At 37.1% G+C, this 72,089-nt stretch overlaps 3 protein-coding genes across 5 annotated transcripts; 1 reads left to right on the top strand and 2 right to left on the bottom strand.

Moving 5' to 3' along the window:
* Nucleotides 1-33,532: 33,532 nt before the first annotated feature.
* LOC104247781 (ubiquitin-activating enzyme E1 1) lies at nucleotides 33,533-42,365 on the top strand. Of its 3 annotated transcripts, none has more exons than XM_009803873.2 (7): nucleotides 33,533-33,855; nucleotides 34,962-35,344; nucleotides 36,064-36,281; nucleotides 39,132-39,926; nucleotides 40,066-40,934; nucleotides 41,026-41,458; nucleotides 41,598-42,365. In XM_009803873.2, exons 2-7 carry the CDS (start codon nucleotides 34,978-34,980, stop codon nucleotides 42,192-42,194), a joined length of 3,279 nt encoding a protein of 1,092 aa, XP_009802175.1. In that variant the 5' UTR covers nucleotides 33,533-33,855; nucleotides 34,962-34,977; the 3' UTR covers nucleotides 42,195-42,365. The 3 variants fall into 3 exon arrangements, with proteins under 3 accessions (XP_009802175.1, XP_009802176.1, XP_009802174.1); XM_009803874.2 differs by having other exon boundaries at nucleotides 33,726-33,855; nucleotides 34,965-35,344; XM_009803872.2 differs by lacking the exon at nucleotides 33,533-33,855 and having other exon boundaries at nucleotides 34,676-35,344.
* Nucleotides 42,366-43,161: 796 nt separating this feature from the next.
* LOC104247780 (LRR repeats and ubiquitin-like domain-containing protein At2g30105) lies at nucleotides 43,162-49,606 on the bottom strand. The gene is made up of 10 exons (XM_009803871.2): nucleotides 49,198-49,606; nucleotides 48,862-48,956; nucleotides 47,574-47,732; nucleotides 46,352-46,462; nucleotides 46,156-46,256; nucleotides 44,726-44,863; nucleotides 44,480-44,528; nucleotides 44,263-44,328; nucleotides 43,532-43,651; nucleotides 43,162-43,460 (listed from the first exon to the last, which is right to left on the bottom strand). Exons 1-10 carry the CDS (start codon nucleotides 49,379-49,381, stop codon nucleotides 43,350-43,352), a joined length of 1,134 nt encoding a protein of 377 aa, XP_009802173.1. The 5' UTR covers nucleotides 49,382-49,606; the 3' UTR covers nucleotides 43,162-43,349.
* A 4,089-nt stretch (nucleotides 49,607-53,695) lies between these two features.
* LOC104247779 (chaperone protein dnaJ 49) lies at nucleotides 53,696-56,210 on the bottom strand. The gene is made up of 2 exons (XM_009803870.2): nucleotides 54,939-56,210; nucleotides 53,696-54,053 (listed from the first exon to the last, which is right to left on the bottom strand). The coding sequence occupies exon 1, from the start codon at nucleotides 56,000-56,002 to the stop codon at nucleotides 54,953-54,955; it is 1,050 nt and encodes a 349-aa protein (XP_009802172.1). The 5' UTR covers nucleotides 56,003-56,210; the 3' UTR covers nucleotides 53,696-54,053; nucleotides 54,939-54,952.
* Nucleotides 56,211-72,089: the final 15,879 nt, after the last annotated feature.

The following is a 72,089-nucleotide window of genomic DNA, read 5'->3' as shown; positions in this document are numbered from 1 at the left end:
CATTTGTAGGGGTCAAGAAGGGGTCCTCAATTGATGTTGCAGGAAAACATGAAAGAGCGAAAGTGGTTGTGCCAGGAGTGACAAACAAGCCTGTGGTAATTATGAAGGGTGCCCGCACAGATCCTGTCATTATCAAACCGGTAACTCAATTATCGATAGTCAACAGCAAGGCAGTCCTATGGAATTATGAATGAGTGACAGTGACTTACAAGGGGAAAGAGGTTAAAGAAAAAGTGTGTGAGACCCATGGTTTGACTCGATCGGGGAGATGCTTTGCCCCCAAAGAGTTGAGAAAAGCTAAGACCTCCAAAGATAACCCAGTGTTGGTAAAGAAAGCTATGACCGAGGAAGAAGCAGAGGAATTTCTAAGAAAGATGAAAGTGCGGGACTATTCCATTGTGGAGCAGTTAAGGAAGACACCGGCTCAGATCTCGCTATTGTCATTATTAACCCATTCAGACGAGCACCGTCGGGCTTTGATGAAGATCTTGAATGAGGCCCACGTTCCTGACAAAATCTCAGTAAACCACTTGGAAAAGATAGCTAACAAGAAATTTGAGGTGAACATGGTTAATTTCTCCGACAATGAGTTGCCCGTGGAGGGAACTGAGCATAATAGGTCCATGTATTTGATGGTGAAATGCAAAGATTCTGTGGTCACCTGAGTTCTAGTCGACAATGGGTCTAGTGCGAACATCTGTCCTCTCTCCACGCTGAACAAGCTGAAAGTGGACGATGATAGAATTCACAAGAACATCATTTGTGTTCGGGGGTTCGATGGTGGGGGCAAAGATTCAGTGGGTGATATAATACTAGAGCTAACCATAGGGCCCGTTGAGTTCACTATGGAATTTTAAGTGTTGGATGTGGCAATCTCTTATAACCTTTTGCTGGGGCGCCCCTAGATTCATGCTGCTAAAGCGGTCCCATCTACTCTGCATCAAATAGTCAACTTTGAATAGGATCGACAGGAAATTGTTGTGCACAACGGATATAATTTGTGTGTTCCCAGTGATGCCATTGTTCAGTTCATAGAGTTTGAAGACGACAAGGGGCCATAGGTTTATCAGGTTTTTGACACAGTATCGGTACAGAGAATTCCAGAAGGGAGGTGTGTTCCAACTCCGAGGGTAGCTACTGCATCAGTCATGGTAGCCGTTGAAATGTTGAAAAATGGTTTTGTACCGGGCAAGGGTTTAGGTATATCTCTGCAAGGTATCATACAACCGGTTTCACTTCCTAAAAACGTGGATACATTTGATCTGGGGTTCAAGCCCACAATTTCAGACGTGAGAAGAGACAGAAAAATGAAACAGAGAGTATGGGCCCTTTCAAAGCCAGTCCCGCGTCTTTCTAGATCATTTGTCAGGCCTGGTACCAGAAAGCGCCCAGTGACGACGGTTCCCAGTTTGGTGGTCGATATGGATGGAGATTTGATGGAAAAGTTCAAGAGGATATTTGACGAAGTGAACATGGTGGAAGCTGGAGAGGGTTCTAGCAAGGCGGATGTGCAATTTGTTAGGCCCAGTGCAAAGATTAACAATTGGGAAGCTACTCTTCTCCCCACCAGGAAAGAGTTTCGGTAGTTTACTTTGATTTTATTTCAGTTTATCTGGATTATTCCAGGGTTGTAATTCAGATTCTATGTTCCGTCCGTTTGGATGTATAAACCTTGTTGTCTTTAAGTTCAATGAAATGCAATTTCCTTTTTTTCTTCCTTCTTGATAGTTTTATTTTTGTTTTTCTTTTCTTCCTTCTACAGCTCTTTTTATGTTGGCTTCAATGATATGACATGCATGAGGAATCTCCGGCTCAGTCTTAAAAGCCAATCTAATTCTAAAATAGTAATTCAATAAATAGAATGTGATGTTGAATCGGAATATGATGAGGATGAAGCCTTTGAAGAGATTAGTAAAGAATTAAGCCATTTTGAAGAAAAACCCAAGCTTAACCTGAGTGATACAGAAGCAATCAATTTAAGGGACCAAGATAATGTCCGGGAAAACTAAAGTAAGCGTCTATCTTGAACCACAACTCAAAGAAGAGATAATTAAAGCACTGTTCGAGTATAAAGATGTTTTTGCATGGTCTTATGATGACATACCGGGTCTAAGCACTGGCTTGGTGGTTCACAAATTGCCCACTGACCCGGCATTTTCCCTTGTCAAGCAGAAGCTGAGGAAATTTAAAACTGATATGAGTGTGAAGATTAAGGAAGAGGTCACCAAACAGTTTGAGGCCAAGGTTATTCGGGTCACCCGGTATCCTACCTGGTTATATTGTACCTGTGCCGAAGAAGGATGGCAAGACCAGGGTGTGTGTTGATTATCGAGATCTCAACAAGGTAAGTCCCAAGGATAACTTCCCATTGCCGAACATCCATATATTAATCGATAATTGTGCCAAACACGAGATTGGTTCTTTTGTGGATTGTTATGCGGGCTACCATCAGATCTTAATGGATGAAGAGGACGCAGAAAAGACAGCATTCATCACGCCATGGGGAACGTACTGTTATCGAGTCATGCCATTCGGTCTGAAAAATGCTGAGGCAACCTACATGAGGGCAATGACAACCATATTCCATGACATGATACACAGGGAGATCGAGGTTTATGTGGATGATGTGATTGTAAAGTCTAGAAAGTAGTCTGACCATGTCAGAGATCTGAGAAAGTTCTTCCAAAGGCTTCGCAAGTATAATCTCAAACTCAATCCTGCAAAATGCGCGTTCGGTGTCCCGTCTAGAAAGTTGTTGGGATTCATAGTCAGCCGCCGAGGTATTGAATTAGACCCGTCAAAGATCAAAGCTATCCAGGAGTTGGCATCCCCAAAGAACAAGACTGAGGTGATGAGTCTATTGGGGAGATTGAATTACATCAGCAGGTTTATTGCTCAGCTCACAACAACTTGTGAGCCCATCTTCAAACTGTTAAAGAAAGATGTTGCGGTTAAGTGGACAGATGAATGTCAGGAAGCATTTGATAAGATAAAGGGGTACTTGTCAAACCTACCTGTGTTGGTCCCTCCAGAACTAGGGAGACATTTGATTCTGTATTTGACGGTCTTGGACAATTCATTTGGATGTGTGTTGGGACAGCATGACATCACTGGCAGGAAGGAGCAGGCCATCTATTATCTCAGCAAGAAGTTCACATCTTACGAGGTTAAGTACACTCATCTTGAGAGGACGTGTTGCGTCCTAACTTGGGTAGCCCAGAAATTGAAACATTATTTGTCATCTTGTACTACTTACCTCATCTCTCGCTTGGACCCATTGAAGTATATCTTCCAGAAGCCTATGTCCACAGGAAGGCTCGCAAAGTGGCATATCTTGCTCACAGAATTTGACATTGTCTACGTGACTCGGACTGTGATAAAAGCACAAGCATTGGTCGACCATTTGGCTGAGAATCCTGTGGATGAAGAATATGAACCTTTGAAGACCTATTTCCTTGATGAGGAGGTAATGCACATTGATGAGTTGGAACAGGTTGAAAGGCTAGGATGGAAACTTTTCTTTGATGGGGCTGCTAACATGAAAGACATTGGGATAGGAGCGGTACTTGTTTCTGAAACAGGCATCATTACCTTGTTACGACTCAGCTTCGGTTCTACTGTACTAACAACATGGCTGAGTACGAGGCATGCATTTTAGGTTTGAGGATGGCTATGGATATGGGTGTCCAATAAGTCTTGGTCTTGGGTAACTCGGACCTTCTAGAGCACCAGATTCAGGGAGAGTGGGAAACACGGGATTTAAAACTCATACTGTATCGACAATGTTTACATGATCTTTGTCAGCAATTCCAATCAATAGAGTTCAGGCATATTCCGAGAATTCATAATGAGGTCGTTGATGCCTTGGCTACTCTGGCATCAATGTTACATCATCCGGATAAGGCTTATGTAGACCCTTTGCATATCTAGGTCCACGACCAGCATGCTTATTGTAACGTGGTAGAAGAAGAGCTCGAGGGGAGCCTTGGTTTCACGAAATTAGGGAGTATATCAGGATAGGGGTGTATCCAGTACAAGCCACAGGTGATCAAAAGAGAACAATTAGGCAGTTGGCAAACAGGTTTTTCTTCAGCGGAGGGGTTCTGTACAAAAGGACTCCAGACCTTGGGCTGCTGACATGCATAGATGCTAGGAAGGCTACGGCTATTATGACCGAAGTACATTCTGGAGTCTGTGGACCGTACATGAGCGGGTACGTGTTGGCAAAGAAGATTCTCCGAGCAAGTTATTATTGGCTCACTATGGAGCGAGATTGTAACAATTTCGTGCGTAAATGCCATCAGTGCCAAGTACATGGAGATTTGATTCATTCTCCACCATCTGAATTACATACGATGTCTGTACCGTGGCCTTTTGTCGCGTGGGGCATGGATGTCATTGGGCCAATTGATCCATCAACATCAAACGGGCACAGGTTCATTCTGGTAGTCATAGACTATTTCACCAAGTGGGTAGAAGCTAAAACATTCAAGTCGGTAACCAAGAAGGCGGTGGTTGATTTTATGCACTCAAATATCATTTGTCGGTTTGGGATACCAAAGGTGATCATTACAGATAATGGGGCTAATCTCAATAGTCATCTGATGAAAGAGGTGTGTCAACAGTTTAAGATTACACATCGCAATTCCACCCCATATCGCCCTAAGGCAAATGGAGCAGTTGAGGCAGCCAACAAGAACATAAAAAAGATACTTTGGAAAATGGTGGAAGGGTCCAAGCAATGGCATGAGAAGCTGCCATCTGCATTGTTGGGTTATCGCACTATTGTCCGTACTTCAGTAGGGGCGACTCCTTATTTGTTGGTGTATGGTACCGAAATAGTGATACCCACGGAAGTGGAAATTCCATCCCTTTGAATTGTCGCGGAGGCTGGGATTGATGATGATGAGTGGGTCAAAACCCGCTTGGAACAATTGAGTTTGATCGACGAGAAACGATTGGCAGTAGTGTGTCATGGCCAATTGTATCAACAAAGAATGGCAAGAGAATACAATAAGAAGGTGCGTCCACGAAAGTTTGAAGTGGGTCAGTTAGTATTGAAACGCATCCTTCCTCATCAGGCTGAAGCCAAAGGCAAGTTTGCCCCGAACTGGCAGGGGCCATACATCGTAACTAGAGTGTTGACAAATGGCGCTTTATATTTAACAGATATAGAAGGCAAGTGTGTAGAAATGGCCATCAACTCCGATGCGGTCAAGAGATACTATGTATGATTTTCTTTGGTTAACTTATATTTGTTTGTACATGGCATATTTTTGAAGATTTGAAATGACGAAGGCATTTTGTTCTGCTATCTAAACAGTTTATCCTTTGTTATCCCTTTGAGCCTTATTTATTTTCTTTCATACCCCTCTTTCGGAATCAGTAGCGAATATCAAAAATACAAGCGTGAAAGATAAGTAAAAAAGAAGAGAAAAAGAGAAAGGAAAAGGAAAGAGAAAAAAAGGAATGAAAAAGGAAAAAAAGAAGAAAGAAAAAAATCAACAAAAAGACAAAAAGAAAGCAAAAGAGAAAGAAAAGAAAGAGAAAAAAAGTCACAACAACAAAGTAATTTCTATATCATGAACTACGTTCGACCTGATTCCTATCAAGGATACGTAGGCAGTCTCACGGTTCGGTCCCATCAAAATAAAAATCCAAAAGTCCCCAAACAAGAAACTGGGGCAGAAGTTGTGGTTGTTGTAAGAAATATGATTCCGAAAGTTGTAATTTTGAACCCATTCGAATTGTTCTGAGCCTTCTATACCCTTTCTTTTTAATCTCATCCAAAAGCCCACATTACGGTCCAAAGAAAGACCTTCCGATCAGTCTTCGAGAAATGCCAAGTCGAGCAGGTAGAGGTGATTCATATCAGGGGCAACACTCTAGTCCAAACAGGGAAAAGAAATCAAAAATGAGAGAGTCTTATTGGTGAAAATCCTCATGGGCACCATAAGGCGACAAGAGCTGAGAAATAAAAATGAGAGTCTTATTGGTGAAAACCCTCATGAGCACCGTAAGGCGACGGGAGCAGAGAGAAATAAAAATGAGAGAGTCTTATTTGTGAAAACTCTCACGGGCACCTTGAGGCAAAAGTGAGTTGACAAATGAACGAATGAGAGAGGCATGCTGGTGAAAATCTTTCAAGGCACCACAGGATGAACAAGGTCAGGATTTTGGGTGAAGAAATCTGGTTATGAAAATTCTGGGACAACAAAGTATGGCAACGGAAGGTTGGTTAGTTGGACAAACTGGGCCGATTAATCCGAAGTGCATGTCATGATTATTGGTGCCAGCTGCTCCACTCAGACAAGTCTCTTTTCCTTTTCCTCTTCAGATAGTCCTCCAGTTTTGGATTTTCTTATCCTTAACTCTGAAAGTCATTACATTTCTTTTCTTTTGGGTTTATTTCTCTAAGATGTTCCCAATGTCAGTTTTGTTTAAGCAAATAAAAAGGAATTTCAAAGCTCACTACCAGCTTCAAGATTGCAAAGCACAGTATGGCCAGAGCATACCAAAGATAGCATGATGTAAAGTGGGATAAAGTGCCAGCAAAAGTTCCAACGAAAAAATGATTTAGTAATTTCATGGGAGATGCAGGGGTTCAGTTAAAAGGGTCAGAGGTGTGAAACAACAGTTCGGGTATAGAACACTCGGGTCATCCAAAGTCATGGAGGTTTGAAAGTCAGTCGGAAAGTTAAGCGGTTCAGGGCCAGTTTGGGGAAGCTAGTCAAAATAAACAATGCAGCGGAGAGACCTTCAGCAAGAATGTCATCAACTAACCACCACATTTTAAACTGACAAAAAATTTCTTTGATTAAAATAGGGGCAGGAAATTTTGGTTGTTTTGGAGAAACCCTCCGTGGAGAAAAGCGTCACCAAACAGGTTTGATTTTTTATTTTTAGGACCCTCCTGAAAAATGGGACCTAGCGTAAAGTTCAGAAATAGCGTAATCTAGCATAAATGTATCCCAAAGGAATATAAGCAGGTTTAGAAGTTTGCATGTTCGAGATAAGATTCAATTAGGAGTTTCTAGGACCCTCCTGAATAATGGGACTTAGCTTTAAGATTCCAATTAGATAACAACATTTAGCGTAAGTTCTGCTGTAGGGTAGTATAATTCAGCCGTAAAAGTTGTCACTCTTAAGATAAGACTTGATGTTTGACTTTCAGGACCCCCCTGGATAATGGGATGTAGTTTAAGACCTTCTTAGATAACAAGATTTAGCAGGAGTCACACCTTTATAAGATATAATTTAGATTTTTAAGGCCATCATCTAGCTAGCAGCTTTCAGGACCCTCCTGATAATGGGACCTAGCTTTCAAATTCTTAGTAATACTTGATAACATGATGTAGTTTACACTCACATCTATGCCCAACCACCAAACTGGGGCAGAAAATTTTCTTTATTTTGTCTATTTCTTTGAAGTCAGGAGCTCGCCTAGAGAGCAAGGAATACATTTCAAGTCATGCAGTTAGGAGCCCGCCTGGAGAGCAGGGAATACATTTCAAGTCATGCAGTTAGGAACCCGCCTGGAGAGCAGGGAATACATTCAAGTTTAGCAGTCAGGAGCCTGCCTGAAGAGCAGGGAATACATTTCAAGTCAGCAGTCGAGAGCCCGCCTGGAAAGCAGGGAAAACATTTCAAGTCATGCAGTCAGGAGCCCGCCTGGAGAGCAGGGAATACATTCAAGTTTAGTAGTCAGGAGCCCGCCTGAAGAGCAGGGAATACATTTTAAGTCAGCAATCAGGAGCTCGCCTGGAGAGCAGGGAATACATTTCAAGTCAGCAGTCAGGAGCTCGCCTGAAGAGCAGGGAATACATTTCAAGTCAGCAATCAGGAGCCCACCTAGAGGACAAGGGAGTACAATTCAAGTTTTAGCTTTCAAGTTCTTATTGATATTTGGTAGTGTGATCCGTTTTGCACTTACATGTGTGCCCAGCCACCAAACTGGGGCAAAAAGTTTTCTTTGTTTTTTGTCTATTTCATTGAAGTCAGGAGCCCGCCTGGAGAGCAGGGAATACATTTCAAGTTCAGCAATCAGGAGCCCGCCTGGAGAGCAGGGAATACATTCAGGTTCAGCAGTCAAGCGTCCACCTGGAGAAAAGAAAAACATCTCAAAGTGTAGTTGGCAGTCAGGCATCCACCTGGAGAAATGGAAAACATCTCAGATTACAATTCAAGGCGGTAATAAAAGGATTCCACCGGGAGAATACAAGTCAACAAGGCAACAAGAACCGCAAGAGCAAGTTTGAAGATAGATAGGATTTTGTAATGCATAGATCATAGTCTAGTCTAACTTCATTTTATTTTATCATGGTGTAATAAGGGGATGCAGTAAGCAGTAGCAGCAACAACAACAACAACAGTGAAACCACAGTTTCATGGTAGTCCCAGCTACCAAAACTTCCCGAACTACACTGACCTGATTCCTTTATAGCCAAGGATATGTAGGCAACCTCAGAAGCAGGGCGCGGTCAAATATTTCAAAAATGCTTCCCACAGAGTATTCAAACGGGCAAAAATCGCTCGTATCCGCTCACTTTATCTTTGCACGAAAACTCTTCGTGTTTCCGGGCAAAGAGGGCAGATGTGAGCATGTGATTTTTGCCCTATATGAATTACTCCCATAAATTCAAAACAAAATAACTTCTTTTCATTATTTGCAATTTTTGTGGATTTTGTGGCATGTTCTGATAATTGTTTGCATTTGTCTGTGCATTTTTATTTTTGTTTAATTAATGAAAAATACAAAAATACGTGGCATGTGCATTTAGGATTTAATTCTATATTTTAAGATTAATTAGCAAATTAGTTGTTTATAAAAATGGGAAAAATTACAAAAATAGTTTAATTTGCACTTTTGATTTTAATTTTGAATTTTGAGTGGTTTTCTTTTAATTTGTTTTCTTTATTAATTGTGGTAATTATTGTTTTTGATAGGTTAATTAGGTTTTAGGATTTAATTTAGATTTAAAATTAACTTTAAAAAAGGAAAAAAGAGGAAGAAAAGAATTTTTGGGAAAAATTGTTTTGAAAGAGGAAATAAAAGAAGAAGAGAGTTAGTTTGGGCCAAAATTCGAAATTTGCCCAAAGCCCAAACCAATTTGCCTTTAAATCCGGTCCAAAACCCATGTCCCCAACCCGGTCCGTCTCACCTGAAATCAAACGACGTCGTTTCATTGGCCCCTGATCTAAGTTGTTGATCCCTGTAAATCCAACGGCTCAGAACTGACCCTTTCCCCCATATAAATATGTCCGAAATAGACCACCCCCCCTCATCCCCCCCCCATCTCGTCTCTCATCTCCCTCAAACCCTCAGAGACCCCAACCAAATGCCACCTCGAACCACCGTCCGCCGCCCGCCGGAAACCGCCCACGGCGGCGGCCGGCGTCCAATCACTACCAAATTAACACCACAGATTCCACTCCTCCTCTTCTTCCAAAATCTCCAAACCTCCTCCTTCGAATCCTACTGGAACTCGTCGAATCTTCAATCAAAATTTAGAACAAAAACCTAAGTTTTCCCAAACCACTCCAAATTGACACCACAAGACCACTATGACCCCCTTTGTATCAAATCCCCACTCTGTTTCCCTCGAATCTTGCTAGATCGTCTCGAATCTTAAATCTAAGGTTCGATCCCCATAAGTTAAAGCCAAATCTGTAAATGCAAGAGTGTTTCTCCAGTTTTCATGAGTGTTCAGGGCCGGTTTTACCATGAAATAACGTTATTCGACAAAGAACAAGCAGTTGACAATATTCGGGGGTTTAAATCGAAATATCAGTCCCGAGTTCGAGCTTTGATCGGTGAGTTTTTCCTTCATTATTCATTTCTGGCATTATTTCAGTTTCGTTCCTCTTCATCTCTCCTTCTTCTTTTTTGGTCAATTCAACTGAAACTCGACCAAAACTTTCTGGGCAATAATAAATAATGTTCTTTTTATTCCCTTTTAGTTTTATTTTTCAAAATCTTGTCCCCTGATTTTTCTTGGTATGTTTAGTCTTTCTTGGTAACAGCATAACTAAAGTTCTGATTTCGTCTCCCGTTTAGCCGCTTAGTTAATTTAATTAGGTTTATTTTGATAACTTAGTCAATTTCCTGCTTACTTGTGTTCAATTAGTGTAAGTTTGGTTTCAAAATCATTTAAGTATCTGCCCTCAGTTTGTTGACTGGTTTGATTTGGCTCATTTTGTTGCTTGGGCTTTGAAGCCAAATCAGAATCCCCCCCAAGGGGTTGATTTAGGCCATTGGGTCAGCATTGAGATCACGTTTGGCTTAACTACTGGGTCAATTCTACCCATGACCCATATCTGTCTGATTTCAGGGGTGATAACATGGTGCTTAAGGGGGTAAAATAGGAATTGTGGGTGGGGAATCTCATGGTAAATGAACTAGGAAGATTCCTAGAAGCTGGGGTGGGGGCTATTGTGTTAGTTACTAAATACATTAAGGGTAGTTCAAAAAAAAGAAAAACTAGCCAAGGACTAAGTAGCAAAAACCAAAATTCACAAAGGGCCTAAGTGCAGAAACTATTTCCTTAAGGCTGCCCTACTTGCCTTGCATATAAAGGCATCTTTTCTTGCCTTTCAAGGTAGAGCTTTAAGAGCTAAAATACAGAAAAACAAAAACGGCTGGATCGAAAAGAAGAACATTGAATTCTCTGCTTTTCTTAGTAAAACTGATCCAAAATTGAGTCTTGGTTTCTGTGTTTCTCAGGTCCTCTTGTTTATCTATAATTTCTAAAAAATCACAAGTACTTATCTAGGTTGAAGATGGACTGATTTTGGGTTTTAAAGCTGGTTTTGAACTGCTGTGAGATTACTGTTCCATTGTTACTGCTGGGCACTATTTTGCTGATTTTCTACTGCTTCCTCACTTCTTTTTCCTTTCAATTTCCAGGTATATATCTCTGATTCTAGCTATGTAAGATGGTTGATATGATCTTGAAGAACTGAAGGCCTTCTTTTTCTTACTAGCTGTCTTTTTTCTTTATTTTGTTCCACTGGATTTGTTTGGTTTAATTTCCTTGGTGTAGTATGTTTAAAATAGAGTTATATTTTGAATTTTGAGGTTTACACTAAAAATTGTAATTGAACCTTGTTTGGTATTTATTGGCTTTCAGTTTGTTTTGGAGTCATGTTTCATGAGTTAGATTGGAGGCAGGTAGTTCAGTTGTTCTCTAGTTTTGGCTATAAATTTCGGTTTTACATTACTTGGTAACAATTTTATGTAGAATCAAATATCATGACAGGTATAGGATGTGTAGTCTATTGTGGTATGTATTGTCTTTCTCAGAATTGGTTGTACTTTGAAATATGGTCGTAAACTCATGTTGAGAATAGTGGATTTGCCTATTAGTTTTGTTTAAATTGAGGCTTCAATAAGTTTAATGTTGATATCTTGTGAAATGAGACTTTAAATCTTGTAATTTGAGGCCTGGTTTATTGCTATGAAGAAAGGGTTAGATATATGTTGTTTGCTTCTGAGGAGGCTCGATATTGAGTCTTAAACCTCCAGCAATTGACCTTGAAATTTGGTTTGGGCTCGTTTGGGCCCAATGCTTATTTTCCTTGTGATGCGGCCGTGTGAGTCCAAGGCAAACTTGGGTCCAAAGTGCAGACCTGATTAAAAATATAGTTTTAGTTGCTCTATGTTTAAATGATCAAAGAAGCAAAAATTTTAGTTTAATCATGTGCTCAATATAGGTTTAGTTGATTGGTATTCAACCAATTGTGTACAATTCTAAGTTCTTGTGTGTGATCTGGCGTTGAATCTTGCAACTGGGCCGTTAGCGTTGGCCCAGTGTCCTTTTGATGCGCTATAAATTTCATTCAAGCCTAGACCTTTGTTTCCAATGTGCAAAAATGACAGAATGTGATTTGGGCCTGCTTTTGATTGGGCTTTATGTTAACCAAACGTTGTTCCATTTTATTGATTCTTAAGGGTTAAGTTATTTGTTTGCCTAGATGGAATTCAAATCACTTTAGACCTTTAGTTAATTAACTAGACCCTTTAAAATGGGTTGGGGCACGCCATATTAGCCGAAAATGTATAATTTATGGCCCTCAATATTTTGATCAATCTTAGACAAATAGATTGAGGTGCGCCACGCTGAACAAAAATGACAATTGCGTGGCCCTTGCTTAATTATTTCTTTTAAAATTCTTAGAATTCGAGGTGTGCCATTTAGCAAATTTTCATGGCCCTCGCAAAGTTGCAAACTCGTAGTTGCTTTAGGCGCGTCACCTAATAATATTACCTTCCTAAACTCAGGTGTGCATTTCACGTGACCCACATCGAAATCTTAAAATGTTGAATAAAATACGTTTAGGATTGCGGGTGCATTTCATGTGGCGCGATCCAAAGACGTGTTTTAAACGACGTTCAATCTTCTTTTAAAATTGGTTAAAAGCGGTTAAAAGTAAAAATGCACATAGGCTTAAAAGTATTTTAAAATCAAATAATTAAGTTGAATATAATAGTTGAGCGACCGTGTTAGAACCATAGAACTCGGGAATACCTAACACCTTCTCTCGGGTTAACAGAATTCCTTACTCGGATTTCTGGTTCGCGAACTGTTAAATAGAGTCAAGCTTTTCCTTAATTCGGGATTCAACCGGTGACTTGGGACATCATAAATCTCCCAAGTGGCGACTCTGAATCTTTTAAATAATAAATCCCATTTCGATCGTCCTTTAATTGGAAAAACTCCTTTACACCCTTTCGGGGTGTAGTGAAAAAGGGAGGTGTGACAACCTCAACCTCAACTGGCGGCTGTACCTGGACCACAATAGGATTGAGAGTGATTGCGGGCTTCTTAGGATCGTATCCCTCTTTGATAAGTCCAATTGATCCCTCGATATCCCACTCCTCATCAGTTTATATCACATTAATCCATTCGCCCCTATGATCTGGAAGAGAATTGTTGCGGACTTTGGGTGCAGCTTCCTTTGCCTGTATGACCTTGTTATCAATCAATGTCAGAATCTTATCCTTCAGTGTTCGGCACTCATCAATGGTGTGCCCCTTCATAACAGAATGATATGCACAGGTTTTGTTCGGATTGACCCATTGAAATGAATTCTCTATTGCCACAGCGGGAATAGGAGCGATATAACCAACAGCCTTCAATCTTTCGTGCAGCTGGTCGATGGGTTCAGCAATGGTGGTATACTACCTGGGTGATTTGCGATCGAAATTAGGTTGGGGTTTCCAGTAATTTAGATGAGCTAGAGGTGAATGATAGTAGACTGGTTGGGTGTTATAAGTATGGTAGGCGGTGGTGGGTTGAGAATATCTTGGATGTGAGGGTTGGTATATAGGTGGAGGTGTTTGGTATGTGAGTGGAGATTTTGGGACTTGGGCCACCATTACTACCCCTACTTCTTTCTTCTTTGATATGCTGCCTGATTGCAATGCTTTGTTTGTGGCCTGCAGTGCCTCAAAATTTGTCACCATCCTGGTTTTAATGCCCTCTTCAATATTTTCTCCGAGTTTGATGATATCGGAGAACTTATGATTCTCAATAACCATTAGCCTTTCATAATACTGTGAGTCATATGCCCGAAAAAAGAACTTGTTCATCTGTTCCTCGTCTAATGCTGGTCTAACCTTGGCTGCTTCTGACCTCCACCTAGTAGCATACTTGCGGAAAGTCTCAGTTGGCTTCTTCTTTAGGTTCTGGATAAAGAAGACATCTGGTGCATTCTCCGTATTGAACCTGAATCGGTCCATAAAGTCTGATGCCATGCTCACCCAATTGGCCCATTTCTTAGGATTCTGGTTTATGTACCAGGACAGGGCATCTCCGGTAATACTTCTCATGAAGAGCTTCATTCGAATCCTTTCATCTTTTTCGACCCCCACGAGCTTGTCACAATAAGTTCTCAAATGAACCTTGGGATCACCCGTTCCATCAAATATTTTGAAATTGGGAGTTTTGTAAACCTCCGGAAATTCCACATCTAGTTGTATGCACAGATCCTCATAGTTCAAACCTTATATCCCTTTACCTCCTTCAACACCTTGAATGCGACTTGTCAACTTCTTGAGCTCCTCGGCCATGTTCTTGATGAGCAGGTCCTTTTCAGTGGAATCTGGTGTATAGGAGATTGGTTGAGTGGAGTGAGGTAGGGTCTCCATGTATATGGGGTTGTTTTGGTGGGTGCCAGAAATTTGGGTGTAGTGGTGGTCATTGGTCGAGTTTTGAGGATCGGGAATAGGTTGTGGTGTGTTTTGAGGAGTGTGATAGGTAGTGTTTTGTGGGTATTGGGTTGGTTGATAATGGTGTTATGAAGGAGTTGGCATCGGGACCATCTGAAGTTTTAATATTCTCAGCATTTTCTTTTCGGATACCACTCAAATCATCCATCTTAGCTTTTCCTCTGCCTTTCGGATTACTCGAATGAGGAGGAGGTGGAGGGCCTCTAGATCTGGTGTGATATGTTGATGATGCCAGTATGTGCGAACCAATCTTAGGGGATGGGAGTAATAAAAATAAAGAAAAATAAAAGGTAAACAAGTCAGTAAGGATTCTGAAAATGTTTGCAGTATTTAAACACATATTGCGGGAATGTAAATCCGCGTCCTAATTTGGGAGCCTCGTTGTGCCCAAGGTAGGCCTAGCGACAAATAGATTTGGAGAATTTTAGTGCCAATAACTGCCTCATTTCATTAATGTAAAAATAGAAGAATCGAAAACGACACTAAATAAGATAAGTCACTAATGGCACTTGGCCTTATTACATTTGAAAAAGCAAATAAACCTAATCTACTTGGTCCCGGAAGAACCTTCTCCAGGTTGGATATTTTTGACTTTGTCGATCAAATTCCCCAGTTCGTGCAGGTTCAACAGTAGGTATGCCTTTGCTAAATGTCCTACTTCGCTTCCTTCAGTGTTCTGGCAATCGGTGACTCTCTTCCTCATTTTTCCCTCCAATTCCATCAGACTGTACTCCAGATATTCCAACATTTCGCTTGATTTTACAGCCATCTCCTTCCATTCATTAATTAGTTCCATATCAGTCTTGTGTCGCTCTATGTGCTCGTCCTCGGACTCGTGAACTCTTTTGCGCAGTTTGTTGTACTTCACTTGTGCCTCGGCAACTTCATCTATGACTCTATTTCCTAGACCAACCCTCGGCTCGAATATTCCTGCTATGTTATCCTCTAACCATGATGGGTAAAAGTACACATGACCAGCATGATATCGATCTGGCTCGATGGTATCCTTTTTCATGATAATTTTCAAATGCCACATGTGCTGAGCTTCTCATTTGTATGTGATGTCGTCATCTTGAAAATCTGCCTGCAGTGACTCATTTTAGCAACTCACTTGTCACGACCCGGATTTCCCACCCTCGAGAGTCGTGATGGCGCCTACTCGTTGAAGCTAAGCAAGCCGCGCAAATGAAGAATCACTAACCTTTTCATTTTACCCCTTTTTAACAATTGAGATTAATAGGTAATCAACATTGAATATTAATGATAAATAAAACAAGCGGAAGACTTAAATTGATAAAATAACCAAAGCCAGTACTATAATGCCAACATACGTCTCTACCCGGAATCTGATGTGACAATATCACGGAGTGTATATGAGTACTACATACAAGTGTCTGAAAAAGAAAATACAGTCTATCTCGGATACAAGTGAAAACAGAGCACATAATAAGATAGAAGAGAACGTCGGGCCTGCGGACGCCTGCAGACTACCTCGCGATCTCTAACTGGACTGAAGGCAGCCACCCAAATGCTATGGTCCAAGAGCTGCTCCGGGATCTGCACATAGTGCAGAGTGTAGTATTAGCGCAATCCGACCCCATGTGCTGGTAAGTGCCTAGCCTAACCTCGACGAAGTAGTGACGAGGCTAGGACCAGACTACCAAATAACCTGTGCATTTATATAATATACAGCGGAAAATAAAACAGAAATAAACAAGTAAATATGGGAGGCGGTACATGTTGCAGGGTATACCAATATCAACAGTAAATCAAGAGTAACAGCATAAGAACAGCTTAGATTTCACAGCAAAACAATAAGAAATTTGTATCCAATCTATAAACACTTTGTATCAGCAATTGTTGCGGCGCGCAACCCGATCTCAATATATATCAATGGCACGCAACCCGATCCATATCATTTATCACTATTGCGGCTGTAACTCGATCCACATATAATATTGTTTCGGCGTACAACCTGATCCAAATATAATAGTGTTGCGGCGGGCAACCCGATCCAAATATATCATTGTTGCAGCGTAAAACCCGATCTAAATATATCATTGTTGTGGCGTGCAACCCGATCCACATATATAATCAACAACAATTATAGCAAGAGTCCCGGGAAGGGATCAATAAAGGACTACACTATCCCGGCAAGGGAATCGACAGTATAAGTAACAACATCCCGGCAAGGGAGAAACAGCTATAACCAAACTTGTTTCAACATCTAACTACCTCAGCTAACACCAATACTCAGTCATAAGTAATTTCCAAGGGAATAATCACGATCCTTTCTCAATACAGTGAGTCATCAACTTAAGCATCCGTAATATTATTTAAGAACACAATAAATAACAATTCAAGACTCACAATTATGCTTGAAACCAACGTATAGATACTCGTCACCATGCATATACGTCATACTCAACAAGAAATAAGTATCAAATAGGACACAACTCCTAATCCCTCAAGCTAAGGTTAGACCAAACACTTACCTCGAACTTTCATGGCCAACTCAAGCCTCAAACACCGCTTTTCCTTTTGAATACGGCTCCAAATCAATTTTATCTAGACATAATCGACTTAATAACATCAATAAACGCTAAAAAATCCAATTCCAATGCTTAATTATAGCTTTCCCATCATTCTTTCCAAAAAATCAAAAATTGACATCGGGCCCGCTGGGTCAAAACATGAGGTTCGGACCAAAACCTGATCACCCATTCACCCACGAGCCCAAATATATAATTATTTCTAAAATTTGACCCCAAAACGAGGTCTAAATCATAATTATACAAAATCCCTAACTTTACCCAAATCCCTAATTTTCTACCCTTAAGAACATGATTTAAGCCTAGAAATCTAATGGGTGTTAATGGAAATTGAAGAAAATGAGTCTAAGATTACATACCTATGAATTGGTGGTGAAATCCCCTTTCAAAAATCGCCCAATTTGGAGTTTGGAAGAAGAAGTTTGAAATTTTGGCTAAATCCCATTTTGGTTCTCTTTTAAAACCACTGGACAGGCCTCCATCGCGTTCGCGATAGGCCTGTCGCGTTCGCGATAGGCCTGTCGCGTTCGCGATAGGTCAGGCCAAATAAACCATCGTGTTCGCAAAACAAGGCTCGCATTCATAGAGCTCCATCCCCTAGATCCTTCGCATTCGCATTCGGGTGGACGCGTTCGCGTAGGGTAAAATACCCCTCCCCCTGCCCAGGACCAGGCCCATAAGCCTTCATGTTCACGTTACCAGGCCCGCATTAGCGAACGAAAATCCCCTAAAGCTTCGCGTTCGCAACCTGGGTCTCGCATTCGAGTAGAAGGAAATCTCCTTCAGCCTGACTAACTCATCGCGTTCGCGAGGGTCCTCCCGCGAACGCAAAGAAGGACATATCAGAACATCAGAAACTGAACAACCTAAAACTTTTTATGAGTACAAAACCTTCTTAAACCCATTCGAAACTCACCCGAGCCCTCGGGGCTCCAACCCAAACAGATACACTAACTCAAAAACATCATATGAACTTATCTGTGCGATCAAATCGCCAAAATAACCCCTTAAACAACGAATTAAACCTCAAAATCAATGAAATATTTCAACTTCTTAAAATATCAAATTTTGCATTTAAGGTCCGAATCACGTCAAATGACATCCGTTTCTTACCAAATTAAACAGACTTATCTAATTTCACATATAAGACTTATACCGGGCTTCGGAACTAGAATATGTGCCCGATACCATCAAATTCTGAATGCATTTCATTTCCAAAACACATAGAAATTTTCAGAAAACAATTTTCTTTAAAAATTCATTTCTCGGGCTTGGGACCTCGGAATTCGATTCTGGGCATACGCCCAAGTCCCATATTTTTCCACAGACCCTCCGTGACCGTCAAATCATGGGTTCGGGTCCGCTTACCCAAAATATTGACTGAAGTCAACTTAAATAAATTTTAAGTCAAAATTTTAATATTTTTATAGATTTTTCACATAATAGCTTTCCGGCTACGCGCCCGGACTACGCACGCGAATCGAGATGATGCTGAAAGAGGTTTTTAAGACCTCGAAACACATAATTTACTTTTAAAACAAGTGATGACCTATTCTCCACCTCTAAAACAATCGTTCGTCCTCAAACGGACATAAGAAGGAAGTACCTGAGTCGGGGAAAAGATGGGGATAATGACTCTACATATCGAACTCGGACTCCCAGGTCGATGCCTCGGCGGGCTGACCTCTCCACTGAACACGAACAGAAGGAAAACTCTTAGATCTCAACTAGCGAACCTGCCGGTCTAGAATAGCTACCGGCTCCTCCTCATAAGACAAGTCCTTGTCCAACTGGACAGTGCTGAAATCTAACATGTGGGATGAATCGTCGTGATATTTTCGAAACATGGACACATGAAACACTGGATGCACAGCTGATAAGCTCGGCGTCAATGCAAGTCTATAAGCCACCTCTCCCACTCGGTCTAGAATCTCAAACGGGCCAATGAACCTAGGGCTAAGCTTGCCCTTCTTCCCAAATCTCATCACGCCCTTCATAGGCGACACTCGAAGCAATACCCGTTCATCGACCATGAATGCCAAATCTCGAACCTTGCGGTCGGCATAACACTTTTGCATGGACTGAGCTGCACGAAGCCTATCCTGAATAATCCTGACCTTGTCCAAGGCATCCTAAACCAGATCTGTACCCAACAACCGAGCCTCTTCCGGCTCGAACCATCCAACCGGAGACCGACACTACCTGCCATATAAAGCCTCATAAGGAGCCATCTGAATACTCGACTGGTAGCTGTTGTTGTAGGTAAACTCTGCTAAAGGCAAAAACTGATCCCACGAGTCTCCAAAGTCAATAACACAAGTTCGGAGCATATCCTCCAAAATCTGAATAGTCCACTCAGACTGCCCGTCCGTCTGAGGATGAAATGTTATGCTCAACTCAACCCGTGTGCCCAACTCTCACTGAACTGCTCTCCAGAAATGCATACCTCGGTCCGAAATAATAGACTCGGGCATACAATGAAGACAAACAATCTCCCGAATATAGATCTCAGCTAACCTCTCGGAAGAATATGAGACTGCCACAGAAATGAAATGCGCTGACTTGGTCAGCCTATCAACAATAACCCACACTGCATCAAACTTCCTCTGAATCTGTGGGAGTCCAACAACGAAGTCTATAGTGATTCGCTCCCACTTCCACTCATGAATCTCAATCTTCTGGAACAAACCACCAGGCCTCTGATGCTCATACTTAACCTGCTGACAATTCAAACACTGAGCCACATATGCAAATATATCCTTCTTCATTCTCCGCCACCAATAATGCTGCCGCAAATCCTGATACATCTTTGCGGTGCCCGAATGAATAGAGTACTGGGAGCTATGGGCCTCCTCTAAAATCAACTCTCGAAGACCATCCACATTAGGCACACAAACTCAACCCTGCAATCTCAAAACTCCATCATCACCTAAGGTAACCTGCTTGGCACATCTGTGCTGCACCGTGTCTCTAAGAACACACAAATGGGGATCATCATACTGCCGATCAAGGATACGCTCCAATAAAGAAGAACGAGTGGTCGTGCAGGCTAACACCCGACTGGGCTCAGAAACATCCAACCTCACGAACTAATTGGCCAAAGCCTGAACATCCAAAGCAAGCGGCCTCTCACCGACTGGAATATAAGAAAGACTATCCATATTGGCTGACTTCCTACTCAAAGCTTCGGCCACCATATTGGCCTTTCCCGGGTGATATAAGATGGTGATATCATAGTCCTTTAATAGCTTCAACCACCTTCTCTGCCTCAAATTTAGCTCCTTCTGCTTGAATAAATACTGCAGACTCTTGTGATCCGTGGACACCTCACATGCCATGTCATACAGATAATGCCTCTAAATCTTCAATGCATGAACGATGGCTGCTAACTCTAAATTATGAACTGGATAGTTCTTCTCATAAATCTTCAACTATCGTGAAGCATAGGCAATGACTTTGCCATCCTGCATCAGTACCGCACCAAGTCCAATACAAGATGCATCACAATAAACTGTATAAGGCTCTGAATCTATGGGCAAAACCAACATTGGTGCCATAGTCAGAGCTGTCTTGAGCTTCTAAAAGCTCCCCTTACACTCGTCCCTACAAGCCACTAAGAATACATAATTTTCATAAAGGTCGGGATAGAGTCCCGCCATACCAAACAATACACGTCTAAATCATACTAACCAATCAAGCAAGTCCGAAGCAAATGGAGTGCACCAATATCTTCCGCTGAGCTGATAGCCTATTTGGAGGACTCTTGACCAGTCTATGGGGACCTGCGGGCATGAAATGCAGCATTCCCAGGCAAAATAGACGTCAGTACGAATAATGTACAGAGTATGTAAGGCACATAAATAAGAACATAACAGACATGGAAGAAAAATAGAGTAAATGACTCAACCTGTAAGTCTGGATAACTCTGTAAATCATGAAATACTTATAGTGTCATGCATATGCGTATGAATGTCATGTCATGCATAGGTTTAATAACATCATCAACCCTCTGAGGACATCCCATCATATCATCTCGGCCATTGTGGAAAAATCATAAACGTATACTAGCTGACCAGGTAGTGGTGCGTATATAACGCCATAACTTTTCTCATATCCCATATACATATATATACATATACGCGTATATAATGTCAACTGGTCATGGGTCAATGTACATGTATAAATGCATGAAATGCATATGAAATACGTTAATAAAATCTCTCGGTACGTCATAAGACCATTATGCCTCTGATTAATATCATGAAATAAACTTTATCAACTTACATATTTTTTGAGACCCATGAACACATGATAGAATAATAAGATACATGGGAATTCAAGAACATAGGCACTTCTAATACTTCTATGAATAGAGTCATTTATGGAAGTTGTGCATTTGCTCGTTTCGTTTGTATCATACGGATCATGCCAAAAGGAAAGAAGGGATAGTCTTAATATACATGAGTCGATTCTCTTGAGAGAAATTATACCGTACTCCCTTAATATTGCAAAATTTCACAATAGTAACATAAAACCAACACCCGCTAAATGTTCTATCGTGGTAATTTGGTACTGGGGTAGGAATATATTATGATTTTCTTCAATTATGGTCTAATGTAAGTTCCTTATGGAAAGAACAAGTAGCTTGCATCTCCTGGAAATTATAAGAGACAAAATAAAGCCAAAATGGTCTCTAATCTTAAAGTGAGCTTGAATGGGATGCGATCCCACTTCAAGTGGTGACTAGCCACTTTATTCTTCAAAATCTGACATCTTACAAGACTTTTTATGAGTCATATTATTGTTATGGGGGGCTGTCACGTTTTTGGACCTTGAGCTTATCCAAAGACCTTAGTTAATTGTCCGTAATTCCTTAATCAACTTTTTAATCTCCCATTAACCAATAATTAACCAATTACCCACATAATTAAGAATTATCTCAGATTACTTAAAATACTACTCATTTTTAACACACCTTATACACCTTACTATCATGACTATGGGGTACCTTGTATGGTACTAGTCCATAAATACCAGGTATTTAGCTCGGCCCGTATTTTATCCCAAAATATCAAACCTTGACGAAATTCATTTTCTTCAACTTGCTTACCCTCTCAACTTCACTAATTTACTCATCACTTGTTTGAAATAGAATAATACTTATAATCTCATTCCCAAACTTACGACGAAACTTTAACGTACAAAAATGTGAGATGTAATATCTCATTTTCGAACTTTCACCAATTTGCTTATGGCATACTTTTACGTACGAAAATATGGGGTGTAACATCATTCCCCCTTTGGAACATTTATCCTCGAATGTTGACTGATTTACTTATCATTCTCATAACCCATAGCTCTTCTGAATAATTTAAAATCTTTTTGTCATTTAGGCAATTGTTCTGTGAATGAATCTAAAGGCCAGGGCATTCTCCCCTTTAGGCCTCTTTCTCACACCGCGACTTATGGTCGGAATCCTTCCAGTCTCATAACTATTTCTACCTTCTATCATGCAGCATGTACGACTCTGACCTTGTAACTGTGCTTATGCGTCTCTTTTTCCTTTTTCCTCCGATTTTTAGCCATTATTGAAGTTCTTCGCTCAGTATTTTGTCGAACTTACGAATATTGCTATATCTTATTTCATAAACCCGGTTATTCATCCGTATGACTTTACTGCATCTAAGTAGGTCATACTATACCATAACTCTTACCTCAATTTCTCGTTACTGAGGTCTGCTACCAAATTACAGGTTACTTTCATTGCTTATCCAATATGTATAAATCTATGTCCTTTAATGCTTCCACATTACTAATCATCTTAAGAATGACGACCAATCTCATCTCATACTTTATAACTTTTATCCATCCATTGTTGATTCACCTTAATATTGATCTATAATCTACCCCTGATAATTAACCTTTTATGTAACGCTGCCGCTAGGGTTCACATTTCATCGAGGAACATCTGAAATGATTAGACTGATCCACCTAGGGCGATACCATGCTTTCATAACTGTATCTCATAGTATCCCAATGTGATTCACCTTGCGTGGGTATTTTAATCTTGTCTAATTCATGAGATCCCTTTCTTTTCTTTGTTAGACCATTACTCAATCGAAGGCCCAAACGTCATCCTTTATCTATCACAATTACACTCTTATTCTATTACCAGGGCAGCATTCCATCTCTTCTAAATGTTATTAGTCTTAGACTCCTTTGAGTTCATTCAGGCTATAATGAGCTTTCTATAACGTAAAGAAACCAACTGCTCTTCTTGTTTTCATGGGCTTAATCCTGAGGATTTATCTATTTTCGTCACTTTCTCACTCACCCTTTCTTGTTCTTACTCTTGTCTTCCTAAAACCTTGTCGCTCTATCATACCTTAGCTTGTGACCTACATATACCATTTATACTACTCGTAACCTTGCTTGCACCATAAATTTCCTTGTATTATTCTGGAATATCAAGCGAGACATCATATCGTCTCTAACTCTTATTTTACCCCCTAAACTAGATCTCTCGGTACCTAGAAACTATAGGCTGGAAAGCATACCATTAACAATGCTGCTATCATTCCTGGATACTGAATCCCCGTGCTTTTAACCTTCTAACCGAAGTATGGACTATTCACAGCCTTTTGCATTTGAGTATCTTGTACGTTGTTTACCTTTACCTTACTTACCTTAAAATCTCGCATCACATCTTGTATCTCTTTCATAACCTCCCTTCCATATAGGTATGATTCAAATCCACAACTTGGAGCTTTATTACAATACTTCAATCTGGTGGGAGCTTCATACTGACTTCTTATAAGGCTGTTACTTTTCTAACTGGCTTTATCGTAGAGCTATTATTGAATATGGTTGTTGTACTTTCTCTCTTATAGCTCTGATATTGAGAGTGATCCTGCAATGTTCTTAATCACAATTTTTATAATTTTCTGGGTCCAATAATCAGACTCCTGATTTATTTGGTTGATGTAACTCTTTAGTTTCTTCTTCCTTCTGATCAGCCTTTATGTAGGCTTAAGCTATCTTCCAATCTGCAGCTCATGGTATTACTTATTACTTTAGCCCTTCATGGAAGCTATGGAATATCCATGATACAATCTTCTAACAATTCAATCCTTTGTCTATGACCTGGACTGAATTCTTTCTTTTAAATTATATTGGAGTCTTCTACGACTATATGATTGTCAACATATATGTCGCATGGATACTACTCTGAAATCTTAAGTGCGTTCATAACATAGCTAACTCGGGATCATTGGTCAAATAATTCATTTCATTCCTTCTTAGCTTTCTTTAAACGTAAGGTATTACTCTTCCTGGTCGTTCTGCCCCTTGTTGTGTGCATACTTGGCTTATCTTGGTGCTCACGAATACTAGAATCCTATGTAACCCATATAATCTCGAATATCACTTACTTCTTGTTCATTAGTCATGATAGATGCCACTTTCTTAGGGAGTGCATACAATGTTGGAGTGAGACTATTTTTACATGACCATTTCTCCTTCAAGTTACTATGCTTAGGTTGAAGCCTTCTTCCTTATCTCCCTAGCCAGTCTTTCACTGTAGTACTTAGGGAGGACCCTCTGACTCTTGTAAAGCTGCGAGCTTATTACATCATATACCCAATAAAATTTTTGATGTCCTTCCTCGCCTACAATTCCCGTAGTTACTTACCTACACGCCCTTGTGTTTGTAGGGTTGCTTCTGAACTGAACTATCTTCCCAGTGGCACTCTCTTTTATTTCCGTAACACTCATACGATACATTTAACTACTCCAACTCCTATCTGAATATTTCTCAAGGGTCACGATGTCATAACTGCAAGGCTGAATTCCCCATGTTGGGGTTCCCTATGTTTATCTTGCACGATCCGTTGATTTGTCTGCAACCTCTTATCTAGCCCTAACTAGGCTCTTCCTGAATAAACTATTAACTACTTATTGGCTCATTCTCATATCAATATTCTACGTAATCTTTCTTGGTTTATTTCCTTATCTTAACTTACCTCTCGCACTGACTCCTTATTTATCAATAACATCGAGGGCAGGAACCCTTACCTCCTTTCCTTGGCGTCGTACTTGCATACTATTCTGGAATCGTAGCATATCTGTAGGATTCGAATGAGTGAAAGCTCATTCCTTTCTCATTTTTATTGCATTCTTCCTTTACCAATCCGTAGTTACTGGAACCACTTAATTTTGACTTAACACCACATCTCTCAATATCCCCCCTTTAGAGGAGTACTAAGAGTTTGAGCCACGATGATCTACCTATAGATGTTTTACCTCTTCATCTTTGGCATCTTCTCACATCATTGATGACCGTTACTCACCTTGCGGTAATCCTTATGTACCAAGGATAACAAAATTCCTTACTCACGAGGGTGACACTTAGTATAATTGGCACATATAGTCCCTTAAGCTGAACTTTGCTCACATTGCTTGCTTTAGGGAAGCGTCTTCTTGAATGACCATTCTCTTAATTTTTCATGAATCTTCTTCTGTTGTCCATTCTATTATCGCCGGAACGCAATCTCTGAATTCTCATGATGCCGACCACTATCAAATCATTCAGTTCCTAATTCATGTTTAGTTTATCTTGTTCACTAGCTCATACTTATTTCTATTACTCTAGGGTCTAACTTTTCCTTCTGGTAGTCGCTTTGAAGTCACAAACTTTTTTCTCGAATTGAGGATATTACTTTAGGGCCTATACTCTTTTGTTGCCCCAAGTCCTATTACCTCTCGTATTTTCCTTTCCTTGTCTATAGACTCTGAAATACTGTCATCATTTTTCTTTTTGATCTACCGTTGCCATATCACATCTTACTCATAATGCTTCATTATCTCTCTTCTTATTTCCCGCTAACATTTATGTCTATCACTTTATTCTGAAAATCCCAACAAGACATTCTTTTGCTTTTAGCTCCCCTTGCTCCATCCCCTAGCTCTTCGGGTTGTCTAACATTCTCGCTCTACTTGGGACGGAAGTCATACTAAGGTAATATTTATCCTTTCCAAGATTCTAGTGTCTATCTTTGTAGTACTCATATCTATCTGTACTATTTTAGAGTGCACCATCTGGGTGTCTCACAAGGAGACTATTAGCACATTTTCAATGTCCTTCGGAAATGCCAACTAACACAAATAATCCATTCACCATTTTGGATTACTTTAACCCTAGTCGAATCCTGATATCCGTCATTCTCTTATACTACTTCTGTTAGCCCCCATAGGGTAAAAAAAAGATAGGTGTGGCCAATTGTACATACCTCTGTTATTGTTGAAGGTAACTCAAAAGGCTTATATTCCTCTGCCTGAATTGTAAATACATATAATTTTCATTAACTGGGCACCTCGTACCCTTCTTCATCTTGCTTCGTTTACTTGTTGAAACTTCTATCTATCTTCTGAATCTCTAATTGCCTTTCACCCTAGGGGTGAATAGATATTCTTGCCTTAAGAATACTTATCAAGAAGCTTACACATCTTAGTATACACACGATCTGTTGAATACCTCATCTTTATCCATCATAAGCATGATGCAAAAATTGAGTTCCTTTAACTCAACTCTTCCACATCTGTGTCTCTTACCAACCATCTTTCTGGATGTAGGCATCGTCGTACTATAAGTAAGATAGAGTTTAGGAAATTGAGTTCTTACAACTGAGATCTACCACACGATCTAGAGTATGAAGAAAGAGTGAAAGTCCTAAATGCCTTGTAGCCTCCTGCTTATAAGTATCGTGCACGACACACCCATAAACAAGACTCTACTAGACACGGCTTGTAAACTCCCTAGGATAGAACTGCTTTGATACCACTTTTGTCACGACCTAAACTGATGGGCCGCGACGGGCACCCGGTACCTTACTCAACCGAGTACCAACGTAACATATCTTTCATATTATTCTATCATAGTTTAAATGAACCAGAGTAAAGCATGAGGGAATACAAACTTATACATATGAAATACGGGCCTATAAGACCAAAATAACCACTCGTGTACTGAACATGGGCCGACAATGCAATACAATCTTTTACGTACATGACATCTCTACAAGCCTCTAAGAATACACAATTTTCATAAAGGTTGGGACAGAGTCCCGCCATACCAAACAATACATGTCTAAATCATACTAACCAATTAAGCAACTCCGAAGCAAATGGAGTGCACCAACATCTTCCGCTGAACTGATAGCCTGCTTGGAGGGCTCTCGACCTGTCTATCGGGACCTGCGGGCATGAAACACAGCGTCCCCAGGCAAAAGGGACGTCAGTACGAATAATGTACTGAGTATGTAAGATACATAAATAAGTACATAATAGACATGGAAGAAATATAGAGTAAATGACTCAACATGTAAGTCTGGATAACTCTATAAATCATGAAATACTTATAGTGCCATGCATATGCATATGAATGTCATGTCGTGCATAGGTACATGTGTTCATAACATCATCAAGCCTCTGAGGGCATACCATCATATCATCTCGGCCATTGTGGGCAAATCATCAACGTATACCAGCTGATCAGGTGGTAGTGCGTATATAACGCCATAACATTTCCCATATCCCATATACATATATATATACATATATATACGCGTATATAACGTTATATGATCATGGGTCAATATGCATATATAAATGCATGAACGAAATACGTTAATAAAGTCTCTCGGTACGTCATAAGACTGATGCCTCTGATTAATATCATGAAATAAACTTTATCAACTTATGTATTTTTTGAGACCATGACACATGATAGAATAATAAGATACATGGGAATTCAAGAACATAGGCAATTCTAATACTTCTATGAATAGAGTCATTTATAGAAGTTGTGCATTTGCTCGTTTCGTTTGTATCGTATGGATCATGCCAAAAGAAAATAAGGGATAGCCTTAACATACATGAGTCGATTCTCTTGAGAGAAATTATACCGTACTCCCTTAATATTGCAAAATTTCACAATAGTAACATAAAACCAACACCCGCTAAGTGTTCCATCGTGGTAATTTGGTACTGGGGTAGGAACATATTATGATTTTCTTCAATTATGGTCTAATGTAAGTTCCTTATGGAAAGAACAAGTAGCTTGCATCTCCTGGAAATTATAAGAGACAAAACAAAGCCAAAATGGTCTCTAATCTTAAAGTGAGCTTGAATGGGATGCGATCCCACTTCAAGTGGTGACTAGCCACTTTATTCTTCAAAATCTGACATCTTGCAAGACTTTTTATGAGTCATATTATTGTTATGGGGCTGCCACGTTTTTGGACCTTGAGCTTATCCAAAGACCTTAGTTAATTGTACACAATTCCTTAATCAACTTGTTAATCTCCCATTAACCAATAATTAACCAATTACCCACATAATTAAGAATTATCTCAAATTACTTAAAATACTACTCACTTTTAACACACCTTATACACCTTACTATCATGGCCATGGGGTACCTTGTATGGTACTAGTACATAAATACCAGGTATTTAGCTCGGCCCGTATTTTATCCCAAAATGTCAAACCTTGACGAAATTCATTTTCTTCGACTTGCTTACCCTCTCAACTTCACTAATTTACTCATCACTTGTTTGAAATAGCATAATGCTTATAATCTCATTCCCGAACTTACGTCGATTAACTTACGATGAAACTTTAACGTACGAAAATGCGGGATGTAATATCTCATTTTCGAGCTTTCACCAATTTTCTTATGGCATACTTTTACGTACGAAAACATGGGGTGTAACAAAAGTCAAGTTAAATTTCAAGAGTAATATAAAATTAAGCAAATAAATAATACTCGAAAATATTACTGATAAATTTAAATATCGAAATAATTATGAGAAAGTCATACACGATAAAGTCAAGTTAAATTTCAAGAGTAATACAAAATTATATTCATTGTATTATATTAATCTGGTAATTTATTAAAAATTCATATGACAATTTAATAATATTAAGTAATGGTTAATACAATTACATAGGCAAGGAACAAAAAAAATTAATGGGAATATATATATAATATATGACTTATAATTAGAATTATGATGAGAAATGTTATACATATACATATAACTAAAATCATAATAAACAAATAGTTATAAAAGAAGAATACAAAAAAAAAATAGCGTAAAAATGTATATAGATAATTAAATTTCTCAGGTAGGAAATTTTAGTAATTAAACAAAACTCATAATTTCATAATAAAAAATATAAAAATATAAAGATACTTATACGAAGATAAACATATTATATATATAACCCAAAATAATAATAATTAGAAATATTGACAAATTTTTTTATAAAAATAATAAAAGGCTTATCTCTTTATAGCTTTGATGAATTCAAAATTAGAATTTAGTAAAAATATATTACATTATTTAAATTTTCAGTAAACTATAAAATGAGATAACTAATCAAATATTACAGTAGAAAAGAATGTATGAAAAGAGGGGATAAAGATAATTTTATGATATTTATATTTTGAATTAATTATGTCACAACCCAAAACCACGTTACCAGCATCCGGCACACTACCCTACCCGAGCGAACCAAACCATGTGATGCACCCAAATCATATGCATGAACAATTTAACTGCGGAAGCTCCTTGAAAATCTTATACATTTTCAAGTTAAATGATAAAATATTTTCCGATTCAAAATCGCATATGACGCCATTTCATAATAATAACAATGAGACTAAGTAAAATAAATACACTTTCATGAATGTCGTGTACAACCCCGTTACTACAACCTTTTATTACTATTTATGGGGCCTCTATACCAAAGAATAGAACCAACGGTTGGAGTAATTCCAACAAAATAAAATAAAGAAGAACATGATAGCTACTACGAAATAAAAGTGGTGCTTCATAATACCTCGGAAGGAGAGTCATCCTGGCCCGACCGCATGCCACGTATCATACATCATCCTGAAATGTGTAAAGTAAGCAGGGCCCTGGAGGGGAGCCCCTAAGGGTTGAGTACACCACAGCGGTACTCAATAAGTGTCATAGACTCTCTCTAACTTAAGTTCTTGGGACAAACTTTATAAAAAATAATGCACCAATATTTGATATAAAACGATAAGAAATTTTATCAATTCATGACCCTTGTTATTTTAAATAACAATCAAGTGAAATATAAAACAATATAAACTTTTAAAACATTTACATCAATCCAAGATCTTGGATAAGCCGTACAAAATCATTTCATATGCTTTAAGTCATCGAAATCACTTTCGGCTCCCTAGGCCTAAAAATAAGAAAATCATCCTTACCTTTCACTGGGAGTACTATACTATCACCGACATAAAAAAGTCAACTAGGTTATGTACCTAGCGGCAAGTATCATATACCTTACTTGCCCAGGTTGTCTCATCGTAGTGCCGTACGAATTGACTCAGCCATGCCAATAATAGCACAAAATAATACTCTCTCGAGGGAGAGCACTCTGTCATAGTCTATACCACAAAGTGGTCATCTACGCCTATACCGGCACGTGTAGTTTCATGACAACGAACACAATATATCTGAAGTCAATCTCGGTGAACACGAGTAACTCCCAAAATATTTGATACTTCAAAAATAGATTCATAGCATAGTAGATTCAAAGGATCTATTTTTATCAAATCATAGCATTTATAGAAAATCTAAATTATTTGAACAAAAATTAAATAAACAACCTTTTACATGCTAAAGCCGTTTGCAATTTAACATCAATCTTTAAAAGATATCACAAAAACTATTCTGCACATCAATTTTCAAAAGAAATACTTTCCATGAAAACTTATCTTTAGCACTCAAATATGTATACTCTTGTCAATACGTAAGTTTTGATAAAAACTTATAACATTTACCTTGAGTGTTATTTTGCCAACAAGATTTAAAATAAAATTTTACAAAATGGCATGACACTACGTATGCAACATAATATTTAGTACATGGAGATATCCGTACTTGTTTGTCCCTACAAGCATGAAATCACATTTTCAAACAACTTAAGTATTAACTTGAAACATGCTTTTAGAGAAAGTCCCTCAATAAGAATAAGTTTTAATCAACTTACCTCGTTTTCGCTTTATTAACATTCACAAGCTTTTAATCGTCTTCCATCATTCCAATGTTGATTAAAAAGCTCAACCTCACCAATAAGTCGATATCTGCAATTAGATATCCTAATTACATCAAAATATGACTTAAGATATTAATCAATATCCATATATGGCTCATAAACTTGCTACAAGCCTCCAACAACTAAAATCACCAAATAGATTTACAAGCTAGACCATTCAACTTCATTCTTATATTTTAATACCCATTCAAAGTCATTAATGATACTACATCAATTGTCCAATGTCACCAAGTTAATATTCATCATCTTTCATAATCAAAACTATGGGTGTCTAGCGGGTGGGCCGGGCCGAGCTGGGTAGGAAAAATTAGTAACCTATGGGTTGTGGTCCGGGCTGGTTACGTTGGGGCTTATCGGGTTTAATGGGTTCGGGTTCATCCGGGTAAAAAATGAACCGTAAGGGTTACGGGTACAAGGGGTCGGGCCGGGTTAGTGTTTTTTTTTTAATTTTTTAATTTTTTCGTATTTTGTATACCTATTGTAATTTATATTAATATAAAGTAATAATATAAAGAATACAATATAGATGGAAAAAAATTGCACTTATAAATTGCAAGTTCTACATTTATTTCAAAATTCAAACTTACAAATTGAAAGGTTTACATTTAACAACAAGTAAATTAACGAAAAAAGAGTAAATTCAAAGGTTTTGCATTGCCTTAGACTCTAAAACCTTAAATAATAAATAAAATAAAAATGAAATATAGCTTTTAAATCGGGTCGGACCGGTTAACCGGTTCAACAGTAATTTATGTTGACCGAGTTTACCGGTCCGGTTAACTGGTTGACAAAATGTGAACGGACCAAACCCCCTACCCTTTTAACCCAGCCGCACCCGGCCCCCTTGTACCTGTCCGGGCCGGTTTCGGTTTTAACCGGTCTGGGCTGGTCCGAAAACGGGCTGACTCGGCCCGTTAGACACCCATAATCAAAACTTGCAAAATATACAATTCGGATGATTACTTAGTTGATCACTTCCATCTTTTCCTAATAAATAATTCCATAGGTTCTTTGTATTCAATCAATTTCATCGCCAAGATTCACCATTCATCTTCTCTCTTATTTTCTCAAAAGTACTATTCATGCCATGAATTAGAATTTTATAATCCAATCTTTCAACCAATAAAACTTGTAACAAATACTTCAAATACTTCTAACTACTCATAATAAACGAGTTTGAAGTATTGAAATTACCTCTAGTAGATCAATCTTGAAAAATCACAACTTCGGTGATTTTTGTGTTCTTGAGGATTTGATGATGAAATCTAGAATTTGGATATTAGAATGATGTTAGAACTCATGTATATTGAGTAAGAATCAACCCACAACAACATTAACAACTTACCTTGGTCGATTGGACTTGAGTTGAGCTTAAAATCGCCCCTTCACCTCAAGAACCCTAACCCCCAATAGTCAAAATACTCTCTTTCCCGACTTGGTATTTATAGGCCTAGATTTTTGGGCTTCGTACGCGGCCTTGGACGCTATGGAAGCACTTCACTGCCAGTCATTCTTTCGGACGCGACCTCGGATGTTTCGCATCTGTAGGCTCCTCCGCCAGCCTTTGATTATTTGGCCATAACTTCTTGTAGGAATGTCTAACTGACAAACTGTTTGAAGCATTAGAAACTAGACTCAAAGACCTTTCATTTGATAGGTTTTCCATCACATAACTCCTTATACATATATAGATATGCTCGTCCAAAGTTAGGTCTTGTGCGTACTCATTTGAAACTTTAGTCTACCGTGTAATTTCCATGCATACAAAATAATGTAATTAGCACACGTCAACTTTCTTAATAACGCTTAAGTACTTCGATTTTTTTCCGGGGTGCTACAAATTAAAAAATAAAAGATAAATAAATAACATTCAAAAAATTATTAGTAATATATTTAGACAATTGAAGAATTTTGAAGAGTATAACATAAGTTTAAAAAAATATATTTGCAAAGTAAGAAAATATATATATATATGTATATTAAAAGAAAAATAATATCAAAATATTAAGTCAATTGACAAGTTAATAAAAAGTCACATTAGTAAATGTATAGTATTAAGAGCATGTTTGGACATAAGAATTTTTTTTTTGAAAAGAGTGTTTGCTCATCAAAGTCTTACAAGTTTTCCAATCTCACTTGAAAGTGTATTTTCAAATTTGAAAAACTGGTGAGAACTAATTTTTCAATTGAAAATGGGAAGGTTGCTAGTTTTTAGTTGCAAAATATGTTGAAAAAGAGAAATCCAAATATGTTGCAAAAGTTATAACCAAACACAACTTCATCTTCAATTCAAATTATAATGAAATTTCAATTTCAATTTTTTTTTGGGAATTTATGTCCAAACGCCTATTAAGTACTTGCTAATTTAATAAAGAATAAATAAGGAACAAACAATTTATTTGATTACTATATGATGTGGATTCTTTGGTTTACTCTAAATTTTATTATATTTCTGCACACTATATTAAATAATAAAATAATAACTAATATTTATTAAAATAAAATGATATATTTGATTATAACTTTACAAGATTAATATTTAAATTATCCGCACATCGTGGTTATAAAATGATAGTACATGCTCTTGACATTTGTATTTTCCGAAAATAAAATAAATTTGGATTTGATAAACCTGTGAATGCGTGGTGCCTTGGATTGTCACCATTTTCTTAAAATTGGTACTTTCTAGAACGAAAACACCAGTCAACCTTTTCTCTTTCCTTTCTCGATGGACGTAATGGAAACGCTACCCATTTCGCCATAGTTAGGCTTAGGCACCTGTAAATCTATAAATACCTCTCAACCCCTTCCTCTCGAAGCTTCTTTTTCTTCACACGAATGAAAATTCCTCTCCAAGTAATCACCACACTGATCTCCGCACATATTCCGTTCACTTCTTCTCAACCGCTGCGATCGGTAATTTCTCTATCTAATCATATTTTTTGATTAAATTTGCTTTCACGATCCGAGACTGTTTGTTGTTCGTAGTAAAAAAAGAAGTAGAAAACGGATCGAGCTTTTGTGCTTGCGGTGGAAGCTTCTTTGCTTGATATACTGTATTTTTTGGAGTCAATTGCGGATTATACTATTTATTTCAGCTAAGTATTTGTTATTTGTGTGGAAAATGAAAATAGAATATAAATAATGCTTCTGTCTTTGCGGGCGGAAGCTTCTTTGCTCGAAATACTGTGTTTGGAATCAATTGCAAATGACACTATCTATCTTTGTTGCTGTGGAGATCTATTGAGATTACGCTTTTCCATTTGTATTAAAAGTGAAAATAGGAAACAAATTATGCCTTTCTCTTTGCAGTGCAAGTTTATTTGCTTGATATACTGTGTTTATAATCAATTGCAAATGTTAGGATCCGCTGAGATTTAGCCTTTGTGATTGAGCTAAAAAGTACAAATCGTGCTTGTACTCCGTGGTGCAAGAATATTTGCTTGATATACTGTATTTGGAATCAATTGCAAATGGCACTATTTTATCTTTCTTGCCGTCACAATCTACTGAGGTTCAGACTTCAGTCCTTTGTTATTCGTGTAAAAAATTAATATAGAAAACAAATTATGCTTTTGTCTTTGCGATGCAAGCTTCTTTGCTTGATATATTGTGTTTGGATCAATTGCAAGTGACACTATTTTATACACTATTATATCTTTGTGATAAAGAGAACAAATACAAATTATGCTTTTGCTCTGTGGTGCAATCTTCTTTGCTTCATATACTGTATTTGGAATCAATTGCAAATGACACTCTTTCCCTTTATTGCTGCTAGGATATAAAAGATGAAAAGATATGGTATGCCTTTTCTTGTTGGGATATAAGCTTCTTTGCTTGATATACTATGTTTGGAATAAATTGCAAATGAAACTATTTACTGCGTTAGGGTTAGGTATCTTTGTTGATCTGATAACTCCTATCATCGTCGTTGAGTTTTTGAACGTTACGTCTCCTGATCTTGATGTATTGAATTGTTTTCTGATTTTGGTTGTCTCTATGGGGTTTCGCCGAGTTTTTAGCAGTTTATTGCACTATATGCTTCCTAGAAAGAGATCTGCAGAAGGCGTGGTAGTTGACGGCGACGGTAACAGTAGCAGCTGTGATCCAGAGAGAGTTCTCAAAAAGCATAGAATTAGTTGTGTGATCTCTTCCAGTGCCAAAGAGAATACCAGCGGTTGCAGTACTAACAAGATTCTAGGCAAGAATTTTAAGGGTAACGCTAGCAGCAGTAGTGCCGGTGAACAGTCGGTAATAGAAATGGCATTTGATGATGGAAATCCACATGATATTGATGAGGATCTCCACAGCCGACAGCTTGCTGTGTATGGCCGTGAAACTATGCGGCGGCTTTTTGCTTCTAATGTTCTTGTCTCTGGGATCCAAGGGCTTGGTGCTGAAACAGGTATGGACTATTGTTCCTTAATGATTTTTTTAGGTTTTCGAATTTATCCTGTGTTCTATAGGTTGTTGATTCCATAATTATGTTACCTTTTTTTTTTCTTTTTAAATTCATGTGTTCGAAAGGGAGTCTTGGAGCAACAGTAAAGTTGTCTCCGTGTGACCTATAGGTCACAGGTTCGAGCCGTGGGATCAGCCATTGATGCTTGCATCAGGCTGCCGACATCACACCCATTGGGGTGTGACCCTTCTGCGGATCCTGCATGAACGCGGGATGCTTTGTGCACCGGGCTGCCCTTTTTTTTAATCCTGTGTTCATTTGTGTTTTTTTAACATCTGGGAATGTAGACTTAGATTTTGAGTTCTGAATCCGGGTTCTGTTTTGTTGACTTTTCTACTAACATGGAGCTTAGTCTTGGATGTGTTTATCAGGTGTTTCATAAGTAATGAGCTGAAAGTGTTAAGCCCAATTAAAGAACGCACTTTAGTGATGATAAGCACAAATGAAGAAGAAGCATTAAAAAGTATATGTAATGCAAAAAAAAGGATGTTGCATAAGTTAAATATGCCCGTAATTATTAACATCTGTCGCAATAGCAATAAGTGTAGGTTATATATGATCGAATTCTGGACTTTTTTTTGGTGGAGCCATGTCAATAGGTATATTTGGTATTTTAGTGTCTCTTTGCCTTTGCGTGATTCTGTATTTCCACATGATTGCAGCAAAGAATCTTATACTTGCTGGTGTAAAGTCTGTGACTCTGCATGATGAAGGAGAAGTGCAGTTGTGGGATCTGTCGAGCAATTTTATTTTCTCGGAGAGTGATGTTGGTAAGAACAGAGCACTTGCTTCTGTTCAAAAGCTACAGGAGCTCAACAATGCTGTAGCTGTCTCAACTTTGACTACAAAATTGACCAAGGAAAAGCTTTCTGATTTCCAGGTGAGGTGCCTGCTTTGGTTTTTAGCTTTTTTCATGAGAAGTTTGGTTGTTCATGGAAAACTATTTGTTATTACTGATGCACTAGCTTGTTATGTAGATCTGTATCTAAAAGATGTGATATAGACTTTTTGGAAGCTCATGGTTGAAATTAAAAGTAGGCCAAATACACAGACAGACGCTTAAACTTGTCAAGATATTCCATTTAGACATCTTATGTCAGGGTGCGACCTATTGAACACTTGATCTCACTTAAAACTGTGTCTATTAGACCGTTTCATAGCAGCTGGCCAAAAAAAAATTAGATCCGTGCAATTTACATGGGGAGCCCTGGTAGAGTAACCAATAAAACAAAAACACGTGGCTTAAGATTACACTTTTTGCATACCAATGTTTCTCCCTCCTCCCTTCCTTCGTCTGCTGGCTCTTTTCTCCATTTTTGGGTTCTTTTACTCCATGGCAGTTCCACAATCGCAGATGTGTTTTAAAAAAATTCAGCGCCTTCTTCCCATTTCAAGTAGCTCAAAGCTGAAAATTGAAAAACAACGAATTGGTTCGCTACAGATGATATCAACAAAGATTCGAGGCTCAAATCTGCAAGCGATCTTAGGTGTTAGGGGTTCATGGTTGAAGAAAAATGGATATGTCCAGTTGAAGGTAATCAGTATTGGAAATTGTTTTCTTTTTAGAAGGCGGGGCTTGTATTGACCGGTGGAGAGTGGTGTAGTCGTGTGTGCATTTTGTTGGTGGTCAGCGGAATTTGATTGGGTCGACATGGATTCTGATTCAGAAGTGATACTTTTGGCTAGAGATTCTGCAAAATCACTGTAAGAGGATGAGTGAGCAGCGGATGATTGGTAGTACCATGAAATTTTAGGCGATGTTGTTCTGCAGCTTCTTGTTTTAGCGAAAAAGGTGAGCTTTGCCTTTGAGGATTTTCCGGTAAGAGAGAAGAAGATGGAGAAGAAAATAATTAAAACGAAAATAGCTATATATTTCTCTTGTGCTGACACGATTCATTGGGCCCATTTTAACACGATTTGAAGTCATTTCACACTTCTTAAGAGCGGTGCAGATCACCCACACTGCCATGTCAGCAGTGTGTATTCACCGTTTTAAGTAACATTAGGTGTTCAGTTGGTCACATCCTGAGATAAGGTGTTTCAATGGGATATCTTGACAAGTTTAAGGGGTTGTGTATGTATTTGGCCGCGGAAGTATCTACTTTGATTTATCAACCAAACAAAAAATTCTGAGAATGTTATCTTCGTGCAAAAGGTGGCTGTCACTTAACAACAACCCCCCCACCCCACCCCCACCACCCCCCCACCCCAAAAAAAAACACCCATGCTCACACACAAACAAAGTTGGATGCTATTGCATTTCTGAGATGCTAGAAGATAAAAGGTAGACCTATGTGTTGATATTTACAATCACCTTTATCAACTAATACTCCACCTGATTCTCATTGACCTACTTTGTGCTTACGTCCATCCCCGAAGAATGGCCTCTGTGAATTCTACCATCTTCATACGGTCTAATTAACCACTAATGCTACTCGTGCATATGATTTGTTTAATTTGACATGCATTACGCTTCTTGCAACAACTATTTTAGCATATACTTACCAGATTAGAATGAATGACATTCAACCTTTCATCTTGGTCTCCTCGTGAAAGTCATCCAAGTGATACAATTTGGGATCGGAGGAATGTTTATCTTGTGAGGTAATACAGTCAAATTGTCCAACTAGACTATTATTCACCTATTGACATAGTATTATTGTGGATCCTTCTTTGAATTAATAAGAGCTGTTATTTGAATCATGCTCACACATTTTTCTTGGTAGAGATCCCTCGTTTTTATGGATTTTGGTTACCGATCAAACTCAGGTTGATTCTTCGAACTTTTCTGAAAAGGTGGAAATTGTACATGATTGATGTCTGTAGACTGATACCACAAATTAGCAGAACAAAACAAATATGCCACTAAGATAGAATAAAGGAATTTTACAGATTAGAATAACACAAAACTCAAGTATTTAACATAACTTGAATTGTTGTTATCACCAACGATCATTCAAACCCCAGGACAATATCGGTAGAATTAAAGAATGAATGAAATAACAAATATAATTAGTCAAATTCCAAACAAATATGCAAGAACCTACTAATTAATAGTCCCAACAAGATTTGATCCAAAGGAAGACAGATATAATCAATCCAAAGAAAGAATGAAACAGGAGGAAGAAGGGATGAACTCGTACAAGAAATCTTACCCTAAAGATTCAAGTTGAAGTTAGGATACAATATGGCACAATTTTAGAAGCGTGTTTGTATCCTTATGCTGGCTTGAAATGATTTTAAAATAGAGAAATATGGTCAGTGAGGATTTGTATAGCCGACTGTAACTTGCTCAGGACCGAGACATAGTTTATAATTGCAATTGTAAAAGTGGATTCGCTCACATCTTCTGATGCTGCATTCATTTGCATATTTTCATGTCGATGTGTATACAACTGCTACTATGACTTTTGGCTGGTGCTGCCTGAGTATCCAAATTGACTTGTGCATTTTGTGGTAGTATTTCTATATAAGGAGACATGACTTAGCCCATTGAAACAAGTTTGTTCAACCTGAGAATTTTTATAAGCTTTGGGACTTTTGGGATTGTAGTGTGCACTTGCTGCCTTCAATCATGCCAGATTCTTGCAGTTTGTTCCTGTTGAGGGATATCAATTTGCTAAATCTTTCATCTCCTTTTACTTTTCATTTGGATGTTGGGCTGGTAAAAGTTCTACTATGACTGACATCATAATTTCCTGCCGACACTCCCTATATTATTTCAATGCAGGCTGTGGTATTTACTAACACCAGCTTAGAGGATGCACTGGAGTTCAGTGATTACTGCCACAATCATCACCCCCCCATAGCATTTATCAGAACTGAAGTTAGAGGTCTATTTGGTTATGTCTTCTGTGATTTTGGCCCTGAATTCACAGTTTTTGATGTAGATGGTGAAGAACCTCATACGGGCATCATTGCATCAATTAGTAATGATAACCCTGCCCTTGTTTCGTGTGTGGATGATGAAAGGCTTGAGTTTCAGGATGGAGACCTAGTTGTGTTTTCAGAAGTACGGGGCATGACAGAACTTAATGATGGCAAGCCAAGAAAAATTAGAAGTGCAAGACCTTATTCCTTTACTCTCGACGAGGACACAACAAACTTCGGTCCCTATGAGAGAGGTGGTATTGTCACTCAGGTGAAGCAGCCCAAACTTTTGAAGTTTAAGACATTGAGCGAGGCTATCAGGGATCCTGGCGATTTTCTTCTTAGTGATTTCTCGAAGTTTGAGCGACCGCCTCTGTTGCATTTGGCATTCCAAGCATTAGACAAGTTCAGATCTGAATTGGCAAGGTTTCCTCTTGCTGGTTCAGAAGATGATGCTCAGAGGCTGATATCTATTGCGACCGATTTAAATGAAAGCATGGGAGAGGGGAAATTGGAAGATATAAACCCTAAACTTTTACAGCAATTTTCTTCTGGTGCAGGTGCTGAACTTAATCCCATGGCTGCAATGTTTGGGGGTATTGTTGGGCAGGAGGTTGTTAAGGCTTGCTCTGGGAAGTTTCATCCACTTTTTCAGGTTACAATTGCTGTTATTCTGTCCATTGCATTGTTATCTTAGTTCCTGGATTTTTTGGAAGTTCTTTTTCAATCCTTCCCTTCTCCCCCTGCACCACTTTCACTAATTCTCTCTTTTTTTCTCTTTAATTTGTTAACAGTTCTTCTACTTTGACTCCGTGGAATCACTTCCAACTGAGCCTCTAGATCCTAGTGATCTCAAGCCATTAAATACACGTTATGATGCCCAGATCTCAGTTTTTGGGCATAAATTCCAGAAGAAACTAGAAGATGCGAATGTGTTCTTGGTGGGATCAGGTGCCCTGGGTTGTGAGTTCCTGAAGAACTTGGCTTTAATGGGAGTTTCATGCAACAAACAAGGGAAACTGACAGTCACTGATGATGATGTGATTGAGAAGAGTAACCTTAGTAGACAATTTCTCTTCCGTGATTGGAACATTGGCCAGGCAAAATCCACTGTTGCTGCTACAGCTGCAGCATCGATAAATTCCCAGCTTCAAGTTGAAGCTTTGCAGAACCGTGTGGGTCCTGAAACTGAAAATGTGTTTGATGACACTTTCTGGGAGAATCTTAGTGTGGTTATTAATGCACTTGACAATATCAATGCAAGACTTTATGTCGATCAGAGATGCTTGTACTTTCAGAAGCCACTGCTTGAATCAGGAACCCTTGGTGCCAAATGTAACACTCAGATGGTGATTCCCCATCTGACTGAGAATTATGGTGCATCAAGAGATCCTCCAGAGAAACAAGCACCAATGTGCACTTTGCACTCCTTCCCACATAATATTGATCATTGTTTGACATGGGCACGGTCCGAATTTGAGGGTCTGCTTGAGAAAATACCAGCCGAAGTTAATGCTTATCTTTCTAATCCAAGTGAATATACATCTGCACAAACAAATGCCGGTGATGCTCAAGCCAGAGACAATTTGGAGCGTGTTCTGGAGTGCCTTGATCGAGAAAGCTGTGAAACTTTTGAAGATTGCATTGCATGGGCACGCCTAAAGTAATACGTGATACCATTTTTCTTTCATTGTGTTTAACTATCATAATGGTGCCTTTATCTCTGCAGTTTCTGACCTTTGTTCTTTTTCCAGGTTTGAAGATTATTTTGCGAACCGAGTAAAACAACTGATTTTCACTTTCCCTGAGGATTCTATGACCAGTTCTGGAGCCCCCTTTTGGTCTGCCCCTAAGCGCTTCCCTCATCCCTTGCAGTTCTCTTCTACCGACCCTAGTCATCTCCATTTTATCATGGCTGCATCCATTTTACGTGCTGAGACATTTGGTATACCTATTCCCGATTGGGCTAAGCACCCGAAGAAACTGAGTGAAGCAGTGGACAAGGTTATGGTCCCAGATTTTCAACCGAAAAAAGATGCCAAAATTGTGACTGATGAGAAGGCGACTAGTCTCTCTACAGCTTCTATAGATGATGCTGCTGTCATCGATGAACTTATATCAAAGCTGGAGCACTATCGGAAGAATCTAACACCAGGCTTCCGGATGAAACCTATTCAATTTGAGAAGGTCTCAATTTCGTTATATTCCAACTTGAATATTGTGTATTCTTTTTGCATCAAAATTCCTCCTAATAGTGTAGCTTATAAATTGCATGAGTTTCAGATAGATTACTTCGCCTACTGATGTTTTTGTTGATGTTGAGCAGGACGATGACACTAACTATCACATGGACCTTATAGCTGCACTTGCTAACATGAGAGCAAGAAACTACAGTATCCCGGAAGTTGACAAACTGAAAGCTAAGTTTATTGCGGGGAGGATCATTCCTGCAATCGCGACTACTACTGCAATGGCAACGGGTTTGGTTTGCCTTGAGCTGTACAAGGTTCTTGATGGGGGCCACAAACTGGAGGACTACCGGAACACGTTTGCCAACCTTGCTCTACCTCTCTTTTCCATGGCTGAGCCAGTGCCACCCAAGGTTGTCAAACATCAAGATATGAGCTGGACTGTTTGGGATAGGTGGGTCATCAAGGACAATCCTACATTGAGAGAACTAATCCAATGGCTTGCAGACAAGGGACTGAATGCTTACAGCATTTCATGTGGAAGCTGCCTGCTGTTTAACAGCATGTTTCCCCGGCACAAGGAACGAATGGACAAGAGGGTAGTAGATTTGGCGAGGGACGTGGCCAAGGTGGAGCTACCACCATATCGCCGTCACTTGGATGTTGTTGTTGCGTGTGAAGATGATGAAGATAACGATGTTGATATTCCTCTGGTATCCGTATATTTCCGTTAAATTTTCTTGGTTATCCATTGCACTATTTGTTCCAAGTTTAGGATCATACAACTTGTATGCGCTATCCTCCTGTCACGATGTTATAATAATGTAAGACACACGGGGATATTTCTTTTCATAGCAACTCTGATCCTCGTATATTAATTGATGGTGCCCAATATTTTGAACCTACTTTCCTGTTGCATATAGTATGCGTTATGTTCAGTTATTGTTCTGCTATCTTTGACTCCGGTTTAAACAATTGATTGTTGACGTGTCTACAACTTACATGATATTTTATACATGTGGCAGCTAGGATTAAGCATTTTTCGGTGTTTTGATTTTATACAATATATAGGCATAGTTTTAACTTATTTTACGTTAGAGAAATTAGTTCTCTGACTTATGTGCTATAAATTAAAAGTTGGTTTTTTCTTACCCGTGGTATTCCAGCTAGTTTGTGCACATTTCGACTTATGTGCTATAAATTAAAAGTTGGTTTTTTCTTACCCGTGGTATTCCAGCTAGTTTGTGCACATTTCGACTTTTTCACAAGGTAGCTGCTATATCTCATTAGAACGAGTGTTGGGTATATCTGCCCATTGAAGTTTAGGCAGATGGAAAAGAAACTAGTTATTCCCTCTGTCCCAATTTATATGATACCATTTGATCAGGCATGGAGATTAAGAAAGAAAAGAAATTCTTTAGAACTTGTGGTCTAAATAACCATTTGAAATTCGTGTAAATCATCTCATTAAGGATAAAAAAAATTTAAGTGTTAATTTTTTTTTTTTTGAACAGACTAGAAAGGAAAACTACATAAATTTGGACAGGGCTAATGATATTTTTCTTTCTCCATTGGAATTGGTACCTTTATCTCCAGCATTGCGTCCACTTTATTTATCACTAGATCACATCCTTAGATTGATGTGAACATAACTGGTTATAGATGGGCTTGGTTTTCTTTTGGAGATTTGACAAAAAACTCTTGGGCTTAAATTTAAGATCTCTTGTGTTTAATTTATTTTACGTGTAAAAATAAAATCTCTTCAGAAATTTTCATTCGTTTTCTTGGAAGTGCGCCAAACATTTTCACTGTATCACGATAGAATTGTAAACTTTTGGTATATTGAACTGGAATTCATCTCATTCACTAGTCTTCAATGTTCTGGCCTATCAGCTTTTATCAGCTCCTTCATCAAATTTGGCTGAGCTGATCACTCTGAACTCCAATTGCTTCTGATGTTTCGAGCGTCTTCTCTCATCAAAATTTTCCCATCCTTCAAGCTGTGAGGTTTGGAAATTGTGAGAGGCAAACCAAAATAGGTCACAACATGATGTAGTAAAAAATTGAATACCTGGCGGAGAACATCCATGGTTATTTCAGTGCCATGGAGATCCAGTATTGAGAGTTCGGTGCACAGTTTGAATATGCTGCTAGGGAGGGATTTGAGCCCGTTGTTTTTAAGATAAAGTGCCTGCACAGTAATCAGAACATGAACCACGCAAATAACTGGGCAGAAGCACACTGTGCAGGTAAAAGAGGCCATCACATGAAAGATGTTAGAGAAATTGTTAACAAATTGGAGAAACTTGTGCGCGACACGTCTTGCCAAAAAGACAGTTCGAAACTCAGTGGATAATGAGTCTGTCTCTCTACCCTTCTCCATTTAAATAGACTTTTGTATGTGGAAGGGTTCAAACTTGTGACTTGCGCCTAACCCACACATCACGTGTGTATTACTAATAAAAACAGCAGATTATGGCAGTAGATCACTCAGCTTGGTTTAAAATGGCATAGTTGAAACTTCTAGTATATACATGTCAATGCATGTCATGATCTATTTTAGATAGCTCCTTGTATGTTAAATTATTCACTGATATTTTGTGGTTACTCTTCCGGCCCTTTCCCGGACCCCGCGCATAGCGGTAGCTCAGGGCTGCCCTTACTTTGTGGTTACTCTATCAACGAGTACTTGAGCACATCTAGTCATTTGTCAGCCGTTACTATAAACTGAAATCTTCAAAACACACTTCAAATGAAAAGATTGCATAACAGGGATGTGAGAGAAAAGACAAAAATACAGACCTTTAAGTCCTTTAGTTTGTCAATTGTTTCTGGCAACTCCACCAAAAGATTAGATGAAAGATCAACCTACACCATGATGAATCAGGTTATATGTACATAAGGTAACATCACATAAACCATTAAATGCTGGATCTTGCCGATATTTTGAATTTCATTATTCCAATTAATGCAAGAAAAATAGACAAATGAGTAAAGGGAAAATAAACCCTTTTTCTACCTCAATCAGAGAAGCACAGCCCCCTATACTTTCCGGAATAGTGGGTATCCTGCAATTGGAAGTTTAAGCTTACAAATCTAGAATGTTGGCTCTTATAATTGTTAAGAAAAATATAAGATAACAAAAAAATAAACCGATTCCCTAAACATCCATGTCCACAGGAAAAGGTCGAGAAAAAAAGCTCAACACTAGAAATTATGATAAGTAAACTTACGAAAAATCAAAATTTCAAGCACTTCATATTACCTGTTGTTGTTAAGTTTCAAAACCTCAAGGCCAGTCAACAGACCTATTTCAGATGGGAGACATGTTAACTTGTTATGTGCAACATAAAGCTGTCTCAAACTGGTCAAAGCCCCAATCTCAGGAGGCAGTGTTGCAATGCTGCATAAATCATTCCAAAAACAAAATACTAGTTGACATAATGATACAAGAGTCCTTTAACGGAAATAATGCACATGTCAAATGGTTGAGATTGGTAAACAGTGTATGCCGTATCTGAAAACAAAAATGTAACACGAAACATCATCTGAATATCACTGACCAAACAAAATCAATACCATGACTTCTGTGTATCAACGATCGACAGCTTTATTCAATTCTCATTCACGTTTGAGTCCAGGTCAATAAATAATGCAGTTTTATGATTATATTTTGACTTGACACAATTCTGCCAAAAAGCAGTATTTGGACTCATATCCATAGTCTAAGTGCCTTCAGTTATCTGTGCAAACCTTCAGAATGTTTACCACTAAGAACATCTCTTACATTCCTATACATCTGATCATGAACTGCTAGTAAGTAAAAGTGATGAATATTACACATTAGAATGTATATTTGATCAAGAACACAGTAGAATGTTTTTTTACTGTACCTAAGGGGATGTCTGATGACCAGATTCGGCACTTGAAACAAAATACCTTAAGTCCCAATTAAAAAGCTCCATAATTTTTTTTTGAAAACAATTTATCATTGAAATAGAAAACAGCCAATCATTGCATGACATATGACACATTTCAAATAACAGTATAAATTAATATGTAAAAGTAAACCTACTTAAATATTTGACTGACCATGATCTTAGACAATCTCGAGATACGTTTTCATAAGTTCTCCAAAAGTAACTTGCTATCAATAAATACTCATAAAAATCCAAAGAAACAAGTATATTCGACAGAAAAACGTGAACAAATTTTTCTTTTTTAGTTTTGAACTATACATGGAAGGAAAATTTATACTTCGTTTAATAATGATCAAAGAGATTTTATAATTTTATCCTTTTTTAAAGTTAAAGTAGATATTTTATAATTTTCACATCCCCCTTCTTTTATATATGTTTTTAATTCAAGAGAATGACAAAGCAAACTATCACTACTTTTACAACAGCGAGATGAAAGGTTTCATGTATCAAGCAACGGACAGGCTAACATAACTACATAAGTACATAATGCTGATAAGAGGGTTAGAGAAAGATGTAGTAAGTAAGTAGCCTCTTTATAATCAAGTGAGAAGAGAATTAGAAGTCAGTAACGATTGTATAGCAAGGCTATTAAAAGTTAATAAAACAAAAAGTAGATGTCAAAGTTATCTTTTATGTCGTCTCATCCAAAGGGGTAGCAGATTTCATTGTTATTCATTCAATGGAGGGAATTTTGTAAGGAACAGGTGGGACTTACTTGTTTTGGTTCAAAGAAAGAACCATAAGACTTTTTAAAGAAGATAGCCCTTCCCAGCTTAAGGAATTATCCATAATTTCATTTCCATTGAGGATCAATTTCTGGGAAGCAGAAAGAATACCAAAATAAATTTCTAGCACAAAGTAGTAAATCAATAGCAATTTCAAAGAAATGTAAAGTAGGCAGCTCAACATACCTGAAGAGAACTCAAGCTATTAATCCCGGCTGGAATATGTTGTATCAAGTTGTGGCTGAGATCAAGAACTCTTGCAGAAGGTCCGCAAGTCAGCACTTCACCAGGCAAGGCCTATCAAGTTCCAGTGAGTAATGAGAATAATATCTTCAAGAAGAAAAAAAATAGTAAAAGTAAAATAAAAAATAAAATCACCTGGTAATGTAGTTAAAGGATACATGTAATGCTATTATAAAATTAATGGAAAACAGATAAATTATCTTGGCCGAACAAAGAGAATCAAACCCGGTTCCACTACTTGGCTAAGAGAACATTTACCATTTGACAGTTGTTATATTCTCATTCTTGATACACAATATGTACACACATAAGTGATATATAATGGGATTTCATCTGAGCAGTGCGGGCCAAATATTCTCTCCGGTACTAATCCAACATTTATTCACAAGTTTGAACCACCTGATTTTCCTCTTTTGGTTTTCTCTGGTTAGCTTGCATCTTTTTGGGATAAAAAGTAAAATTATTGTCTTGCAACTGAGAAATATTGGGTGGTTATTTTGGTTTTGGGTTTGCAACAAACAAGTTGAACAGATGAAAGAGTTAGACATACCAACTGGAAAGAGAAAATTTTGGTTTCCAAATATTAGGAAAATTATGCTTTTAATCCTCCAAGCTCCCAACAAATGAATTATATTCAATCCATCTATCAGCCAAAAATTTTAATTGGGACAAAATATGCCATAGAGTCATTTTGCTTGATTCTAAGCAAATATATGAAATCTACGCGACATATTACTCCATCTGTTTTTGCACTTTTATCCATAGTGGAGGGAAGTAGAATTTTGTTTTTTGTTTCATAGAAGGTTAGACTGTAGTACTGGTGGACTCACACCTAAGAGCTTTCTAAAGATACTAGGGATATCTATTCCAGTGATCAGTTTTGCATTACGATTACGAAAGGAAAGGGCATAGCCCGGCTATCTACCTAGTCAAGCCAGAAAAATATATTAGATATAATTTAGATGAAATGAATTGAAAGGAGAAAAGGGAAAAAAATAGAGAAAATAATACTACTAATTTTAGGTTGACTCCAATATGTACGATTGAATCAAAGTGACATCCAGTTCAACCATTGTATCTCTTGTCCCATCACAATAAAGATCGGTCATGGCAAGAATAGGTTCAAAGTCATTGGCAAAGCAAAGTCAGTTACATCTCATCTTACCTTCAGATTGCATTCTGATAGAGCAATGACGCCAGTAGCCTTCCACCGTTCAAGTTGGCTCTTCAAAATGGGAACCTGAGGAACGTCTCTTTTAGGTCTCGTAGCTTCAGGCATCCTCATTGAGGGCAATGTGAAAGCTTCCTTTCTTATTGGTCCATCCTATTACAAACAGGTAAATAACTCAAGATATCAGATTTAAAAGCTGCCATTTGTGGATTAATTCACTTTCTGATATAGAAAACAAAAAGTTCAGGATCTAGCTAGGTTGAATTACACAGGTTTTTTAATTTATTTTTTGCATTAATTACACGAAAATTCTGGTTTTTTCAAGTTTATAAAAAAATCCAGCAACACAAGCACACGTCTATTTAAGCCCACAAAAAACCAAGAGAATGATTCGGATTTCTTGCAGAGTAGAACCAACCAATTAGTACCAAACACGAGATAGATCTTCCAAACAACAAGACTTTTTTCGAATAAGCCAATTCATCCGAGACCCGGCAGATCCACTCTTTTTCCTATTCAAAGATTAGTCCCGTAGCTTTGTGTTTTAACATCGAGAATTATTTGCAGATGAAGAAATGTCAAAGGGCTTCTTACTTCCCAAACAAATCCTCTTACATCTATATACAAATGCTGGTTTATCAAGAAAAGCACTTTGAGTTGTCGATTAATCGTCAGAGATGGCTTAGAATCAATATCTAATGGATCTTTCCATGCTAATACTCTATCCGAGAGTTATCAGTATTTATCAATTCTATTCCTATCTAACAGAATGCTATTGGATCAAATGATAAACACTCAATCAATTACACCTCAATCCCAAACTAGTTGCAGTCTCCTATAATTCAATATCCATTCTGCTCCACGTAGACCCACTTCATTCTAGCAATCAATAGATTGTCTTTTATGACAAATCAAAGGATTTCTAATACTAGAGGTTCTCTACATTTGCTAATGATATAAACATATGTAAACAAACTAAGGGTACCACCACCACATAGCCCCAATCCCTAATAGTTTGTAAGCCATCAAAAAAAGTTATTAGCAAAATTGAAGGAAAAGAATAGAGAAAAATCATAGGTGGATCCAAGATTTGTTTCGAGTTCAAGATCCTACCACAACTCATCAAATTTACTAGTTGGAAATCTATTAGTTGTACTTATTTAGTGAAAATATACAAGATCCTGAGTCAAAACTATTGGGTTCCGATGAACCCATAAGTTTGAACTCTACATCCATCCCTTAGATAAATCATAAAGTAGTGTATAGGAAAATCAAGAATTACCCCTTGGTGTAAGCCCTGGGAAGCCATAAGCATGATCTTGGCACCATTTACAACCTCCGAGGACTTCAATGTCATTTCGTCCACCAATACTTTCCCTATCCATGAAAAAACACACAAATTATGTCAACTATCAAATTCAAATGATACTTAGTTACAAATAATTTTTAAATTTAAATTTCTCATTTTACCATATATATAACCAAAGAAAAGTCTTGGCTTATTTTTAGCCTACAAGTTTCAAAACTCTTTCTGATTTTCTTAAAACTTGTGCCCAGTTAATTCACTGATTTCTTTAAAAAAAATTAATAGGGTTGTATTGTATTGAGAGAATGTAACCTTTGAAGATGAGTTTTTGGCCGCGAGGGAGGACATTAGTGAGAGGTTGAAGTAGAGACTTGAGGTCTTTGACGGTGGACTCGTCGGAGATTTCCACCGGCAACGATCGACCGCTGAACTTAACATTCACCGTTATTGTACTCCGATTATCGGTATCGCTTTTTCCCTCCATTTCTTTCTCCATTTCTTTATTTTGTGTTTTCTTTTTTACTCGCCGCCGATCTGTGAATTCTGTGCTTCACGACTGGACAATGACTTTCTTAACAAATTGAATTGAAAATATATATTGATGTAAGGACAATATTACTAGCCTCTGCGATTTTGAACTTTGTGTTTGACAAGATGGGTTGGTGTGATGTAAGTAACCTCCGATTTCAGTTTGAGTCTCCCACCCTAATAGAAAGTTCTCGGAGTAAAGTATGGCGGGGTTGTTGTTATGAAAAAAAAAAAAAAAAAAAAAAAAGAGAGAGAGAGAGAGGTGTAATTACCCAATCTATACATAGCATTTGCTATATTATGTATTATAGATACCTTTTTGTGGTTATAAGATGTATTTGATGTATTTAAGCTATTGCATTATGAATGCAGTAGCAAAAATAGGCGTGAATCAGGGAAGTCCAACTAATCAGTTGTTGTATTTGAGTGTATTCAACTGTCATGGAGTGAAATGTGGGATTACAGCTGGACAGATTATTGTATTCGACTGTATTCACGGCGTAAAATAGGGGATTACACTGTTTTTAAAACGGAAAGTGAATCAATTAACATAATAGACTCCTAATATAACTCAACAAACTCAATTATAACACACAAATTTTGTATTTTCAGTTATAAAAAAGATTCTCAACCGAAAAATACCTAAAAAACATAGCAATCTTTAGAGAAATTATATAATACATCTGAATACATAAATTATATTAATTAAAAAATATATGAATACATTCATGGCATATAGCGAGACAGCGAATACAATGAAATACATAGAATACAGCAGGATACATTGAAATACAATGAAAAAAATAGTGAATACAATGAAATACATGGAATACAACGAGATACATTGAATTACAATGAAAAAAAGACAATGAATACAATGAAAATACATCGAAATATATTAACAGAAAATCAAGTTGTTCAGCCTCAAACTCCGTCATCTTTGTTCAAGAACAAACCTTAATTTCCGGCGAATCTGCCGTAGCAACGTTTGAAGGTACAACACGCGACACCTTTGAAATTTGAAGGTACAACATGCGACACCTTTTTCATTACCGTTACCGCGTTGACTACCTTTGCCTTCGACACTTTTAACTGTTATCGCCACAGTGACTGTCGCCGTCGTCGATGGCGGAGAACCACCAGTATCTCCGTCAACGTTCACTTTCATTTCGGAACAAAGAAGGAATACGCTACTACGTGATCAACCAAAAGAGTGAGAAGAAAACTCCATTTACCAAATCAGTTAGTTTTGGGAAAGTTCAAAGGTTGGTTAACTCCCTTTTCCAAATCTGTCAAAGTTCAAACGTTGGTTAACTCCCTTTCCCAAATCAGTTAGTTTTGGTTAGGGATTTGATTTGCTATCGCAAAACAATATTCGGTGCTAAGAATTGATCGGAATGAAAAGAAAATGGTGTGGGCGAGAGGAATTTTGAAATTGAGCATTGTGTTTTCCGGAAATGAGGGAAGAGAATGGGATGTATCAAAGTAGAGAGAGAAAGAAAATAGTGTAACTGAATAGCATATTTAGTGGCTTAGGGTTAGGGGGTAACCAAAATTAAATATTTGCTATAAACCTTAAAATGTATCTATAGAATATAATTTTTTTTAAATGGTATTTATTTAAAATAAATAAGATGTTAACCTTTGCTATAGGAGGTAAAAATTAGGTGTCATGCTGAAGTTTAGAAAAGCAAATCTTGAACAACAATAAATTACACAACAAAGAGAAATTTAACAAAAGAGACAAACAATTAACGTGGTTCGGTCAATTGACTTACGTCCATGGCAGAGATAAGCAATCCACTATAATAAAAAGAGAGTACAAAATATCGAGAGAATAACCTCACGAAGAGGCAAACACAGGTGACATACTAACAATTGCCCCGAAAAATTCTCCCTCTAAACGAGACTCTCAAACCTTTTATTGCTACATTGTGGATGCTACTGAATGAGAAGAAGGATGTTCAATTTATAGAAGTCCAAATCTTTTCCTACAAGAAAAAGGACTAGCCAAATCTCCACCACGAAGTTTGTCTCAACGTGCATAGCACACCGGTCAAATTTATTAGGCAAAAATTACGATTATCGTCAAATATGTTACGGCTAGAACTGAACCCGCCAAGATGAACCTGTCTTCAACCTCGCTCTGATACCACTTGTTGTGATAAAAAATCAGGTGTCATGCGGAAGTTAGAAAAGCAAATCTTGAACGACGATAAATCACACAACAAAGAGAAATCTACCAAAAGAGATACAAACATTTAACGTGGTTCAGTCAATTGACCTACATCCACGGCGGGGATGAGCAATACACTATAATAAAAAGAGAGTACAAAATATCGAGAGAACAACCTCACGAAGAGGCAAACACAAGTGACATACTAACACTTGCCCCGAAAAGTTCCCCCCTAAACAAGACTCTCAAACCTTTTATCGCTACATTGTGGATGCTACTGAATGAGAAGGAAATGATCCTCAATTTATAGAAGTCCAAACTTCTTCCTACAAGAAAAAGGATTAGTCAAATATTGGAGATTTATAATTTCCTTCTACAAAAAAGAAAACCCAATTAAGGTAATTATATCGCCCTTTTCCTTCAACAAATAAAAAAATCAAATATGGTAAGAAAATTATGGCAAACACCTAACACTTTCCACCTCAACTGAAAGCAGCTAGCTCATCAGCCATCGTAAATTGATTTTGTGCATTCATTATATTTTTTTTATTATTTTATATCAAATTTCCGAAAGTTTTAAAATAAAACACTAAGTGGGCGTTTGGACATAAGAATTGTAAAATTCTAAAAAAAAAGGTAAAAACAATTTCAAGTGAAAATTGTATTTGAAATTTAGAGTTGTGTTTGGACATGAATATAATTTTGGGTTGTTTTTAAAGTTTTGTGAGTGGTTTGAGTGAAAAAATTGAAAAATAGCCTTTTGGAGTTCTCCAAATTTTCAAAATGTATCTTCAAGTGAAAATTGAAAATTTTATGAACAAACGCTGATTTCGGAAAAAAGGAAAAAAATTTAGAAAAAAGGAAAAAAAAAAACTTATGTCCAAACGGGCTCTAAGATTTTGTAAGATTATTTTTTTGTATTATGAAAAAGGGATAAGAAATTATATGTCTTTAATTTATTTAGTCAATATTGGACAGTTGGAGCGGGACTTCTTTAGGTAAAAAAACTTAAACAAATTTATTTATCGGGAGGAATCGTTATTTTCTATTAGGAATGCTACATCATTTTTAATCACGGTGTATTTCAGATGCTTGAAGGCCATGCTGATACGAAATGATTTAAAATAATTCTTCTTTATCGGTGGTCATGAAAACCAATAACTATCAAGTGCGAATAAAGTGCTAATATCAGACTAAAGATGTATAGGATCATGTCAAAGTGAATGTTTCTTGTGATAATAAATTTCAGTTAAAGGGTGTGTTTGGTAAAAGGTTCTTAAAATTTTGTAAAACATTTTTTTTCAATTTAACGTGTTTATTTTAGTATTATCTTGAATTTTTTTTTAACAAAAAATCTTCAAAAGCTTTTTTCAATGAAGAACGCAAAAGAGGTAACTACCATTTTTGTCCAACACATTTAATCCAAAGAAGATACTTTCTACTTTTATTTATTTATTTATTTATTCAATTTGCATTAGAGTTTAGAGATCGAGAAGTTTGCATAAAGTTTAATTGTGAGCAGGAGAATCACAAAGGTAACTATTAAAAGATTAATTAGTGATATATATGAAATAAGAATTATAGCAATATAAATGCTTGAAATACTTAACATAGTTCAAAAATCTAGTACTTTAGAAAATTGATGCATTATGATGGTAGAAAAGTGACTATTGGCAAGCAGACACTAAGAGACTTTTAACTCATTCGAATTTAGTAATTTTAGCTTGGACTCTATATGTATAAAAAATCCACTAAATAAGTATAATAATTAATTTTGAACAATGTAAATCAAATAAATTGTGCTAAAATTTCAAATCATTAATCCAACTCTCACAAGAGGGGATGATAAACTTCCTTAAATTACCTTATTATATAATAAAAAAGAAATACATCAACTATCCATATTTTCTTTTTTTACAAAAATGAACATCCCTATTGTGCAAAAATTGTTATGTGAGAGGCTTTAATCTCATGTATGATTTAGACCTTAATCAGGTGTCGCGCATTTCTTAACCATAAAAGGCGAATTCAAGTGCACCAAATAAAAAATAAGCAAGAAGAACGATTTAAAAAGGACAATTGATCACTGCAGTGGCAGAACCAGGATTTTCAGTAAGGAGTCAAAATATAAACAAGTAACCAAACAAAAAGGCCAAGGGAATTCAACATAATAGTATTTATACATATAAGAAAAAATTTACCTAGCTATATATGAAAATTTTCCGGCAAAGATTGATTCAGTCAAAACAAGAAATTATGATTCAGAATCATTCAAATAGTTCCACTCCTGAGTATTTATGTATTGTTGTAATCTATTTGGTGCATTGAGGCTTCCAACTCCAGAATCGAACAGCTCACATTTGGTACTCACTATATTAAAGTACCATTACAATTGCTAAGAAGGATAAGAGTTTCTTGCCTTAACATTGTCAAGCATATCAACAAAACTCTGACCACGATGAACCTGCAGGAGATGGAGAAACCGTAGTCAGAGAAATCACTCAAGCACGATTCAACAATGGGTTCATTGGTTCCATAGATCCCAATGCTTCCGGTCCAATAATATTTATATATATATGTGTGCAAATAAACAAGTATAGATAAATTAGATATACATTTCAAAACTCACTTTCTCGACTCAAAACCCACAGTGTTTAATTCTAAATCCATTACTACTCAAGAAGGATGCAATTTTTCTTCTCTTTAATCCTAAAGTTTGATGCATATGCATCCCTTAAACCATCATTTAAACAACTCTCTTTTGAAGGTAAGAATCTCAGAACTTAATACAAGAAATCAAGTCACAAAATTGGAATTAATATACATCCAACTGTGCGGAGCACAGAATTGGATGATTAGACTGATTGGCATGTCATATAACCGGATGCGAAAAATCTAACCTTCCAATCATTCATGTTTTTTGAGCAAATTCGCACATAGTTCAGTTACTATAATGTGACAAAAGATAATTGGCACAACTCTAAAGATTGACCTGGAAAACATCTGGTTGAATCATATCCAGTGTAAGAAACTGAATCATGAACAAAAATATCAAGTGGATAATGTGACCACTCAGTTAGCCTTCTGTACTTAAATATTATGCCTTTTTTTTAAACAACCAACAACAAGAAGATATATTCCACTAAAACATTAGTTATTCTCGACTTTACATCACCGTCAATGGAATCAAAACAAAATGTGAGCGTACTTGTTCTAAAAGTAGCTACATAAACATTGTCACATAAACAAAGATGGGCAAGTTCAAAATTCAGTACAGAGAACAAAATGAATATAAGTAGTTACAACTAGAAAGCCAAAAATTTAAGGTATTACAAGGAGAAAACTGGACCTTGCACCAATCAATCAGGCCGCTGCTTGGAACTGCTTCAGGGAGTCACAATTTGGAGTTTCTCTTCGATAACCCCAATGAAGCTGCTGCAATTCAAGTCTGCAATTGTGAGAAAGGATCGAGTGATAATCATTCTCAACCTTTTCTTCAAGTGCCACATGCTTTGGGCTATTAATAGGATACTCCTGCTCAAATTTCCCAGTCTTCACATAGTAATTCACACCTCTTTGTGTAGTTAACCTATGATCATACGGATAAGACTTCGAAAAGGAATAAACCGGGTCCGAAGAAGGCAGAAAGTTCAACAACAAAATCAATATCACAGGTAACAATTGAATCAAAGTCCTCAGCCACCCAGTTGGTCCTTGATATCTCACATCCACTCTAGGGCCAAAGCTAAAATGGGTAGTAGTCGTTGCGGGACGCATTCCACCAAAGAAGAAATTCCTGAAAATCTCTTCCGCGTCAACATTACCGTCATCATAGAACCCATTAAATGTATTCATTCTAGCACCACCAGCATGCCTATGAGCACGTCTTTCGTAAACAGGCTCCTCAGATCCAACAAGATCATACCTACTCCGACTCTCCTCGTCGCTCAAGCATTGAAACGCCTTAGACACCATCTTAAACGCATCCTCAGCTCCAGGTGCTTTATTCTTATCAGGATGGACTTTCAAAGACAACTTCCTATACGCCTTACGTACATCCTCAACACTACAACTACTTTTTTCCAACCCAAGAATCTCATAGTAATCCTTTTTCCTCTTAATTTCTTTCACAATTGTCACTTGCTCCTCACTATATGCCACTGATGACCCGCCACTAGCCGAAACCCTACGGCGGGGCCCATTTTCAGAGGAAAAATCAGGTGTTGGTACATTAGAACTAGGGTTTTCAGATTGGGATGCATCAGTTTGGGATAAAAGATGATCAATTTCAAGTGAAGGGTCTAAACGACGGGCTTTATTCAAGAATTTTAAGGCACGTTCTCGATTCCCAGATTGGATCGAATCCTCTGCTATTTTCAAGCATTTTTTAGCTTCATCTTTGTTTCCATCCATATTTATTCAAAAAAAATCAAAAATCGTAAACAGAATAAATCTAATTCAGATCTAAAACTATCAGTATAATGAAAAAGTATAAGATATTGGTCTTACAGATGAAATTTGAGGACCCTTTTTCGCAGATCGGTCAGAATTGGGGTTTTCCAATTAGGTTCTCGTAACAAACCCCATCTGAAGAAAGAAAAGCCGCAATATTATGATAGAGAACCCCAAAATTGGAATTGCTGAATATATTATGCGTTTTATTTGGAGAAAATGATAAAAATGGTCCCTTAAGTTGGGGGTAGGTTCAAATTAGTATCTTAAAAATAATCTGAGCAGTTTTGACCTTTTAAGTTTACCAACAGTTAATATTTTTGGTCTCCGTTAAATATTTACTTTAATAAAATTTGCCTCTTGTTATAAATATATTATATTATGGATGTTCATTTAGTACTCCGTTGTAAATAAGTTTCCTGAAGAAGCTTATCCATATGGGACTCCACCGTAAATATGTTTATCTATTTAGTACTATATTGGAAATAATTTTCTTGAAGAAGCTTATCACTTCGGTACCCGGTTATGGATAAACATTACCCCCAGTAGAAGTTTATCCATATCGGGTATAATAAGATTATCTTTTCAGTACCCAGCTATGGATAAATATTACCCTCGGTGTAAGATTATCCATACCGGGTATAATGAGCTTATCCATTCAGTACTCTGTTATGGATAAATATTGCTCTCAGTAGAAGATTATCCATATCTGGTACAACAGCAGCTTGCAGCAGCTTGTAGCAGCTTACACAGCAGCTTACACAACAGCTTATAGTAGCTTACACAGCAGCTTGTAGTAGCAGCTTACACAACAACTTGTAGTAGCAGCTTACAGAGCAGCTTCCTTTCTTCTATAAATAGAAGAGATTTCAGTTCATTATGTACATCAGTTTGAATTCAAATAATATATCAGTTTCTCTCTATACTTGTCTTTACTTTATAGTCTTTATTTCATAACACGTTATCAGCACGAAGCTCTACCATCTCGAGCAAATATTTTGAAAGTATCTGAGGTAAGAACTTTCTTTTCCTAAATAATGTCAAATCTTTCTAAACTTGAATTTGTAGCCCTGGATATATCGGGCAAAAGCTACATGTCTTGGGTGCTTGATGCTGAAATTCATCTTGATGCGATGGGTCTGGCAGACACCATCAAGGATAAAAATCAGGCATCAAACCAAGACCGTGCCAAAGCAATGATATTCCTACGCCATCACCTTGATGAGGGCCTGAAAATGGAATATCTCACTATTAAAGATCCAGTCATACTGTGGAATAATTTGAAAGATAGATATGACCACCTGAAGATGGTCGTTCTTCCACAGGCACGTTATGATTGGACTCATCTAAGGCTACAAGATTTTAAATCTATCAGTGAGTATAATTCTGCTATGTTCAGAATTATTTCCCAATTAAAATTATGTGGTGATAATATTACTGATCATGATATGTTGGAGAAAACTTTCACCACTTTTCATGCCTCGAATATGCTCCTGCAGCAGCAATATCGAGAGATGGGATTTAAAAAGTATTCTGAACTTATCTCACATCTTCTTATAGCAGAGCAACATAATGGGCTATTAATGAAAAATCATGAAAGCCGACCTATTGGTTCTTGTCCATTCCCTGAAGTGAATGAGACGAACTTCCACCAAGCTAAACGTGGAAGAGGTCGTGGCCCCAGTCGTGGTCATGGCCGTGGTCGGGGAAGAAACCCCAATCATGGTAATAATAATGCACCAAAGAAGCCTCCTCACCACCAGCAGTGGAAAAGGAAGGAACAAAAGCATGAAGCGGTGCAAGCGCCAAATGTAGAAAATGCATGCTATAGATGTGGAGGAAAAGGGCACTGGTCACGTACTTGTCGTACGCCAAAGCACCTGGTTGAGCTTTATCAAGCCTCCCTGAAGAAGACAGAGAAAAATGCTGAAGCAAATTTTATTTCTGAAGATAATTTAGACTTCATGCATTTGGATGTAGCTGATTACTTTGCACTCCCAGAAGGAGAAACAAGTCATGTAATCGGTGGTGAATCTGTAGAAATGTAAATATTTTAATTTTTGTTATTTGTAATAGATAGTATGGTTATGTAATTGTTGTACATAAAGAAAAATTATGATTTGATAATGATGTTTACTATAATATATCTTATTTATGTCATTTTAAAGAATATGGATAATATTATTAGATCAACTTAAACTCTAGCAGAGTTTGCAAGAAATATACAACCACCAGAAGTAGTTATATTTCATATATCTCATTGTAATTATATTTTGTTAACCACCAGAAGTGGTATATGTCTATGATCACCAGAAGTGATAATTTAGGCTTTCTATAGTTACAATTGAAGATAAGCTACATAAATATTCTCTATATTAAATGCACGCCTCGATTTGCTCCTGAAGTAGTAAATATTTTAAAAGAGGTTGAGGCATCACAATTTGATGTGATTAATGCGCATTCAGATAATTATGTTCGATTTCCTGAAGGATGAGAACTTTTGATAATATTAATCCATTCCCTGAAGTGAATGTGACAATACTAATAAGTCGGGTAAATATGAACGCGCTCTTGATGTGAATACATTACAATTCACCTCCAGAAGAGTTAATATAATTGAGAGAATATATACTCAATATTTCGTATTTTAAATTTGCTCCTGAAGAAGTAACACAGTTGAAATTGCCTCATGAAGTGGAAAAATATTATGAAGAAGAGTTTTCGTGTGCTTAAACAATTGTTTTACATTGTTTATTTGATTGTGATTTTCTCTCATGACACCAGCAGTGTCTGAGCAATATTTGATAGTACAAAATGTATCAATAACTCCTGAAGAGCTAAATGTTTGCCTAAAGAATACATGACACCAGTAGTGCCAGATAAATATTAGATTGTGGATAATAAATTAAGGCTCTCGAAGAGCTTATATACAAATATGTCATTCATATTATATGATTATGGTCAAAACATATGTTGTAGTAAACCTGAAGTTTACTAATACAAATGGCTATCATATTGAGACTACAAATGATTGGAAGATTGATAATCTTCATGTTTCCACAATCATAGGGGGTAAAATAATATGTATGTGAGAAGTTACCCGCCTTATTCTTTAATTTGTACTATATCATGTATCACAGTAAACCAGAAGTTTACTAAAGCAAAAGTTTATGCCATAGTAAACCAGAAGTTTACTAAGAGATAACACATGACATGATAAACTTGAAGTTTTCATTTGCCATTTTTAAATGAGCTATTTGAAAATTCAGATAAGCATATACTAAAGAACTAGAAGATTCTTCAGGAATTCTCATGTGTTGCTTGTTCTCATAATGAATTGATTATACCAGCTAAAGTTGGGACTAAGACCCCTGATTCTGAAATATATAAAAGGTGAATATGGGCCCGTTCACCTATCATGTGAACCACTTATAGGTGCATATATGAGATGGTTACATGTGTAATTATTGTCAACCTGCAGTTTGGCATTTGGAATTGCTTTTCTCGATTAAGAGCATAATTTTCAGATTATGAAATCAAGACAGTTCATCTTGATAATGCTGGTTTATATCCAAGCTGGTTTAGCATTGAATACCTCCTATTAATGTCTAAACCATTGCTTATGAGAACAAAGCTTCATGTGTTGGTCTAAGATTTTCTAAATTGCATATAGCAGCACTTGTATGCATCAGATCAACAATATATGATAAGTCCTCCCTTCACAATTGGTTTAGGATCAGAAACCAAATATTTTTACTATCTTTTGTTGTGTGGTATGTGATTAATTTCTCTACCATAATACACAAAGATATGTTTCCCAAAGATGATTGAGGATATATGTTAGTTTTTCTAACATTTGAAGGATGAAATAAACAGTTGAAAAATATGTTATATGAATCGAATTATCATGATCCTCACTTAGAAGATAATTCAAGTCGAATGCCAGAAGCATTTGCTGATCCAAAATTAAATATCATATTTCAGCTGCAAATGCTCCTATTAAAATTAAAGTTCCCTGAAGGATAGAGTTTACTGTACGCATGAAGCGTGGTAGACCAATCGGTTCCAAAGGTAACAATCCTTGAAAAATAGTAGGAGCTAATGATCGAAATGATCATAATGAGGAGGAAATAAGCTCTAGAAGAGCCCACGACATAACATTTCATGAAACTCCCGAAAAAGTTCAGGTACATGAAAATAAAGAAAGTGATGAGATCTCCATAAGTTATGTCGCTTCGGAACTGACACAAAATGATCGTCGACGATACATTTAATACAATATAGTGCACAATATTGTAAACGATTGTGAGGATCGGACTAGCAGTCCAGACACTTGAAGATGTCGTACCATTTAGATACAAGTCTTAACCTATATGACTTATTTGGCTAAATCTATATGAAGATCCTTGAAGGATTGAAAATGCCCGAAGCATATAATTCAAAGTCTTGAGAAATGTACTCGATCAAATTATAAAGATCTTTGTACGGTTTAAAGCAATCTGGGCGCATGTGGTATAATCGCCTTAGTGAATATTTGCTGAAAGAAGGTTACATAAATGATGTTATTTGTCCATGTATTTTTATAAAGAAAATGGCATCAGAATTTGTTATACTTGCTGTTTATGCTGATGACATAAATCTTGTTGGAACTCCAGAAGAGCTTCAAAAGGCAATTGAATATCTTAAGAAAGAATTTGAGATGAAAGATCTTGGAAAGACAAAACTTTGTCTTGGTCTGCAAATTGAATATTTAGCAGATGAGATCTTTATCCATCAATCTGCCTATACAGAAAGGGTCTTAAAACGCTTTTACATGGACAAAGCGCACCCATTGAGTACACCAATGGTTGTTCGATCACTTGAAGTAAATAAGGATTTGTTCCGACCTCCAGAAGAGGACGAGGAACTCCTTGGTCCTGAAATACTCTATCTCGGTGTAGATGGTGCACTTATTTATCTTGCTAATGCTAACAAAAGTGGTGCAGATCATATTGGTAATGCAGGTTATTTATCCGATACCCATAAAGTTCGATTTCAAACCGGCAAGCAGGGAATGCATATGATTGAGATCAGTGATTCATTCGAGAAACATGTGGGTTGGAATGTGATAAAAGACCCACAATATTATACGGAGACAATGTTTCATGCATAGCGCTATTAAAGGGAGGATTTATAAAAGGAGATAGAACGAAGCACATTTCACCAAAATTGTTCTACACACACGATCTTCAGAAAAGTGGTGACATTGATGTGCAACAAATCCGTTCAAGTAATAATCCAGCAGATTTATTCACTAAATCTTTGCCAACTTCAACTTTTGAGAAGATGGTATACAAGATTGGAATGCGGAGACTCAAATATTTGAAACAAGGTTTTCATTAGGGGGAGTAAAATACGCGATGCACTCTTTTTCCCTTGCTAAGGTTTTTCCCATAGGGTTTTCCTTATAAGGTTTTTAATGAGGCACCTAGCAATGCGTCTTACTAAATATGTGTACTCTTTTTCCTTCGCTGAGATTTTTTTTCCCACGTGGTTTTTCCTAGTAAGGTTTTAATGAGGCACATTATCTTTTAATGAACATCCAAGGGGGAGTGTTATAAATATATTATATTATAGATGTTCATTTAGTACTCCGTTGTAAATAAGCTTCCTGAAGAAGCTTATCCATATGGGACTCCACCGTAAATATGTTTATCTATTTAGTACTATATTGGAAATAAGCTTCCTGAAGAAGCTTATCACTTCGGTACCCGGTTATGGATAAACATTACCCCCAGTAGAAGTTTATCCATATCGGGTATAATAAGCTTATCTTTTCAGTACCCAGTTATGGATAAACATTACCCCCGGTAGAAGATTATCCATACCGGGTATAATAAGCTTATCCATTCAGTACTCCGTTATGGATAAATATTGCTCTCAGTAGAAGATTATCCATATCTGGTACAGCAGCAGCTTACACAGCAGCTTGTAGCAGCTTACACAGCAGCTTGTAGTAGCAGCTTACACAGCAGCTTATAGTAGCAGCTTACACAATAACTTGTAGTAGCAGCTTACAAAGCAGCTTCCTTTCTTCTATAAATAGAAGAGATTTCAGTTCATTATGTACATCAGTTTGAATTCAAATAATATATCAGTTTCTCTCTATACTTGTCTTTACTTTATAGTCTTTATTTCATAACACCTCTTAGATTTAACGATAATTGAGGAAAATCTCATCAAATCACTAAGCTAGCGTTTGGATATGGATTTGATTATAACAATAATAACGTACCTAATATTCCCACAAGTGGGATCTCTGGGGAGGGTAGAGTTTACGCAGACCTTACCCCTGCCTTTAAAAGGCAGATGTTATTTCCAAAAGAACCTCGGCTCAGGAAGGGGAGAGGGGAGGGGCAATAACAAGCAAACCGATCTCACAACCAAAGCAAAAAATACAAACTTAAGGTAATGCAATCAGAAAATCGAAACACAAGATAACAACAAGTAGTAACCGGAGACTAGGGGTACCAAAAAACATGGAAGGCATCAAGTGGTATATCAAAACTACTTATGCAAACAAGGAAAATACTCGACCACCTAACTATTTACCTTAATTCTCAACCTCCATACCTTCTGATACATGGTCATGTCCTCAGTGAGCTGGAGCAACGCCATATCTTGTCTAATCACATCTCCCCAATACTTTTTCGACCTGTCTCTACCTCTCTGTTGAACCTCCCATGCCAGCCTCTCATACCTCTTTACCGGAGCATCAGTGTCTTTCCTCTTCATATGCCTGAACCATCAAGTCTCGCCTCCCGCATCTTGTCCTCCACAAGGGCCACACCCATCCTGTCTGTAATAACTTCATTTTTAATTTTTTCTAACCTGGTATGCCCGCACATCTACCTCAACATCCTCATCTCCGCCACATTCATCTTCTAGACATGGCATGTCTTGACTGGTCACACCCAATTTGGACATAGATTTGATTGAAACTTAAAAAAGAGTGTTTTAAGTTGCGTTGAAAAATACAACAACAATAACAACAACATACCCAGTATTATCCCACACTGTGGGGTCTGGAGATGGTAGTGTGTATGCAGATCTTACCCCTACCTTGTGAGGATAGAGAGGTTGTTTCCAATAGACCCTCGGCTCAGAAAAGTACAAGCACCACATTAATAAAAATATAGACACGAAGGGGCATACTAAAAAGCCATATAAAAGCAGAATAAAAATAACAAGATAGTAAGGTGATCAACAATGAAATAAAACATCGATTGGTCATAAAAACCTACTACCAACAGAAAGCGAGACTGCGTGCCAATACTACTGTTATGAACACTTTAGATTACCTACTCTACTACCCTAATCCTCGACCTCCATACCTTCCTATCAAGGGTCATATCCTCGGTCAGCTGAAGCTGCGCCATGTCTTGCCTAATCACCTCTCCCCACCTCTTCTTTGGCCTACCTTCTCTGTAGACCCTCCAATGTCAACCTCTCGCACTTCCTTATCGGGGTGTCTGTGCTTCTCCTCCTCACATGACCAAACCACCTAAGTCGCGCTTCCTGCATCTTGTCCTCAATAGGGGCCACACTCATCTTATCGCGAATAACCTCATTTCTAATCCTATCTAACCTGGTGTGCCCGCACGTCCATCTCAACATCCTCATCTCTACTACCTTCATCTTCTAGACATGAGCGAGCTTGACTAGCCAACACTCGGCCCCATACAACATCGTTGGTCTAATCACCACTCTATAGAACTTACATTTAAATTTTGGTGGCACCTTCTTGTCACACAAAATACCGGAAGTGAGTCTCCATTTCATCCATCCCGCCCCAATACGATGTGTGACATCTTCATTAATCTCCCATCCACCTGAATAATAGACCCAAGTTACTCTGTTGAAAAATAATTTTTGAAAATTGAAGATGTATTTGGACATGTATTTTATTTGAAGAAAAGTTTGTGTTTTGTGAGTGGAAGAAAAATTTTCACCCAAAAACTACTCTAAACCAATTTTTGGGAATTTGAACATTTTTTAATGTTTTGGAAATATTTCATAAACAAACAATGTTTTAAAAAAAATTGAAAAAATAAAGCCAAAATATATGTCCAAACGGAAGCTAAAATGGTAGCACCAAAAATCACATTAGACACCAGAAATAGATTTAAAAATCACGAAATTGCACTTAAACAACTGCCTCAAACACCATAGCATAAATTGCAAAATTTGTACCTCCAAATATGAGTTCCCATTAATTTTTTTTGTTTCATAATTCTCTTTAATCTAACTGAGAGAGTTTGTGAACATCTGAAAGAGACCAAAAGTGTTTATTTTTACCAATTATAAAGGAGCAAAACAACTCAAAAAATACTTAAGGGGCCAATTTATCAGTTTCTCCATTTATTTATGACAGAGTTAGATCCCATGACGTGTGCTTGTCTACACATCACGTGCCATACTTTTATCACTAGACCAAAATTTTAAAAGTAAAATTATATTAAATTTCATGGGTTTGAAAGATAGTTTAAATTGATACTGGACTAGTGATCTTCGTTAAGATATGCTTACTAGAAGATTTTGAGTTAATTTCCTAAACCTTTAACAATTGCAAAAATGATACTGTTCATCTTTTGAATAATTTTTTTTTTTTGGGTAACAATCCATTTGTTTTAATATTTATATTCTAGTTTGTATTACGAGAATATGTTTATATGGTATTTATGCTATTTGTAAAACAAATTACCGTTGAAGCATAAGATTTGAATAGAGATATCGGAGATTGTAGACCTAGTTTTCTAATTGAGTAATTTGGGAATTGAATATGTAAATGCTCCAAATGAGAATCTAAATATAGCTTTGGACTCTTGAGCTAATAGGTAATCAGAATATATGATTTTGTTTCAGGTTTGACCAAGTTGACTTTAACTTTCTCAAAATTATGAAAATTGTCTCATTAGCCTAAATAAATGTGTTATTTGATATTTTGCATTAAGAATACTGGAGGTCATTTGAGCGGAATTTTGGCCAATTCGAGATTAGGAAGCTTGCGATTTCGAGGTAAGTGAGACATTTAACCTCTCCAATGCTTGCTTTACTAGTATGATTTAGAACTTAGATAAATGCTTTCATAATATGTATACTATTTTTGACTAATTTGATATATATGTTGTACCCTTATATAACTATGACATAATACTTCTGAGATTTTGAAGCATATTCTATATATATATATATATATATATATATGTATGTATGTATATATATATATGGCATGTTAGTTTGCGTGGATATTAAGAGTATTATTGTTATGCATGGATGGCATTCACGACATGACCTTATATGCATAATTAATATGGTTGACTTGTATTGTATATCTTATGCGCTTTGATAAGGTGAGTTGATACCAATATTACTATGATTTGATCTAGCTGAGTGTCATATTCGGCGAGGGAATATGAGTTTGGTCTGGTGGAACCTTTATCCATGAAGGCAGAGTGTACATAAGTTGGTATAGTGAACACTCTATCTACGAGAGCATTGTGTTTTTTGGTAGGTCTAGTCGTCCTTTTGGTAAAGGCCTAGTGTGTGTGGCATATCTACTTATTTATGATTGTTGCACATGGCATGAGTTAATTGGACTATGAATGTTATAATGTGTGCATGGACGTATGATTTTTTTCAAAGACTTGCTGCAAGAGGTATGACATGAAGCCGAATTAGTTATCTAACTAGGTCCATCAATGGCTCACTATTTACAACGATCTAGTTCAATGCTTTTTTCGACTTCCCGTTAAGGTGAGCCAGCCATAGTTGTTCCATGGAGTGGCTTTTTTTGCTGACCTAATATCCCAACCAAATTGGGCCCATATTTTTGCTTCTAACTTGATTTGGTCTAGGTTGTACGTAACCTGAAAAGATCTTTTATCCTTTAGCCCAATATTAAAGACCCAATTCTTCATCACTCCATAATTGTCACGATCCAGAATCCTATCATCGGGACCATGATGACGCCTAACACCCACTTGCTAGGCAAGCTAACATTAGTTAACCAATTTAATAATTAAATAGTTCAAAACAGAATAATAATAATTATAAACGATGATTAAGGCCGAAATGCCTGAAATAAACCCATAATATAACACAGTCTAACTCAATCCCAGAAGTCTAGTTTCACCACTACATGAGCAACTAGAATTCACTACTAGAAATCCGGGAAAAAACGACCAAAATTTGGCGATCAAAATTGGTCTGTCAAGAAAAGCGACCAAAGTTGGTCGCTAAATTGGAGAAAATAATTAAATAATTATTATAAATACATTAGCGACCAAGGTTGGTCGCTTTTTGGTCGATAATGTGGTCAAAATGTTGACCGGGCTGGTCAGACTTGCTTGGTCAAAGAAATACTGAAATTAGCGACCAACTTTGGTCGCTAAAGTGGGACTCACTTATAAAATTTTAATAATTATTTTATTATTTTTTTAAAAAATAAAATATAATTTAAAATTAGCAATCAAAGTTGGTCGCTTGCGAAAGGGGGAGCAGATAGAGACCAACTTTGGTCGCTAATCTGGGACCCAGTTATAAAATTTTAATAATTATATTATTATTTAAAAAAATTATAAAATATAAATAAATAAAATTCAAAGTTAGCGACCAAAGTTGGTCGCTTATGAAAGGGGAAGCAGATAGAGACCAACTTTGGTCGCTAATCTGGGACTCAGTTCTAACGTTTAACAATTATATTATTAATTTAAATATTATATAAAATATAAATAAATCTGATTTAAAATTAGCGACCAACTTTGGTCGCTAATTTTAATTTCTAGATAATTAGCGATCAAAGTTGGTCTCTTTTCAGGTCAACATTGGTCAAAATTAAAAATCACTTTTGTATTTACTATCTAAATAATATAAATGTAATCCGTTAATACTTTTGTAATACAAGGGATGAATACACTAAAATATACTCTAACATGCTATATATGTAGTTAAAGTAGTACAACGAAGCGTGTTATATATATATGTAAATTGATTCATCGACTTATAACCTACTCAGATGCATCGTTGAATATTAAAAACAAAACGTCTCGACTTATATCAAATAATCTGTTATAATTGATTCATCGACTTATAACCTAGTGATGAATGAATGTAATTCATTAACTCTGTTACAATACAAATAATAAATACAGTATCATGTACTATAACATGCTATATATGTAGTCAAAGTAGCACGAAGTGTGTGTTATATATATACACACACTAACATATACTATAACAAGTTATATATAAGTTATAGTATTACAGTGAAGTGTGTGTGTGTGTGTATGTGTGTGTGCGTGTGTCTATATATATATATATATATATAAGAACATGAAGCGCTCGGAACACAAGGTCGGGTTCTTTTAGGTATTGATACACTTGTAAATTGATTCATTGACGTATATCTCAGATGCATGTATATATATTAAAAACAAAACGTCTCGACTTATATCAATTAATGTGTTATAATTGATTCATCGACTTATAACCAAGTGATGAATGAATATAATTCATTAACTCTGTTATAATACAAATAGTGAATATAGTAGCATATACTATAATATGCTATATATGTAGTTAAAGTAGCACGAAGTGTGTTATATATATACACACACTAACATATACTATATATATATAGACACACACACACACACAGACACCCACCCCGCGCCACCACTGTGACCGTCGGAGCTGCCGCCGCCCCACCTCTTCTCTCTCAGCCTGCGTCCCCAGCCGCTGCTATCACTGTTCCCGCGTGCTACCACTGCCATTCTCCTCCTTTGCAGCATCACCACTGCCATTGTTGTTCAAGGTTAGTAATCTACCTTATTAGCTTTTTAATTTTTAATTTTTGGAATTTATGTAATTTTTTAGAGTTTTTGTCTATTTAGTATTTGTGTGACTAAGTAGGATTTTTGAACTACATTAGATTTAGATTTAAACTACCTAAAATTATAATTTTTAGGGTTTTTGGTTTGAACTACATTAGATTTAGAATTAAGGTGTAGAACTCAAATTAATGCATTTAAATTATTAATGTATAAATTATGAACTTAAGGCAGAAATTATGAACTACCTTAAATTATGAACTTATGGTTCTAAATAGAACTCAAATTAATGTATTTAAATTATTTAATTTATAAATTGATTTAAGGTATAAATTATGAATTGAACATTTAGGATATGAATTGAACTTTTAGTTTATGAATTAAATTTTTAGTCTATAAATTGAAATTTTAGGATATAAATTAAACTTTTAGGATATGAAATTAATTAACTAAAAAAAGATTAGGATATGGATTAACTAAATTAATTTGTTCTTGTTTTATTTGTATAGATGGAACATCATACTTGGATGTACAACAAGAATTATCCTAATCGGCAGGGATTTGCGGGAGGATTTTGTAGAAGGGGTGGATGACTTTATTAGACATGCAATGTCACTTCCACCATACCTAAGTGAAGGAGTAATTAGGTGCCCTTGTGTTAGGTGCAACTGTATGAAGTTTGAAAAACCGGCGGAAGTTAAACATCATCTTTATAGGAAGGGGTTTATAGCAAATTACTTTGTGTGGACTAATCATGGAGAGATCGATGGTAGCCATGGGATATTTCATAACATGGTTGTGGATGAAAGTAGTAGGTCGGTGGAAAACACAAATCGTGATTCTAGAATTCATGATATGGTTGCGGATGCTTTTGGGATGCACTTAGGGGGTGAGTCCAATGAAAATGTTGAACAAACTCCTAATGATGACGCAAAACGTTTTTATGAACAGTTAGAGGAAGCTAGTCGTCCACTATGTAATGGAAGTCCGCACTCTGAGCTGTCTGTTGCAGTTAGATTACTAAGTATCAAATCTGATTGGAATATTTCTCAAGCAGCCATTGACTCTTTCATTGACCTTATGAGTGAACTAGTTGACTCTAATATCAAATTACCTGGTGATTTCTATAAGGCAAAGAGATTAGTTTCTAAGTTAGGACTTTCGTCAATGAGAATTGATTATTGTGAAGATGGTTGCATGTTATATTATAAAGATGATGCAAATTTAAGCAGTTGTAAATTTTGCGAAAAACCTCATTTCAAGAGGCTTTCCAACGGGAATATGGTCGTTATCAAGGCGATGCATTATTTACCTCTTATACCTAGGTTAAAGAGGTTATATGCGTCGATGAGTTCTGCTCCTCATATGAGATGGCACTTTGAAAATAGAAGACCATCTGGTATTATGTGTCATTCTTCAGATGGAGAAGCTTGGAAGCACTTTGATAGCACATATCCAGATTTTGCTAGTGAACCAAGGAACATTCGGTTAGGTCTGTGTGCGGATGGCTTCACGCCTTTTTCTGTATCTACGACACCATATTCATGTTGGCCTGTCTTTCTTACACCTTATAATCTACCACCTGAGTTGTGCATGACCAGTCCATATATATTCTTAAATTGTATTATCTCCGGTTCACGTAATCCGAAAAGTGATAGATGTATATTTGCAACCTTTGACTGATGAGCTAAAAAAATTGTGGTATGATGGTATTGAAACATATGACATATCAACCAAGCAGAATTTTAATTTGCGTGCTAATTTAATGTGGACAAGTAACGATTTTCCTGCGTATGGAATGTTGTCTAGGTGGATGACTGCTGGGAAGCTAGCTTGTCCTTACTGCATGGAAAATAGTAAAGCATTCACTTTGAAACATGGACGAAAGCAATCATGGTTTGATTGTCATCGTCAATTCTTGCCTCCTGATCATGAGTTTAGAAGGATGAAAAATGCATTCAAAAAGAATAAAATGGAATATGATTCTCCACCTCTGATACTTTTAGGTGAGGAAATTTGGGAGAGGGTCCAGAACTTTAGTAAAGTTACTGAAGCTCCACCTTATAGATTCCCCGGATACGGTGTTGCTCATAATTGGACGAAATAGAGTATATTTTGGGAGTTGCCTTATTGGAAGGATACTCTTCTCCGTCACAACCTTGATGTCATGCATATTAAGAAGAATTATTTTGATAATTTGTTCAACACAGTGATGGATGTTAAAGGTAAGACAAAGGATAACCCGAAGGCTAGAATGGACTTACAAGAATATTGCAGGCGGCCTGAATTATACTTGCAGATAGAAAACAATGGTAAGATATTCAAGCCCAAAGCAAGTTACACATTCACTTTGGAGAAAGACGGCAAATTTGTGATTGAGTCATAAAATTGAAGATGCCTGAGGGTTATGCGTTGAATCTTGGAAAAAAGTTGATATGGAGGTAGGGAAGTTGAGCCATTTGAAAAGTCATGACTGTCATGTTTTCACGGAGACCTTAGTACCTATTACATTTTGTGGTTTGCCTGAAAGAATCTGGAAACCCATCACAGATATTAGTTTATTTTTCAAAGACTTGTGTTCTTCCACATTAAGGGAATAAAACCTACTCCGGATGGATCAAAACATTCGTGTAACTTCTAGTAAGATGGAAAAGATATTTTCATGTGGGTTTTTTGATGTGATGGAACACCGTCCAATCCACTTTGTACACGAAACACGACTTGGATGGCCTGTTTAATGCAGATGGTTGTATCCCTTTGAGAGGTAATATTATAAGTTTGATATAATTTTCTGTTTTATTTGAATGTTCTTGGCTAACCTGAAATTATGTAGGACAATTGGCAAATGCAAACAATTTGTTAAGCAGAGAAATAGGATTGAAGGATCTATATGCAAAGCTTATCTTGCAAAGGAAACTGCTCATTTTTGTTCTTACTATTTTGAGAGTAATGTGCCATGTGCTAGGAATAGGTCCAATAGGCACACGGTCGAATGTGTGAATGATCCATTATATCCACCTATGTCCATATTCAATCAACCAGGTCGATGTTCTAAGGATGTTAGAAAGAGAAGTTTGAGTGATATGGAGTACAAGTGAGCTACACTTCATGTGTTGCTAAATTGTCCCCAAGTTGTACCATTTTTCAAGTAAGTATTGATTTAGTAGTTATCAAAATATAAAATTTACTGTGAGTACATCTCAATGCAACTACTAAAAGTATTTGATGTGTCACAGTCACTTCATGGGTCAATTTGGCCATGATGATGTATATACGACATTTGATATGTAGTTCAAACAATTTGTAAGTTTATCCTTAAAATATTCTAACACTATGTAGTTAAACAATGTTTGGAAGTTATGCTAACTTATGAATTTTTTTAACAATATGTAGGTAAATGATCCAAATAATAGTGTAAATCAATTTTTGAAAGATATATCTTGGGGACCTGGGCTTGAGGTCACAACAATGTCTAAGTACGTTGTGAATGGTTATAAGTTTCATACAGAGGATTGCTTTAAAAATAAAAATAGCAACAACAGTGGGGTGTGGGTTTAAGGTGGTGATGACAACCAAGTTAGAGATATTGATTATTATGGTGTGCTCAAAGAAATAATAGAACTAGAATATACATGTTGGCCATTTAAGAAATTGATACTCTTTAGATGCAAGTGGTTTGACCCAAATCCAACAAGAGGTACAAGAGTACACAATCAATACAACATAATTGAGGTTAATCAAACGAGGGAGTATGATCGCTATGATCCTTTCATAATTGCACATAATGTTAGGCAAGTGTATTATGATCCTTATCCATTGCGGCGGAATAAGTTCGATTGGTGGGTTGTAATAAAAACTAAGCATGTAGGCAGGGTGAAAGTCGAGAATGTGTTAGATGTTGCATATCAAAATGATATCTCCAGTGTTCACCAAATAGTGGATGAACTTTTAGAAAATGATTTGGAACATCCTGAACACATATTGGAAGAAGTTGATATAAATGAAGTAAGAATTATAGAAAACGAGGAAGAAGAATCAACTGACGAAGCTCAAACTAGTGAGGAAAAAGAATTCTCAGACGAGGAACAATACGTCGATGAGCTTTAAAAAGTTGGTATCTTAATAACTCTCGTTTATAGCAAGTTTCTTTATTTGTTTCAATCTAAATATGTATTTTT

This window comes from Nicotiana sylvestris, chromosome 2 (genome assembly GCF_000393655.2).
Source record: "Nicotiana sylvestris chromosome 2, ASM39365v2, whole genome shotgun sequence".
In the NCBI taxonomy this organism is placed as follows: domain Eukaryota; kingdom Viridiplantae; phylum Streptophyta; class Magnoliopsida; order Solanales; family Solanaceae; genus Nicotiana; species Nicotiana sylvestris.
This window is presented reverse-complemented; position numbering and strand designations above follow the sequence as displayed.

What these genes read in the sequence shown, in the direction of transcription:
- LOC104247781 (XM_009803872.2), top strand. Translation starts at nt 34,738, where the DNA reads ATGGTATGCCTTTTCTTGTTGGGATATAAGCTTCTTTGCTTGATATAC. An exon ending in AGTTTCATCCACTTTTTCAG is followed by an intron (nt 39,927 to 40,065) that starts GTTACAATTGCT and finishes ATTTGTTAACAG; the next exon opens with TTCTTCTACTTTGACTCCGT. An exon ending in AACCTATTCAATTTGAGAAG is followed by an intron (nt 41,459 to 41,597) that starts GTCTCAATTTCG and finishes GATGTTGAGCAG; the next exon opens with GACGATGACACTAACTATCA.
- LOC104247780 (XM_009803871.2), bottom strand. Translation starts at nt 49,381, where the DNA reads ATGGAGAAAGAAATGGAGGGAAAAAGCGATACCGATAATCGGAGTACA. An exon ending in TTGAAACTTAACAACAACAG is followed by an intron (nt 44,529 to 44,725) that starts GTAATATGAAGT and finishes TTCCAATTGCAG; the next exon opens with GATACCCACTATTCCGGAAA. An exon ending in ACAAACTAAAGGACTTAAAG is followed by an intron (nt 43,652 to 44,262) that starts GTCTGTATTTTT and finishes ATTACTGTGCAG; the next exon opens with GCACTTTATCTTAAAAACAA.
- LOC104247779 (XM_009803870.2), bottom strand. Translation starts at nt 56,002, where the DNA reads ATGGATGGAAACAAAGATGAAGCTAAAAAATGCTTGAAAATAGCAGAG.